The sequence below is a fragment of the Panthera uncia genome (genome assembly GCF_023721935.1).
Source record: "Panthera uncia isolate 11264 chromosome B3 unlocalized genomic scaffold, Puncia_PCG_1.0 HiC_scaffold_1, whole genome shotgun sequence".
Classification (NCBI taxonomy): Eukaryota; Metazoa; Chordata; class Mammalia; order Carnivora; family Felidae; genus Panthera; species Panthera uncia.
This window is the reverse complement of record NW_026057582.1, coordinates 87,968,631-88,040,719: the sequence shown is the minus strand read 5'-3', so window position 1 is coordinate 88,040,719 and position 72,089 is coordinate 87,968,631. Positions and strand designations below refer to the sequence as shown.

Sequence of the window (72,089 nt, the reverse complement as noted above, 5' to 3'; positions counted from 1 at the left end):
AAGTCACTTTAAGTCAGATATTCTGCTATTAGGTGACTGAATCTGTGTTTACTCTATCCATACCATTCTCTTGTTAATAGTTTTTATGCCTTTCCTCTTGGTCTCCATCTTTGCAAAATGAGAAAGATAATCTTCTGATCTAGCCTTTTGAGGATAGTTGATACTTCCTGATGATGATGGAAATGGCATTCCATGTGGGTTAGAAAATTGTAGTAGCTAACCCCCAAGTTTCTTTCCATCTCAGAATCTAGTTTTATTAGTATGACAACCTGTTTCTCTTACTTTTATTTAGTTACCCTCCCCTTTATCTACTCTTATGTCTTTCTTAAAGGGCAGCACCAAGACCTTTCTCTGATGGTATGAAGCAAGATTAAAATAATGTTTCCAGTCCACCTCTCTGATCCCATATCCCTTCCCCTACCCCACTATTCACATAAAACATACCAGACACCCCCCCAGCACACACACATTTTTGTTTTCATGCAACATTGTGCTGATATTTTAGACGTAACACTACATTGGAATTAGTTCACTGTGACTCCTTAAATTAAGTCCAGTGGGTCCAATTAGAATTTAGTAAAGCTATGATTAAAATTATTCTACTGATGAATGTCTCATACTTATCTCTTGGAGTACCTTCTACATGTAACTGGACCACTCATGAAATTTTGAGCAATTGTGAGATCCATGGGTCCCTGCTGGGAAAAGCTGCAGGTCCTTGGGCAAAAGTAGCTAAGCATTCTAAAATGTAACTTTGTATAACAATCTGATCACAATTGATGCATGAGGATTGTTAGTAAAAGGGATATATTTATAGACTTGCTACCAGGCTACAAAATGTCCAGTGGTTTTCTCTATATTTGCTAGTGAGTCGTAAGGTCCTCTGTCTAGTTAATGCAAGCTACACAGGGAGAAAGTATTAGATACAGATATTAGAGGAAAAGCAAAGAGAGCAACCAAAGTCACACAAATAACCTATATGTCACAATCACTTTGTATTGTTGTCATTATGGCAAGGTAGGAAATATTTAGGTTTGGGAATTAGATCCTGGATTGAAATCCTTCATATATTCTTTAAGCCTCAACTTCCTTATTTTAAGAATGGTCATAGTAATACCTGCCTCATAGGATCATTAAAAATATTAAATGATATGTTTTAAAAGATAAAGCAGTGTATGTCACCTAGGTAAATAACTGACAAATGCTAGCAAATAAGAGAATAGCTCATGAATTTCTTGAAAGGATTAAATGAGGTAACATATGCTGTGCTCCAGACACAGCATAGGCATCTATTTATAATAAATGTTCCCTCTGTCCCATATGATTCCAGGAAGCATAAATGCTTCCTTTAAATATCTAAGTAGATTTCAATTTGCTGGTCTTCATTTGTTCGTGTTCTCAAGAAATATTTCGTAAGCATCTGCTGTATGCCAGATAAGAATAGAAAGATAAATCAGAAAGTTCCTGATAACTGGGTGTGTGCAGTATGGGTTTCAGAGAGATAGGAAAGTAGAAAATGGCATTTTAGTGTGGTAAGTACTACTGTAGGGTATTATGGTAGCATGTATAATTATCCAAATCCTTGAAGATTTTACTGGCTCAAAAAGCATAATTTCCCCTCCCAGAAATCAATCAGAAGGGCACACAATGCCTAGAAATCCCAAACCAGCTACTACATCTAAGAGGTTCATGAATGAAGGCCACGGTGTTTGTGAATACAAGAGAAGAGAGGAAATGTGTCTCGCTAGCAAAATTCAAAGGAGATGCCCATCAAGAAGAAAACAAAAGCTTTCCTCTGACACCATCTGGCATAAGAAAGGTCTGAGTTAATAGTAAAATAGGATCTTGTGCATTTTAGCTTCCATTCTGATGTTTCATATGTTTCCCCTCTTTTTAGATGAGACTGAAATGAGAATATTAGTTGCATTCATCTATCCATTCATCCAAATTCTCACTCCCTGTAAAGCATGCCATATGTGAAAGAAAAGCTTTAAATATATATAATGCTTCTATTTTCATCTACTTCCATAAATAAGCACTATAAATTATTCCCAGCCACCAAGTAATATTATTGAGCATCTGTTCGTGGCATTTAAATGTCTAAAGGGGCTAAGGTTGTTTAGCCGAGAAAGGACAAAACCAGAAGTAGCATTTGTGACAGTCTATTATTCAAAGGGCGGTAAACAACTATTTATCATACCCTTTTAGGATTGAATAAGAGAAAAGCTTGCCAGTACAGGAAACTCTTGAATATGAAGTTTCCAATAAAACAGGGAAACAGCTATTTCTACATCTCTAGATTTATATCTGTGTGTCTGTATGTCTATAAAATTATAGAACCAGGATGCCCTAAATTTTATGACAAGGCAAAAATCTGGGGAGGACAATCAGAAAGTTGTCTGAGAACCATGTTATTTTATAAACATATATATTTAAAAGTTATCTGCAAACCCATTCTCCTCAATCAGAAAGTATTCATTGAATTAATAACATGTTATCAGGCCAGTGATTTGAAGAATTACGAAAAGTCTGAATAATAATTCCTGTACTGAAGTCTGTATTCTAGTTGGGAGGCAAAGTGAGCAGATAAAGCAGTGGCAACGTGGTGTTAGTCATAACGATATCCCATATTGCATGTCGTAATGCAGGTAGGGATATTGCAGGTGTTCTACAGATGACAGGCTTAGATTAGTTTGGAAGTCTTAAATTAGCCTGGAGGCAGAGAAACCTGAATTGATTCTTGAATGATCAGATTTTTTCGTAATAACGAAGGGGGAGAGAAAAGGAAAAAAAAAAAAAAAAAGAAACGTAGTGAGAAAAGGCAGTGAAGTAGACATGAATAAGGTTTTTCATGGAGTCAATAAAAATACAGACCTAACCAGAGGAGAAGGAATGTGTTAGAAGTCAGTGGGAAATAAGTTCCATCAGTTAAGACTGGGACAATCACCAAATTGCTTTCCATTCGTGGCCGGGGCAAATGCCTAGGTACACTGCTTGTCATATGCATTCTAGTCATTTGCAGTCCAACTGAACACCGTAGCCTAACCAGCCTTATTCCTTACTTTCATTTTTCCAGAACAGCAGACATTTCCAATCAGATGGTCCAGTAAGATGGCACTAGAACAAAATCAATGCAATTTTCTGATAAGATTATACTTTGTATTCTCAAAGGAAGTGAGATGAGCTGTTTCCAATAGTACATTCCTTCTCACCATTATTGTTTCCCTCTCCTTTCCATTCCTTTTCATTGTTGTTGTTGTTCATTCATTCATTTTAATTCAACAAACACATTATTGAGCGTCTACTCAGCCTTATGCCCTGGGCTAGACACTGGGAATACAGAAATATGTAAGATATTTGTTTTTACCTGCAAGAAGCTTTTAGTCTAGAGAGAGGTATAGACAAGTCAAATACACAAGCCCAATAGAGTTGAATGCATGTTATGTTTTGTCACACCTCACCCAGTTCCCTAAGGAAGGTCACCTAAACTGAACACTCAACAGGACATGTAGGTGAGGGTAGGTAGAGAGAGAGGTCTGCTGCAGCCAGAAGGAACAGTGAGCAAAATGTGAAGTAAGAAACCACAGCACACAGGGAGGACCACAAGTATGAGGAAATAGGTTCTACTTACATCAATGGGCTGGAAAAAAGCTTAGGGTGGAAAGCCGCCACCGTGGGGCAAAAGCACCTGAGATTAGCTGACTAGATGTTGTAATGGGATCACGAGAAACTTGTTACATCACCTGCAGGAAATCACTTTCTGTCTGGCGCCAATGTACCTTGATCACAACTTCCACTAGACCCCTCTCCCCCAGACCCTTTGCTTCTTACACATGTTAATGATTACTGTCTGATTGTTTACTCCACATCCATGTTTGTAAGATCTTGTTTTTTTTCACGTTCACCACGTGAGTAATATCTTGTGAGCTCAATAAATACGGAGACAAAACCCCTGTTCAGGGTTCTTGTCTCCTCCTGGACATTAGCCTCTCTCATATTCAATTCTGCATCCGCTCTCCTGCTGGACAAGAGAGAACTCCAGACTCAGGCTATGGCACACAGGAAATATAACATGGGCTACAGCTCCATAGAGGAGAGCAGATCAGTGATGACAAGACAACCCTGCAATCTGAGCCCCATTATCCTAAGTACTTGATAATTTCATTCAGCCACTGACTCATTGGGAACACACTTAATGAGGATTCACATGTCAGGAATTGTGCTGGAGACTAAACACAGAACATACGAGGCACAGAGCTTCCTCAAAGGAGCTTTCAGTCTAGCTAAGGTGTCATAGTGGTAAACTAACAGCTTATGAGGGTTGTGATAGATGTGGAGGGGCACGCGATTCATCCCAAATTCATTCTGTAACATTCTCTCTGCCTCTGATCTCCTTTACTTCCCTTCCAGACTAATTTATTTTTAAGTATGTGTGAGGTTTGTTCAGTTCTCCTGCTTTACTCTTTATTTCATTCTTATTCCTTTCATTGCTTAAACAATTGAAATGGACATCTTTCCACTAATATTCAAAAATATGTTCTTCCAAATTACAGGGACTTATGTGCTGAGATTCATTTTATTCTTAAATTTTCTGAGAAATCTATATTTTAGCCTAGTTTTTATTTAAATCTTTTACGGTTCTGAATAAAATAGAAAGCAAGAATTGGAAATAAATGTGAAATTAGTATAGCTATTGTTTCCCTTCCATCTATATCCCTTCATCTAGCCAATGTAAAATGTAGGAATACAAAAATAAATATGGAATTAAGAAAACAATAAAAAACAAAACAAGAACACCAATGAGCTTATCTCTATAATTTAAGTTAGCATTTCTTCAAGGAGGCAAGAATTTGTCAATAAGCAAAGTGTCGCTAACATTAAGTTCCTAGAGAAGGGTGAAGAGCTGACTGAAACAAAACAGTAATAACACGACTGAGAAGAGGTAAATAGGATGCTGGAACAAATAGTAAAAAGGAGTAAGATAGGGAAGGGTAAATAATAGAAATGCTGACAAAGCACTGTTTGGGGATTGAGTATAACAAGAAAATTAAACTCAGAGACAGATAGGACATAAGAAAGAGAATAAGTAAGCACAGTTCTCTATCTCTTGCTTTTCCATCCAAGAGCAATAACTGTCAGATACAGGTCATAAAGCTTTATAGACTAATGACCTCTGGCCTCTGACCCTGTGATTTATTTCTTCTGAGCAGATGTGCAATCCCTCCTCCTTCTGAGAAAAATTAGACAACATGGCTGGGTCACTTCTCCCATCCATCAAGCAATGAAATGTGTCTCTGAGTCTCAATTTTCCATCAGCACTCTTGCTCCATTCCATCTAACGATGGGTTTACAGGCCAATACAAGGAGTAAACAGACACATTTTATAAAAGGAGAAATACACACACACACACACACACACACACATGCACACACACACACACACACTCAACTTATAAATCCTTTCTACTGAACTACAGAAAGCAAGCAGTTCCCAATTTAATTAACAAATTACTGAGAGTCAGCAGAGCCAGTTCATTATTGGCCAGAGCAGATCTGCCCAATTAAAAAAAAAAAAAAAGTTTATTCAATGTAAAAGAAGAAGAATTCTATCATTTGCCCTGGCCTCTTCTACTTGGCAAGTAGACGTGCCCATTTGTAAATGAGCACATTTCCACACAAACAGCATCAACAAGGTATTTCCAGAAGGGCAGTGGTAATTAAACACAGTCCACACACCCTCTTTGATGCCATTTGAAGCAACAAGGAGACTGATTGGAGTCAGGGAGGGGACCTGGGGTAAGTTGTTCTTTTGTGAAGCCATGACTGCTGGTAGCCAGAGTTGGCTCTGGTTTTTGAGGGCAAAGGAGACTGAGTCATCTCCCTTCATAGAAGAGATTTACTGAAAGGGCACAAGAAGTTCCCAGGGATCTCATGCTGCTTTGAAGCAACCTGCATTTCAAGTGGATGTGAAAGGGGGTGGGGGAAGTGGTTTTTGTTGCTAGGTCTCCCAAAGCCTTGCCAAAATTTTGCCTCTTTCTTTGTGAGCCTGGTAACCACCCCAGCTGGGCTCCCCATCACTCTAAACAGGAAATAGATTAATATGCCCGTCCTTTTCAGCTTGCAAAAGTGCTCTAGTAAGGGCAAACATGGCCTTGTTTGTTCTCCCTGGGGAACAAGTCAGGCATGAAGTCCCTTTTGTTCAGGCTAAGAACAACCTCCCTTTCCCAAGTCCAGAGAGACATGCAAGTTAATCTGGAAATGTGAACATAAACTTTACCTGGAGAAGGTTGGGCTCTCTGAAGTTGCCCAGGAGTTGGGATCTGTCTGAAGCCCCACGAGACATAGAGAGACAGATGATTCCCGGGAAAGGCTCCCTTTAGTTGGTGTACAGTTCCATAAAGGGAGTCTGCCTCCACATACAGGAGAGCATGGAGCTGATCCCACAGCATCTCTAGTCTTAGTTTACAAAAGTGTTATGAGCTGAAGAGGTGAGATATGTCTTAGGTGCCATAGGAATATAAAACTGTAGCCATGATTAGTGCATTAGTGTATGTTTGCTGATAAATATATGCAAAGAAGAGAACAGAGGAATGGGCATTGCTCCATTCTTCGTTGAGTTAGGAAGTACAAAAGACCTTATGAACGATAGATAGATAGATAGATAGATAGATAGATAGATAGATATAGATAGTTCTATATAGATATAGATGTATAGATAGATATAGATAGATATTGCCATGTACAAAGGGAGCTATAGTTGGTGTTGAGATTGGTTGATAGCAAAAATAAGTAAGTGATCATCCTTATCTTTAATGACTTTATAGGAAGAGAAAAGAGTATCAGAGGCATGATTATATTAAAGGTCAAGTGCTGATATGGTACCAATGCATACCATATGAGAGAAACAAGTAATTCTGGGGATTTAAAAGCGGGGGAGATCATATTTCATCCAGTGAAATTAGGAAAAGCTTTATGGTGGAGGCAGCCTCTATGATAAATCCTGATGCATGAGAAGGCCTCCAATATATGAAGAAAAAGAATGGAAAGGAATCCATTCACTAATGGGGGAAATGGTGATTAAGAGCCTAGAAAGAAAAATATAGGACTTGCTGGTAGAATAGGGTGATTTGAATGAAGCATCACATTCTTATAGGAAAATTATAACAAATAAGGATGAACAGCCAGATTAGGGCCATAGTGATGGAAGGCCTTAAATGTTAGGCTATTTGGTTTTTAACTAAATAGAGAATAGGGACTCTTTGAAGATTTTGAACAAGGAAGTGATATAATTGGAACTATACTTTACAAAAATTAATCTAATAATGGGAGATGTTGGAAGGTGATTGGAGACAAACCCATGAGACTATCTATTTTAATCATCTAGTCAAAATGTAACAGATCTTTTATATTAGGATTGTGGAAGTGGGAATAGTAAAAGAGAGGGATTGGAGAAACTTTGCAAAAGTAGAATCTACAGGCTTGACAACTCACTGATGTGGCTGGCAAGGGAAAGAGAAGAGTCAGAGATGATGCCATGGTTTGGAGCCCAAGGGATTGGAATAATAGTGTTGCCACAGAAAGAAAAGAAAGTCCAGAGTTCTGAAGAAAGTGGAGTTCAGTTTGGGATATATTAAAGTGAAGATACTAGCTAGAAACTGAGTTAGAAATTCTCAGCAGGCAGCTAAATTATAAAAAATAGGCCAGGTCTAAGACAGAATTGGCAGTCATTGATTTAGCAAATTGTTATGGCGACAGTACTATATGCCAGGCATCAGGGTTATGGAGATAAACAAGGTCAATGGCTTCTGCTATAGCAGAGTCTATAGTCCAGTGAGGAATATAGACAGGCAAACACACAAGTCCCCTGCAAAATGAGAGGCTGCCATGGGGAAGAAAGGGAAGCAAAGGATGTTATGGCATTCAGAAAAGTTCCAAAACTTTAGGGGTCAGGGAAAGATCGTAGCAGAATGTGCCCTCAAAGTTGCAGGAGATCACGAGCAGGGAATCAGGATCACCATTTCCATGCAACAGGAATATCCATCTTAGAATGAGAACAAGGTACACTAGAGCAGAAAACACAAGATGGAGAACAGCAAGAGAGGAGGCTGGAAAAGTAAGGTTGAGTATTTTCAGTTTGAGGGTCACATTAAGGAGTTTGGACTATCCCTGGGGCTCCTGCATGGCTCAGTCGGTTAAGTGTCCGACTTCAGCTCAGGTCATGATCTCGCAGTTCGTGAGTTTGAGCCCCACATCGGGCTCTGTGCTGACAGCTTAGAGCCTGGAACCTGCTTCAAATTCTGTGTCCCCCTCTCTCTGCTCCTCCCCCACTCATGCTCTGTCTCTCTCTCTCTCCTTCAAAAATAAATAAAAACATTAAAAAAATTTTTTTTTAAAAAGGAGTTTGGACTATCCCGAGAGTCATAGGAAGTAGCTGATAGGTTTTAAGCTGAGGAAATATTAGATTTTAATCTTATAAAAATCACTCTGTTATTAGGAATAGAGAAGAAAGGGGAAAATAGGGCAATGAGATTCAGGAGACCTGTTCCTAAATAGTAGGCATGTGGATTGAGAAATGTAAATGGACTCCAAAGGCAGAGGTAGAAGGCTTGTTGAATGTTTTGATGAGAAGAGGAGTGGGAGAGAAGAGTCAAGAAAAATACCATTTTTTTTTCTTGGCCGTGAGGCAGTTGGTATTACCATTCACTAAGTGAAAAACACACAAGGGCCCAAAATAGGTCCCTGGATAATATCAATATTTAAGGGGTAGGTGGTAGAAGATGAGACAACAATGAATGCTGGGAAACATTTGCCAAAGAAGTAGGAAGAAAAACTAGAAAACATCTGTGTTTTAGAATATAAGAGGATAGGGTATCAACTACGAGAAGAAGTCTATTATACGGAAGACTAAACCAAACACTGCCAAGAGATCAACTAACAAAGCATTATTGGAGATCATAGAAAGGAATGATCGGTGTCTCAGGAAAGAGCAGTTTCAGCAGAAGGGGGAAGGCAGGTCAAAATGCAGTGGGTTGTACAGTCAAAATTCTGAAAGGAATGAGCTGACTAAACAAGTCAGTGCAACTGGTCTATTGGCCATCTCGGAGAGTTGAGTGGTTGGGGACAGAGGCCAGACAGCAAGGCTGAAGAATGAGCAAGAGGGTGGGGTGGACGAAGGAGTAAAGGCCACTCACCCTAGAAATTTGTTGAGGAATACGAGGACAAAACCAAAGCTAGAAGGTCAACTGGACGTGTTTGCAGGTGAAGAAGGAAGATTCAGTGAGACCTCTACTCCCTTCTCGTTTATCCTTACAAAACTACTGGGACAAAAGAGTAAGGACCAAAGTGTGGTGATGCCCTAGGAGATATGTCTTACTTTTCTCTTCTAGATTTTAAGAGAAAAACAAGCAGCAGTGTTCTGTGGAGTAGACAGGAAGTAGCAGAATGTTGAGCCTAAAATATGCTAGCATAATATACAAGCTGGAAAAGCATTAGCAAACACTTCTTTGAGAATGCAAATGTTTCTTTGAAGGGTTAAGATCTTTGGACTCTAAATAATTTTTCATGTAAATAACATCAGCTCTGTCGAAAGAAATTCTCTGGGTGTCTTAGTCTGTTGGAGCTACTATAACAAATACTATAGTTAGGTGGTTTATAAACACCAGAAGTATATTTCTCACAGTTCAGAAGACCAGAAATAGGAGATCAGCTTTGTAGCATAGTCAAGGTCAAGTTCTGTTGAAGACCCTTTTTCTGTTTGCCAACTGCCAACTTTTCCTTGTAACCTCACAACAGTGCGTGACTCATAAAAGCACTAGTCCCAATTGGGAAGGCTCCACCCTCGTGACTTCCTCTGATCCTGATCACTTCCCAAAGGCGCTACCTCCTGATACCATCACATTGTGGGACATGGTTTCAAGGTATGAATGTGGGGAGAGACCCAAACTTTCAGTTCCTAATACTGGGTCATGGTTGTAGGAATGAGGGTCATGGGAGACAGAAGAAGTTGGAGAAGGGTAAGAATGGAAGCAATAGATCGGTGCAATTCAGAACTGCCTTTCATCTGAGTAAGGCTCCTCTTCTCAAACTTCTCATGCCTTCTGATAATAGGCTTTCTCCTGATTTTCACTGTTGTCTGCTGATAAGCACTTAGGTCATTAGAGACAATAACTATTCACAACATGTTTTAAACTACTTAGTAGCAGAAGGCAGCTCAGCAGCCAGGACCATAAATAGGATCTGAGAATCAGAAAAGCTCCCTGCAAGCAGATAGAACAATAGACATACTATATGTAGATCATGGTAGAGCAACCAGAAAGAGGCATAGCTCCAAGCTAGGCTCACAGTTAGCAACTGCAAAAATTCCGTATGGAGATTATGGTGAATAAAGAGGTTAAATACCTGGATATATTTTTTTCTGGGGGAAACAAAAGGACACACAGTTGTCCTTCCTTTAAATACAAATAAATATCTAATTAGTTCTAATGGTTTCTTTTACTTCGTGATCAGTTCCAGGGACAAAAATAAAGTATCTTAGCTGTCAGAACCTTTCACAGTGTGAATACTCAGTAAATACTAAGAAAGCAATCCAATATGTGAAAATAAAAAGCCAGAATAAATCTGCCTCCTTTCTTGAATGCTGAACCTTTAAGCACTCAACAGGGAGGAAGCATTTTTCCTAATTCAGAGATAGAGAGTGGTTTGTTACAGAAAGGGGGAAAAATCCAATTAGAAAGTGGGATTTGTGAGGCTTCTGCTTTGGCATGAAGCACATAGCAGAGTCGATTCATCAGCTGTAATGCCAAAGGCGTAGATGCCTAATATTGGAGATCATAAGCCAATTTCCAGTCTGTTGGCTGTCTCATCCTAGGAGGTACTTTAATGTTCTGATTTTAGTAATAAATATTACTGAATAAGCATAAATAATAGGTATAAACTTCTTTTGCCTTAAATGCTTACACAAAAATGTCTGAAACTTCCCAAAGTGTTCAACCAAAGAGTGAAAAATGAAGTCATACTGGTTGTTTTACATTTTGCAGAACAAAAATGATCATTTGACTAAATGATCTACCATTTACGCCCAAAACCTAATTATTGGGTCTAGTAAGAACATTTCCAACGACATCCATGTTGTTCTGTAAGGAAAACGAAATACTGAAATGAATGCTTTGGGAGCAGTTGTCACCAGCGCTCTGCCCATATCCCCTCCGATCCCTTTGCTATTTATTCTCATGTATACCTACCCCTGCAGCTCTCAGGCTCCCAACAGCCAGCAACTGTCTCTCTTTGTTTGCGAGCTGCCCTGGAGCTACTGGATCTTGCTTTGCCTGAAGAAATGGAGACACCTAAGTGTCCTACTAATAGCATACGATGTTTATTGAGTACTTACTATATGCTGGTCCCTATATTAAGCAGTTTATCTGAATTGCCCCATTATATCTCACAGTAACTGTGAATAGTATAAACGAAGAAATTATTGACTCAATAATTTCCCTTCTATGAAGTTGTTACATTACTATTACTATACTTATATACTATGATGTATGTACAAAGATACTCACTATAGTCGTGTTTAAAAAAAACACTGTAAAATGGGGCACCTGGGTGACTCAGTCAGTTAAGCATCCGACTCTTGATCTCAGCTCAGGTCATGATCTCAGGGTTTGTGAGTTTGAGCCCTATGTTGTGGACTATGTGCTGACAATGAAGCCTACCTAGGATTCTGTCTTTCCCTCTCTCTCTGCCCCTCCCCTGCTTGCACACATGCTCGCGCTCTCTCTCTCTTTCTCTCTCAAAATAAATAAATAAACTTAAAAACACCATAAACCTAAATTGTCATCAACAAAGGATTGGTCAAATAAATGTTGGCACATCCCTGAAGTAGAGTCCTGTACAGCCACGCAAAACAGAGGCAGCTCTATGTGCACTTTAATGGGACAATTGCTAAGAGATATTGTTATGTAAAAAAACAAGATGTTCAATAGTCACATATACATAGTTGCATATGAGTGTGCATTGATTATTTCCATAAAGAGAACCGGAAATTGGAAGAATTTAGTAGAAAGAAGTACCTTTCGAGAGGAGGACTGGGGGTTTGGGAAAGGAGGTAGACTTATTTTTGTTTTATACTCTTGTTTAACCATGTGCTCATAATACCTCTTTCTCATTTTGAAAGTAAATAAATGCAAAATTCAGTGCAGAATTTCAGAGAGAGAGGGAAAGGCTGATAAGCTCTCTCTAGCATTTGTTCAGAGTTCACATGTTTCAAAGGCATATATATCAATCTTATCTACACAATCTCAAAGCAGGTGTTATTATTCTCATGTGAAGGAAAAGGAACTTAGAGAATGAACTACGTTGTTCAAGTGCACCCAGCTGGTGAATAGCAGATCTAGGATTTGAATCCAAGACAATTTGATTTCTAAGCCCTTATTTTTTGCTCTTTGTCATTTTTCCTTTCAAAATCCAAAATGGAATAATTAAGCCATTTAAGTAACTTTATAAAAATGAAGTAAATTTGACCAATGAAGGATCACAATTTTAATTTTTCTTTGTAATTATGATAAAATCTGCTTGCTTCAAGGAAAGATTTAATATGAATATAAATTCAGCGACAGGAAAAAATTTCTTTTTAAGTAGTAGTAAAATTATAATTAATTGATTTACTTTTTTTTAACGTTTATTTTTGAGAGAGAGAGAGACAGAACATGAGCAGGGGAGGGGCAGAGAGACAGGGAGACACAGAATCTGAAGCAGCTCCAGTCTCTGAGCTGTCAGCACAGAGCCCGACACGGGGCCCAAACCCACAGACTGTGAGATCAAGACCTGAACCGGGGGCGCCTGGGTGGCGCAGTCGGTTAAGCGTCCGACTTCAGCCAGGTCATGATCTCGCGGTCCGTGAGTTCGAGCCCCGCGTCAGGCTCTGGGCTGATGGCTCGGAGCCTGGAGCCTGTTTCCGATTCTGTGTCTCCCTCTCTCTCTGCCCCTCCCCCGTTCATGCTCTGTCTCTCTCTGTCCCAAAAATAAATAAAAAAAGTTGAAAAAAAAAAAAATTAAAAAAAAAAAAAAAAAAAAAAAAAAAAAAAAGACCTGAACCGAAGTTGGACACTCAACCGACTGAACCACCCAGGTGCCCCTATAATTAATTAATTTCTAATGAAAATATATCACAAGTTTACCAGAAAGTATGGAAAATTAATAGAATGAAAGCAAAAAAAAAAAAATACATCTATTTTCCCAAAAGAAATAGGAAACGTATTTACCAGGTAAAGAAATAATTCCCTGAAAACCCCAACTCTCATGTTTCAGTTAGAAACTGTTTATGAAGTCAGGTAATAAAACCAAAGAGATACAGAAATACCCAACTAGTGCTGCCCTGAAGACACTCATATTGGCTCATGAGAGCCAATCACTAAGTTGTCAGGAATTTTAAGAATTGATTGTTCAAGACAGCCATTAATTAACAAGTAGTTATATAAACCTACAAGTAACTAAATCATATTAAAAACAAAGGTAATATACACCTAAAACTCATCGCTTCCTAATCCATTTACTATTACCTATGTCCTTGAGGTTATTTACATCTAAGGAATCTGTATGGTAGAAATATATGTAATAGTGCACTGATGTGACTCTCTTCCCAACTCCTTCCTTAATGACATCACACTGGTGGTTTGAAATCAGCCTTGGAGGGAGTGCTTACACTTCAGAATCAGCAAGTGCTAAAAATGGGACTTTTTTTTCTTCCATAAAGCCAGTTTTTAAACAGTTATGAGCACAACACTGGACTCAATCTTCATTAATAGCATACATGTATAAAATTTGCAATTTATACCTTTTAGAGAAAAAAATCCTTATGACTTTTGCAGTAAAAGTTGACCATTAAACCATTCAGTGATGAAAATTGGCCAATTGTTCCCATGGTTGATCAAGAAGCCATATTTCCAACTATCATTTATGAAATGTACACATCTAGGTTCTTAAAAAAAAAGAAATGAAAGACAGTAAACAATGAAATATTTCCTTCTTTCAGTAGAGACTTTGGTTCTAGATTCATAATCCCTTCTTTAGAAATTATATATGGAGTCCACAGAATGGATGGATTTATTCTGTGTTATCCATGTTTGTAGATTTAAAACAAAGTAGTGGTTTTCTACTCATAATAGAGGCATTTTTTTCACATTTTCTGGTACACGATGACAGACAAAGATGCCAAAGATTAAAATGATTTGAAACCCATGAAACTGTCATAATGGAAACCAATCTAAATGGAATAACAAAATGAATAAACCTGCCAAGACTGTGCTCTATAAGATGTGTGGGGAAGATTTCTTATGGTCTCTTGGGTAAACGTTTGGGATCTTAAAATATCTTTTTTTAAATGAAGAATGCCATTTTGACCATTTTTTAATGTTTATTTTCAGAGTGAGAGAGAGAATGCACAGGGGAGCAGCAGCAGAGAGAGAGAGAGAGAGAGAGAGACTGAGAATCCCAAGCAAGCTCTACACTGTCAGCTCAAAGCCCAACACAGGTCTTGATCCCATGAACCATCTCATGAACCATGAGATCATGGCCTGAGCTGAAACCAAGAGTTAGATGCTTAACCAACTGAACCACCCAGGTGCCCCTTAAAATATTTTTAAAAGACAAAAACAAAATAAAACAATGCCTGAAACTTGCTAGGTAAGTCAGTACATTGTAAATACATAAGGTAAATGGTTTTATGGGTGCCCATCAGGTTTCAACATTATTTGTAGTTAGAATAAAAACTAAGCTTGGTCAGTGGAAGGGCCTGGTTTCTTCCCGTAGAACTAGCTTGCAACTCCCTGTCACTAAGTCATTTGTTTCAGGAGGGAAATGTTGCATGTCCATACTTCTATGTTTTAAACCATTCTGACCTTTCACACACACAAAAAGGAAGTTTCACAAAAAAGACAACCTAAAGGGAGTGGAACTGAAACTTCTTAATTGGAAAAAAGCACTTGTTCACTCTGACGGGGCATGCCAGCTTAAGCACAATTAACTTTATACTATGTATGCAAAACCTTCCTCCACCATCTCAGCAGCCTAGGTAGCCACCGATATTATATACCTGCAAAAACTCCTCCTGTTTCAATTGGCATTGTATGAATCATGGTCTCCAGGGGAGAGTTTTGAGGACCAACCGAAGCAAAGCCTTAAATGTATATTTAAAGAGGGGCTCCTGGGTGGCTCAGTCGGTGAGCGTCCAACTTCAGCTCAGGTCATGATCTCATGGTCTGTGAGTTTGAGCCCCGTGTCAGGCTCTGTGCTGTCAGTTCACAGCCTGGAGCCTGCTTCCGATTCTGTGTCTCCCTCTCTCTCTGCCCCTCCCCTGCTCATGCTCTACCTCTCTTTATCTCAAAAAAAAAAAATGTATATTTAAAAAAATTAAAAAGTAAAGGAAGACTGGGAAAAAAATGAGTTAAGAATCCACTGTAAGTAGCTGGAGAAAATGGACAAAAGGGTAAACACAAAACAGAAAGCCTAAGTTACAAATAGAACAGCAAAAATTACTGGGGGGAAAAAAACTGGAAAGACACCATCACCAAAGCATAAAAAGACAAATGATAAGCTGGAAAAATATTTGGAACTCATATCATAATGAGCTTACTGGCAATCAGCAAACTGCAAATTAAAACAAAAAATTGAGTTAGCATTTCACATCTCTCATATTGACAAAACTAGAAAGCCTGATAATAACAAGTTTTGCTGAGGATGTGGGATAATATAAAATTTCATATACTACAATTTAAGTTGTATGAACAGTGGAAAGCAATTTGGTGATCTCATAAAGTCAAAGATGCCCTTCCCAGAAGCTTAACACTCCTATCTCTAGTCAGGTTCCAGAGCATATTTCTTGCATGTGTACTGAAGGAACATGTACAAGAATAATTAATGTCATTGATTAAAAGAGGAACAGATTTGGAATTAACCGAAATGTCTATCAATTTTAAAATGGAAAAAATAATATTTTATACTTGTACAGTGAATCCTAATAGCTCATAGTTGTTAAAATGAATTAACCAGAGCTATCAATATAAATACGTATCAACATAAGTAAACCTCGAAAACATAATCTTAAGGGGCTCCTGGGTGGCTTAGGTAGTTAAGCTTCCAACTCTTGATTTCATCTCAGGTCATGATCTCACAGTTTATTGGATCCAGCCCTGCATCAAGGCTTAGCGCTGACAGCAAAGAGCCTACTTGGGATTCTCTCTCTCTCTCTCTCTCTCTCTCTCTCTCTCTCTCTTTCTCTCAATGCCTCTCCTCTTTGCATGCACACACACACTCTCTCTCTCTCTCTCAAAATAAATTTAAAAATTTTTTATTTATTTATTTATTTTTGTTAAATTCTTTTTTTATTTTTTTAATATGAAATTTATTGTCAAATTGGTCTCCATAAAACACCCAGTTCTCATCCCAACAGGTGCCCTCCGCAATACCCATCACCCACCCTCCCCCCCCACACACCCCATCAACCCTCAGTTTGTTATCAGTTTTTAAGAGTCTCTTATGTTTTGGCTCCCTCTTTCTCTACCTCTTTTTTTTTCCTTCCCCGCCTCCATGGTCTTCTGTTAAGTTTCTCAGGATCTATATGATAGTGAAAATATATGGCATCTGCCTTTCTCTGCCTGACTTATTTCACTTAGCATAACAGTGATATAACGTTCTATCCACGTTGCTACAAAAGGCCATATTTCATTCTTTCTCATTGCCACGTAGTACTCCATTGTGTATATAAACCACAATTTCTTTATCCATTCATCAGTTGATGGGCATTTAGGCTCTTTCCATAATTTGGCTATTGTTAAAAGTGCTGCTATAAACACTGGGGTACAAGTGCCCCTATGCATCAGTACTCCTGTATCCCTTGGGTAAATTCCTAGCAGTGCTATTGCTGGGTCATAGGGTAGGTCTATTTTTAATTTTTTGAGGAACCTCCACACTGTTCTCCAGAGCGGCTGCACCAGTTTGCATTCCCACCAACAGTGCAAGAGGGTTCCCGTTTCCCCACATCCTCGTCAGCATCTATAGTCTCCTGATTTGTTCATTTTGGCCACTCTGACTGGCGTGAGGTGGTATCTGAGTGTGGTTTTGATTTGTATTTCCCTGATGAGGAGTGACGTTGAGCATCTTTTCATGTGCCTGTTGGCCATCTGGATGTCTTCTTTAGAGAAGTGTCTATTCATGTTTTCTGCCCATTTCTTCACTGGATTATTTGTTTTTTGGGTGTGGAGTTTGGCAAGCTCTTTATAGATATTGGATGCTAGCCCTTTGTCTGATATGTCATTTGCAAATATCTTTTCCCATTCCGTTGGTTGCCTTTTAGATTTGTTGATTGTTTCCTTTTCTGTGCAGAAGCTTTTTATCTTCATGAGTTCCTAATAGTTCATTTTTGCTTTTAATTCCCTTGCCTTTGGGGATGTGTCAAGTAAGAAATTGCTGCGGCTGAGATCAGAGAGGTTTTTCCCTACTTTCTCCTCTAGGGTTTTGATGGTTTCCTGTCTCACATTCAGGTCCTTTATCCATTTTGAGTTTATTTTTGTGAATGGTGTGACAAAGTGGTCTAGTTTCATCCTTTTGAATGTTGCTGTCCAGTTCTCCCAACACCAATTGTTAAAGAGACTGTTTTTTTTTTTCATTAGATATTCTTTCCTGCTTTGTCAAAGATTAGTTGGCCATACTTTTGTGGGTCTAATTCTGGGGTTTCTATTCTATTCCATTGGTCTATGTGTCTGTTTTTGGGCCAATACCATGCTGTCTTGATGATGACAGCTTTGTAGTAGAGGCTAAAGTCTGGGATTGTCTTCTTCTTCAAAATTACTTTGGCTATTCGGGGCCTTTTGTGGTTCCATACAAATTTTAGGACTGCTTGTTCTAGCTTCTAGAAGAATGCTGGTGCAATTTTGATTGGGATTGCATTGAATGTGGAGATAGCTTTGGGTAGTATTGACATTTTAACAATATTTATTCTTTCAATCCATGAGCACGGAAGGTTTTTCCATTTCTTTATATCTTCTTCAAGTTCCTTCATAAGCTTTCTATAGTTTTCAGCATACAGATCTTTTACATCTTTGGTTAGATTTATTCCTAGGTATTTTATGCTTCTTGGTGCAATTGTGAATGGGATCAGTTTCTTTATTTGTCTTTCTGTTGCTTCATTGTTAGTGTATAAGAATGCAACTTATTTCTGTACATTGTTTTTGTATCCTGCGACTTTCCTGAATTCATGTATCAGTTCTAGCAGACTTTTGGTGGAGTCTATCTGGTTTTCCATATATAAAATCATGTCATCTGCAAAAAGTGAAAGCTTAACTTCATCTTTGCCAATTTTGATGCCTTTGATTTCCTTTTATTGTTTGATAGCTGATGCTAGCACTTCCAACACTATGTTAAACAACAGCGGTGAGAGTGGACATTCCTGTCGTGTTCCTGATCTCAGGGGGAAAGCTCTAGTTTTTCCCCATTGAAGATAATATTAGCTGTGGGCTTTTCATACATGGCTTTTATGATGTTTAAGTATGTTCCTTCTATCCCGACTTTCTCGAGGGTTTTTATTAAGAAAGGATACTGGATTTTGTCAAATGCTTTTTCTGCATTGATTGACAGGATCATATGGTTCTTATCTTTTCTTTTATTAATGTGATGTATCACATTGATTGATTTGCGAATGTTGAACCAGCCCTGCAGCCCAGGAATGAATCCCATTTGATCATGGTGTATAATTCTTTTTATGTGCTGTTGAATTCGATTTACTAGTATCTTGTTGAGAATTTTTGCATCCATATTCATCAGGGATATCGGCCTATAGTTCTCTTTTTTTGTTGGATCTCTGTCTGGTTTAGGAATCAAAGTAATGCTGGCTTCATAGAATGAGTCTGGAAGTTTTCCTTCCCTTTCTATTTTTTGTAACAGCTTGAGAAGGATAGGTATTATCTCTGCTTTAAATGTCTGGTAGAATTCCCCTGGGAAGCCATCTGGTCCTGGACTCTTATTTGCTGGGAGATTTTTGATAACTGATTCAATTTCTTTGCTGGTTATGGGTCTGTTCAAGTTTTCTATTTCTTCCTGTTTCAGTTTTGGAAGCGCGTGGGTGCTTAGGAATTTGTCCATTTCTTCCAGGTTGTCCAGTTTGTTGGCATATAATTTTTCATAGTATTCCCTGATAATTGCTTGTATTTCTGAGGGATTGGTTGCAATAAATCCATTTTCATTCATGATTTTATCTATTTGGGTCATCTTCATTTTCTTTTTGAGAAGCCTGGCTAGAGGTTTATCAATTTTGTTTATTTTTTCAAAAAACCAACTCTTGGTTTCATTGATCTGCTCTACAGTTATTTTTAGGTTCTATATGGTTTATTTCTGCTCTGATCTTTATTATTTCTCTTCTTCTGCTGGGTTTGGGATGTCTTTGCTGTTCTGCTTCTAGTTCTCTTAGGTGTTCTGTTAGGTTTTGTATTTGGGATTTTTCTTGTTTCTTGAGATAGGCCTGGATTGCAATGTATTTTCCTCTTAGGACTGCCTTTGCTGCATCCCAAAGCGTTTGGATTGTTGTATTTTCATTTTCATTTGTTTCCATATTTTTTAATTTCTTCTCTAATTGCCTGGTTGACCTATTCATTCTTTAGTAGGGTGTTCTTTAACCTCCATGCTTTTGGAGGTTTTCCAGACTTTTTCCTGTGGTTGATTTCAAGCTTCATAACATTGTGGTCTGAAAGTATGCATGGTATGATTTCAATTCTTGTATACTTATGAAGGGCTGTTTTGTGACCCAGTATGTGATCTATCTTGGAGAATGTTCCATGTGCACTCGAGAAGAAAGTATATTCTGTTTCTTTGGGATGCAGCGTTCTAAGTGTATCTGTCAAGTCCATCTGATCCAATGTATCATTCAGGGCCCTTGTTTCTTTATTGACCGTGTGTCTAGATGATCTATCCATTTCTGTAAGTGGAGTGTTAAAGTCCCCTGAAATTACCACATTCTTATCAATAAGGTTGCTTATGTTTGTGATTGTTTTATACATTTGTGGGCTCCCATATTAAGCGCATAGACATTTATAATTGTTAGCTCTTCCTGATGGATAGACCCTGTAATTATTATATAATGCCCTTCTTCATCTCTTGTTACAGCCTTTAATTTAAAGTCTAGTTTGTCTGAAATAAGTATGGCTACTCCAGCTTTCTTATGACTTCCAGTAGCATGATAGATAGTTCTCGATCCCCTCACTTTCAATCTGAAGGTGTCCTCAGGTCTAAAATGAGACTCTTGTAGACAGCAAATAGATGGATCTTTTTTTTTTATCCATCCTGATACCCTATGTCTTTTGGTTGGAGCATTTAGTCTATTTACATTCAGTGTTGTTATAGAAAGATATGGGTTTAGAGTCATTATGATGTCTGTAGGTTTCATGATTGTAGTGATGTCTCTGGTACTTTGTGGTCCTTGCAACATTTCACTCACGGAATCCCCCGTAGGGTCTCTTGTAGGGCTGGTTTAGTGGTGATGAATTCCTTCAGTTTTTGTTTGTTTGGGAAGACCTTTATCCCTCCTTATATTCTGAATGACAGACTTGCTGGATAAAGGAGTCTCGGCTGCATTTTTTTCTCTTCATCACATTGAAGATCTCCCGCCATTCCTTTCTGGCCTGCCAAGTTTCAGTAGATAGGTCTGCCACTAGTCTTATTGGTCTCCCTTTATATGTTACAGCATATTTACCCCTAGCTGCTTTCAGAATTTTCTCTTTATCCTTGTATTTTTCCAGTTTCACTATGATATGTTGTGCAGAAGATTGATTCAAGTTACGTCTGAAGGGAGTTCTCTGTGCCTCTTGGATTTCAATGCCTTTTTCCTTCCCCAGATCAGGGAAGTTCTCAGCTATGATTTCTTCAAGTACACCTTCAGTCCCTTTCTCTCTCTCTTCCTCTTCTGAAATTCCTATTATACGGATATTGTTCCGTTTCATTGCATCACTTACTTCTCTAATTCTCCCCTCATACTTCCAGATTTTTTTATCTCTCTTTTTCTCGCTTCCTCTTTTTCCATAATTTTACCTTCTAATTCACCTATTCTCTCCTCTGCCCCTTCAATCCGAGCTGTGGTCTCCTCCATTTTATTTTGCACCTCATTTATAGCATTTTTTAGTTCCTCATGACTGTTTCTTAGTCCCTTGATCTCTGTAGCAATAGATTCTCTGCTGTCCTCTATACTTTTTTCAAGCCCAGCAATTCATTTTATGACTATTATTTTAAATTCATTTTCTGTTATATTGTTTAAATCGTTTTTGATCAGTTTGTTAGCGCTTGCTACTTCCTGGAGTGTCTTTTGAGGAGAATTTTTCCGTTTCATCATTTTGGATAGTCCCTGGAGTGGCGCAGAGCTGCAGGGCTCTTCCTCTGTGCTGTCTGGAGTAACTTGCGTTGGTGGGCGGGGCCGCAGTCAGACCTGATGTCTGTCCCCAGCCCACCACTGGGGCCATAGTCAGACTGGTGTGTACCTTATCTTCCCCTCTCCCAGGGGCAGGACTCACTGTGGATTGGTGTGGCCCCTGTCTGGGCTACTTGCACCCTGCCAGTCCTGTGGTGCTGCTTCTATGGGATCTGGGGTATTAGGCCCAGTGGATCTGCAAAGTTCACAGAGGCGGGAGGGGCAGGCTTAGCTCGCTTTGCCATCCAAGGTCCCCTGTGGGAAGGGCCCTGCAGCACTGGGAGGAAAACAGGCAGACCCTTTGGAGGGATGGATCCACAGAAGTGCAGCCTTGGGTGTTTGTGCAGTGCAAGCAACTTCCGGGATGGAACTGGTTCCCTTTGGGATATTGGCTGGGGGATGGGCGAGGGAGATGGCGCTTCCCAGGGCCTTTGTTTCCCGCCAAGCTGAGCTCTGTCCTCTGGGGCTCAACAACTCTCCCTCCCATTGTCCTCTAGCCCTCCTGCTCTTGGAGCAGAGCTGTTGACTTATAACATTCAGATGTTAAGTCCCGCTGGCTGTCAGAACACACTCCAACTGGTCCTCGCTTTTACAAGCCAGACTCAGGGCTCTGTCTTGCTGGGTGGGCTGCCCCTCCACCCGCCCCGGCTCCCTCCTGCCAGCCAGTCCGTGTAGTGTGCACCGCCTCTCCTCCCTTCCTACCCTCTTCCGTGGGCCTCTTGTCTATGCTTGGCTCCGGAGAATCCATTCTGCTAGTCTTCTGGTGGTTTTCTGGGTGATTTAGGCAGATGTGGGTGGAATCTAAGTGATCAGCAGGACGTGGTGAGCCCAGTATCCTCCTACACCGCCATCTTCTCTCAAGGTCAAAAATCAAAAAAAAAAAAACTTTTTTAAAAAAACATAATCTTAAGCAAAAAAGGCCAAAATATGGAATGACATTTACAATAGCATGCTATCTCCATAAAGTATAAAGGCATACAGATAATGTGTTTCATGTTTAACATGATTAGAGTAGAAGTATAAAATAATGAATAGAAAGGATACAAGGCTTCAGAATAGTAATTATTTGTGGAAGGCAAGGTAGGAAATGAGTTTGTAAGAGTTCACAGGGCCTTATGCTCAAAAGATAACATTTTTAAAAAGTTTTTATAGCCAGGTAGATTTAACTAAATTTGGTGGTAGTGCACAACATTTGTTTTATTTTTCTGTAGACATTTTGTGAGCTTTAAATAGATCATAATAAAAAAATTAACAAAATAATAAAATGCATTCTGTAGAGCCTCTTCTAAAGTTATTCTAATTAGAAATCTCTTGCACTTTTTAAAAAAAGAGGAATTTTACCTGATTTGTCATGAGTTTCTACATATTGTTAAGTTCCTATTTTTAAAACAAAATATTTGATGTTATAACAGATCCTACTTTTGTCCTTAAAAAAGCTTTAAATAAGTTTCCTTTTTCCTCTGAGAAATATATTCATATATTTTATTTATAGAGAACAAGAGGACACTTGAAAACACACATACATACACATATAGCCTCACACATAGATAAACAAAACAGACACGCATACTCACATAGACACACACACATGCTCACATGTTCATTCACATACATGTACATACTTCTAATTTCCCATATTGATGTCTCGTTATTGTACAAGATTTTAATAAGATTTAATAACTATCATTCTTTTATTTTATACTTATCTGAGTTTGCTCATATTTATGCTGAAAATCACACTGTAAAGCAATGTACCATGACGTATATCTCTGGCATTGCTGGATTCCGTACTCAGGATTAAAACATTGGCTTCTTTCACAATTATCCATTTGTTTGTGTACTTCGTATTGAATCTAGAGTCTCTTGGATCTGAAAGTTTTGGAGGTCATCTGAGCTACCACTTTTTCTGATAAGTGTTCTCTCTTCTAATCAATTTATCTCCTTTTAGCCATCTGTACAATCTTCTATCACTCATTCATAGCACTGACATATAGTTCCTTTCTAGAGTAGAAGTAAATAAACTACCCCCAATGATTTATGACTTCAAAATTTGCATATGCTTCATTGGGAATCAGTTTTAATAACAATCTTCGTGACACTGTTCCATTTATGGTTTGTATAAAATATGGCAACAATTCAGTTCCTGTATGTAAACACAATTTGAAACTTAGCAGAAAATTAAAGTATTGGAAAATGAGCTTTACTCCTTTTTTAAAATGGCCATCTAATAAGATCCATTTGTTGAACTTATATTGTTTCTAGTGATTAAGTTAAGTTTTAGTGTTGCCTGAAGTGTTTCTCTTGTGGCAAATGATTGAGAAAATAATTATAATGGTCTATGTCTTTGACAGAGTCTATAAACACTGGGATGGCAGCACATGATTAAATTTATGTTTAGACTGTAGAAATCGTTGCTGCTTAAGAAGAGAACAAGCATATTGATCTTAAAGAGTGAAATAAGGCAAGATGAAAGGAATAATTAAATCTGGCAGTATTGGTGTTCCCATCCATAGCACTACAATTATACAAATTACATCTTTCCTCACCTTGCCCCTCCTTCCTGTCCTCTTTAGGTTTAAATTCAAGACCCCCTGAGCAGATGTCATGAAAAGGATTTTGTTTTCTTTTGCTTTGCTAAATAGCCTAGTTTCAATACAGAACGGCTCTGGGCTGGTTCTTGAATAAGGCTATCTTATATTCCCTGTTTAGGATGGAAATGTGCACAGTACTTAAACCTATTTTAGTCTTTGAGCATAGATCCTCTTTGGCCCCAGAACCCTATGAATAATGTAGGTGTTTGGGGAGGTAATGATGAACTCATTTGGGACAGAAGGGAGTAATTTTATGCCATGGCAGTCATTGGGCCACTGTGGGTCATGGGGAAACAACTGGGACTATGGTGCTTCAAGATGGAGAAACTAAATCCTTATGGGTTCAAGCCAAGCCTTATCTGAGATGAAAAACTCAGCATCTCTTTCCAGCAACCCCCATCTATTGGATTTCACCTAAATTGTCTAGGAGTGACTTACAATAAATATATAAGGAGTTCTGAGAGCTCAATACTTTTCTTTCACAGAATTCCTTTTAGTTGGAATGATAACTACATTTAGAGAGAATTCTTCCTAGAGCCTGTGTATTTGAGTCTTTTTGTTTGAATACCAGGATCTCCCCTGCAAGACTAATTGGTGTGCTCTTTCAGTCCCTTGCTCTGAGCACCACATCACTTACCCCCCTTATATTTGCTGATATGTTGCATTCGCATTTTCCTTCTGCCTCTTTGTCACGGTAATCCAGCTGAATGTCTGTCTACTCCTGCATGTAGCTCAATACACCAAGGTCTGATACCTGTGTTGTGCTAAATTAATATTAACAACAAGCCACACAGGCCTCATGTTTGCTCAGATGTCATAGCCTGATGACACTTTCCCTCTCCTCACTCTTCTCTTGCATCTGATGATGTCTCCATTAGCCTCCTTCATAAATGAGTGTTTCTCAAAATGCATTTCATAAACTATAATCCCTCAACATGTGCCATGAGCAGTAAGCCATAGAAGAACACGTTTGAGAAGTACTGCGTAGTCTAGCCCAGTATTGTCAATGTGATAGCCACTCACTATACATGTCTGTTGAGCTCCTGAAATGCAACAAGTCTAAATTGTGATGTGCTACAAGTTGAAAATACACACTGGATTTCAAACACATATTATAGGAAAAAGAATGTAAAAGGCTTTATCAATAATTTTGTGTTGGTTTTATGTTAAAATGATATCATTTTGGATATATTACTTAAGAAAATATGTGATTAAAATTAATTTTACCTCTTTCATTTTAATGTACCTTCTGGAAAATTAAAGAATATATATGTGGCTCATATTATATTTCTATTGGATTAGCACTATTTAACCCCTCTTAGAAATCTACAATTTGTAAGTACATAGTAAAATTTCTAAGAGGCCTTATAGTAGGAATCCTGTTTAACTTTGTTAAAACCAACCCAACAGGTACATGAAGAAATGCTCAACATCACTAATCATCAAAATCAAATCAAAACCACAATGAGGTAGCATCTCATACCTGTTAGAATGGCTATTATCAAAAATACAAGAGGTATATGTTGGCAAATTGGTGGAGAAAAGGAAGCCCTTGTACATGTTGGTGGGCATGTAAATTGTTACAGTCATTATGGACAATATTATGGAAGTTCCTCAAAAAATTAAAAAATAGAACTACCATTGGATCTAGCAGCCCTACTTCTGGGTATGTAGCTGAAAGAAATGAAATCACTATCTTAAAGAGAAATATGAAGGCTCCATATTCATTGCAGCATTATTCACAATAGCCAAAACATGGAAATATCCTAAGTGTTTGCTGACACATGAATGGATAAAAGAGTTTTATGTCTCTCTCTCTCTCTCTCTCTCTCTCACACACACACACACACACACAGAAGGAATTATGTGAGGTGCTGGATGTGTTAACTAATCTTATTGTGGTAATCATTTCACAATATATACACATATAAAAGTATCACATTATACACATTAAGTTTATACAATGTTATATGTCAATTATATCTCAACAAAGCAGAATAAAACCCTATATTTCTTGAACTTCTTTGCTTGTGGAACCCATTTTCACATAAGAACTATTTGTGGTCTCCAGCAACTAGTAGTTTTCAAAACCCACTTTGGAAAATATGGCATGAGGTACAAGGTCTGAGAAACTTTGATCCTTTTTTTATGCATAGCATCCTTCCTGATTCTTAGTAAGAAATAGAAGGGATAGATTAGATAGGACAAATGTCTATTTTGTCCAGATATCACAAATATCCCTTGTATCCCTGACATTAATATAAGTTAATTACTTGCATTTACAGTGATTATTTTTGTCAATAAAGCTAAGTGGAATTCAAATTCCTTATTTTCAAAGGTCTCTGAAATGAACATTAACCTTCATTCAGGATTTGGCAATGTTAAATATATACATTAATGTAATGGTATGATGGCATTAGAGAATATATTTCCTATTATCTCCATAATCATGAACATCTTGGATCATGGGATGATATCTCCAACACCCTGAATCATGAGCAAATAGTCAAAGAGTCAAGATCACAGTACAGAGGACTACAGAGAGAACCAAAATAAGCCCACCATCCTTTTATGCTCATCTAACATCTCTGATATTTGGAGGATATAATACAAATAGTTCAAGTAATAATAATAAAAACCGGCTACTTTTGGAACATTTTTCATACCCCAGCACTTCACTGAGCACTTTATTGCTCTCACTTCACTTAATCCTCCTCACAATAACTTCATTAGTTAGAGACACGTTCTCTCCATTTTATGCACAAGGAAATTGAGGTTCAGAAAGGTTAAGTAGCTAGCTCAAGGTTTCCTAGCCGATAACTTATGGAGCTCTGAACCCAGAGCCTACATTATTAGCCACTATGACATATTGTAAGGTGGTATGTACATGTATAATAAACCTCCTTCCAGGGCATATTCCCAAGAATTTAAAGAGGACAAGAAGGAAAGAGTCCTTCCAATTTATTTTTCTCCTTTGTGAAATTTGTGCAATATTTCTACAAACCTCTCCATGAAGTGAGTAGGAGAGGATAAAAATATTTATTTGTGGGGCACCTGGGTGGCTCAGTCAGTTGAGCAATCAACTCTTGATTTCAACTCAGGTCGTGATCTCGAGGTTTGTGGGATCAAGCCCGGTGTCCGGCTCCATGCTGACAGTGCATAGCCCACTTAGGACTCTCTATCTTCCTGTCTCTCTTTCTCCCCCCCACTTGCTCTCTCCCTCTCTCACAAAATAAATAAATAAACATTTAAAAAATATTTATTTGTAACCCTTGGACATTTTCCTGGAGTCTCTCCCACTAATGTTAAACCATACTGATCTTCACAGTTTGCATTTTCCCCAGATAGAGTTCCTGAAAATTAGATGAGATACCAGATTGATTTCAAAACTTGCAGTACTGCTAATATGCCTTGTACTCTTTCACCTTACTGCTTTGCTAAATTCTGATCCCTTGACTGGGATGCCCTTGCATTTTTTTTTTTTGTCCCTTTATTCAGGATCATTCCTTCCTCAAATCCCATTCAAGATGTCACTGCTTTCAGGCATCCTTACCTGAATCATCCTCTAACTCAAGATGGCTTAGATAAGGTACCATCACCACCATAGGCATCCTTAACCCAATATGTTTTGCTCTATTCCAAAGCCTATCATACAGTTCTGAAATGCAATAGTTAGAAGGTCTAGTAGTGGTCATTTGTCACCTGTATCTATGTTCTCTCCATATTTAGGAAATGTTTCACCTTATAAGACTTGGTGGAAATTAGAGCTGATTTCTTTCTTATATAGTAGATCAGCTGTGCTCGCACAGTCTTTGGAAGATTTGGATATGCCTGGAGCAAGTTTTCCTGAAAATAAAATTTCAGGGAAGTTCCTCAGGATTTGGGAACGAAGTCACACCTATTTGGGAAAGGTAGCAGACTCTTTTTTAGAGCTACCTATTACTCTTGTAACTAAATGCCTGATCATGGATTAATTGCTGACCATATGAGATGAACAGTTCATTGTTAACTGGGTTTTATCTAATACACTAGCCATAAAATCAGGCAGGCCTTTAATCACTCCATCATCAGGTGGAAGTGGTACGTAGAATATCTGGCTTAAGAAGTCCGAAAGCACAATTATTTTACATGGATATGAAGCTTTCGTTTCAGTGCAGCTAACCCTTGCCACATAGTCAAACTTCCTTTAACCACTACCTGTGGATCAGTTCCTAGACTAGTTGGCTGAGGAGGAAAACATCCCATCCTATTTTGTACATGGTGTCACAGGTTAGGTTCTCTGGAAATCGATACTGAGATGGAGTTTGAAATGGAGAATATTTATTAGGAATCAATACCTGGAAAAAGAAGGGGATAAAGGCATATTGAGCAGAAGAGGAAGCTGAATGGTGTTGGAGGACCAATAAAACTTGTTCAACCCCAGAGAGAACTCTAGAACATAGTCTTCAGCACTGTCCTGCTCTGAGCCCAAATGCCCAGGCCTTTATACTTTCACCTCAATCAGTCGTTTGGTATTTGCTGCCTTGGGAAAGTTTTGCCCTTTGGCAAGGTGGCTTTTGCAAAGGAAGCAAACCCTGTAGGAGCTCACAGATGGAGCCTGTCTGATGACAGATGAGACAACTAATCCTTCCTTAAAAGATTAAAAAATCCTCCTGGTGACGCAGAACTTTAAGCTGTGTATCTGACTGTTCGCTTTACCTTGAAGGAAATATGACCTGAGTTAAAGCTCTTTATTCTAAGATAACAAATTGGAATATTGGTGTAAAGGAGTTTCCGTGAAGCATCGATAGACCTCTTGGAACGGTCTCAAAATAGGAGCACCTTGTTTTTAGTGTCAACATTTATCAAAAGTCCTCCTTGGTAAGGAAGATTTTCAGCAATGAAGTGGACAAAGTGGATCTCTTTGTGAATGAATGTTGTTAAGCCTCATTCCATGGTCATTCCAACCTTTGTTCAATAGGCTCAAAAACAAAGTAACCTTGGTATCAAGGATGAAGTTTTGTAGGAACTCAACATTATGAAGCACACCTTTCCAAGGCTGACCTACTTACATCATTGGTGACTGATCAGTCGATAAGCAGCAGGAACCAACATTGAGTGACATTCTCTCCCAATATAGGATAATATCTCAGGGGAACCAGCCATCCAGTTGAACTTCAGTTACACTGGATCCTTATCATCAAGGAGTAAATGACAATTGGATATTTTTATCTGGCGATGGTTTTGCATTCTCTGCTTACCATGTTTATAGCAGCATCAGCAACTGAGGAATCACAGAATGCCTTATTAAACACTGCAGTGAGCTACAACATACTTCTAACTAAGGAATACTCACTTTAAAAAAAGAGGCAAAGACAATGGGCTTATAACCACATTCTTTAAAAGCATTTGGACATGTAAAATGATGGGATGGTCTATTAAAGACCCAGGCACTGTACCAGCAGCAAATTCTCTGAACTATATTCCAAACTATAATGCTATTTTTCCTATCACCAAAACAAACATATGGGTCTTGGAACCAAAGGTTGGAAGTGGGAGAATCTCCTGTTAGTATTAGACCTAGTGTTGAACGACCCACTTGAGAATGTTTGCTTCCTTTGCCCTGTAACATTGGTGTTTAGTTCTCAATCTCTAGTGATGGGATGTTTCTAGCAGCACATGGAGCTCTTACCTTGGTTTGCTGCTGCAAGGGAAGGAAAGGGAATGGATAGGGCCTGTAGATTGCCCCATAATTCTCTTTCCAAGTGGTAAAATTTAATGGAAGATAATAGCAAATCTGTACAGGAGTGCCATAAAGCACCCAGATCCTTCCATGATAAGAGCTTGGTCAGAGAACCCTAACCAAGAGATGTGATGGCTGAAAGCAAAGGGCACACAGAACTGTTCATAAAAGAAGGAAATCGTGACCAATTATTGCCTCTAAACCACCTTCAGAGATAAAAACCATGGCTCTTATCCATGCTTCTTTTTTTCTTCTACATTTTATGCAATTAAAAATGTTAACTTATTTTTGTCTTTTTTTAAATCTCCCTTCCCCCACTATCTTGTATAGCTATGGTAGGTGGTGGTGAAACTTCCAATCTAGTCCATACATTACAGCTGCACCTGTGACAGAACTAAAGGAACTTTTGGCAACACCAAAAATTGTGAGTTTTACTCCTCTTGGGAAGGAAGGAAGAGTGCTTGTGGTAGTATAAGAGATTTTTGTATCATGCTAATAAAACACCTTTTTTTTTTTTAAGTTTAAGTGTTTCTACTATAACTGGTCGACATGTTCCTAGAAACCCCACATCCTGGAAAATCGCTTATAAATGACTATAGAGCTTACCAGAAAAAGTAGATCAAGGCAAACATTTGAGGGTTGAGTTTGCTGATCTATGCAGACACAGGCAAACTATACAAAGAGGAGGCAGAATCACACAGTGAGCCCCTGTTGGGCAGAGCACATGCCCAGAATAAAACAGGAAGGAGAATGTGAATGGGCACCACGTATAATACTGTGCTCCTCCACAGCTTTCTGTGTTCACCTGTGTTCACTAGTTGTTACTTGAGGGCACAAAATATTTGTGTACTGAGAAAAATCATAAATGGACCAACACAACGTCAGTGTTATATTGACATCATTCCCTTGTCAACAAATCTTGTAAGACACACACATTATCAGAGTAGGCTGTATAAGTAAGGAAAGAAGAGTACACATTCATTTGAGGTAACCAAAAGGAGGGACTATAGTGAACATTTGTCACTGTGGTTGTCCTGTATACCAACGCCATTCTTAAATTTGGGGAATTCCATCATAGAAGCTGAAAATGTCAGAAATTCACTTCCTGGCTTCTCTTTTACCTCGACTTGGGCACCTAACCGAGGCTCACCAGTTTACAGACCCATAGGAGTTTTTAAACCAAAATGATTGATGCAAAGAAGCAGAGGCCAGGAGAAAGTCTTCCAGGTGATGATGACAGCAATTGCAATAAGATCAGGTCACCTGGAGTGGGCATCAGGGACAGAGGTGAAAGTGGCAGCTTCCAGTGCCTGTTCCCAGATGTGTTTCCAGGGCAAGCTGCAAACAGGGTCCAATGCTTGTGCCTGCAGCATAGACACCTTCACTGCTTCTATTATGGTGTCATTTTGGACCTTGTTTCTGACTGTCTAGACTTAACTCTGATTCTTTTGCTTTCTGGGTGATTTTTTTAGCTACTGCATGTCCTTTAATGAAATCCTTTACCTGCTTAACTCAGAGAGTGTAACTTCTGTAGCTTGTAACCAAGAGCCCTGACAGTCACAGTCAACTAGACTGTGAACAACTTAAGAAGAAGGACTCTGCCTCTTATCACAGAATCCAGAATGCATAACCCTGGACCTGGAAGGCAGGAAGTGCTCAATAAATGCTGCTTGTTGTGCGAATAAATGAAGAGATGTGGTTGTGAGAAATATATTTGCCTGAAAAATGAGATCCAAGTAATTAAAATAATAACAAATATATTAAAACTAGAACAGCATTAAGATGCTAATATGATCTTAATAGTAAATATTATAATTATTACAATGTAAAAATTATAAATGGGAGCAATAAATATTATAAATGGGACCACTGCCATTTTATTTTAGATAATCATTTCATGTTAGACTTGTATTAAGAAAAGAACACTTGATATCTATTCAGTTGTGTTTTTTTCCCCTTAGCCTGGTGCTAAGATAGTTGCCCTCATTATGCTCTCAGCTGCCTACTGTTTCCTGCTGCCAACATTGGAAATTTTTACTAATTATTCAGCCTATAACCTCCATCAACTGAAGAACAGTGACTCACTCCAAATTGTATAGCAGTTAGTGCAAAATATGGTTGGCATCGAAAGCCGTTAGTACTTCAACTCTGCCTCTGAGATTTCCAGAAAAGTAAAACAACTTTAAAAAAAAATACAGGAATTCATGATAGTAACAGAATGAAAAGAAAGTAAAGATATTATGTATAAATTATTGAGAGTTGATATTTACATGCAGGATATCCTTGTCTTTTAAGTGTAATGATTGATAATTAAGCAAATTTCATCCAATGTATCTAATGGCTCCAGCAGCCCTTCTCAGTATTCCAATCAGTAAAACTTGGATGCACGTTAAGAGGCCAGCTTCTCAGATATGTAGCCCAGAAGAGATCAAGGTAAAAAGACAAGGTTAATAGGGAATGTGAATGGAGTTGGGCTACAGGATATATGCTGACCTGCTCTTTTGCTCTGCAGTCAACAGCAGATGCCTAGATAGCCATTGATTAGCTTTTTGTTTCACAAAAAGGAAGTTGTTATTATTGTTCCTGCTTTAATCTTGACAGCAGACAAATGGGAAATTATACATATTAGCAACACACTTTTCTCTAAACCTATTTCTTTCCTTTCAAAAAAAAGGGGGTAAAAGTGATGTAAAGGAGGAAATACATATATAAATACAATATTCATTTTAGGTCTGGATTCAAAATTTGAGCATCATTTTGTTCCCAGCAGCCTAGGCTGAAAGGTGCTTTCATTAAGCAATTTCCCAGGCCTCGTTCCACATGTAAATGTCTTAGATTGCTATCTATCTATGAAAAATAAAGAAACAAATGCAGGAAAAGGCCTACTGTCTCTGCAAATGGCTGACGATTTTCTACTACTCTTTTCCTTTTAAAATGTTCTCATAGAGCCAATTTCCATGCATTAACCTGGGAGAGCTATTACATTTGAACAGGTTCCATGCTGGCAAACTGCATTTTGGAATCACCAAGGGTCTCCTGATGCTTTATTATCAGCTGACTAAATTAGTCTCCTTGCCTATGGTTTTACACTTGGAGGGGTAGATGCATTACCTCACACTCTTGAACTCTAGGAGTGTAATAGCCTCTGAGGAATAGCCCAGGGCTCCTACTAGCAGTGAAATAGGCCTCAGGGTCCACTTATGCAGATTCTTGTACTGTGAGGATCTTCCCTGGATTTTGCTTGGTTCTTCAGATATGAAGGAATCTCAAGGAGGTGAATTAGTTTGAAATTCTTACTAGAAACCCAAGATCCCAACTCTAGCCTCTCTGTGCTTTCCTTCTAATGGTTACCACCTGCAATTGTCTTCGGAGGAACAGCTTTGGGCTACTGGAGCAGATTTGCCTGCAGGTAGAGAATCAGAAGTCCCCAGTACTTTGTATGGCCAACACCTCCCTTCTAGAAGAAGCCAACAACCAATTATTGACTTATGTGAGAGTATGAAAGTCTAGCCTCCTGGAGACAGAACAAACCTGAGGTATAATTTGTACTTCAGAGCTCCCCATAGGATTGAGCCGAGGCTTGAACCCTTATTTGGCTTTTTCCTCTTCCTTGTCCTGCTTCCCCTACTCTCTACATTCTTTTCTAAGAACGCTTTTTAATACTTGTTCAGGAATCCTTGTCACAGGGCTTGCTTCTGAGGAATCTGACCCAATACACCGTATTGAGAAGTCAATACTTGCTTCTGCCTGAAGGAGAGATAGTATTGGATTTGGAAGTGAAGAGGGAGAAGTAACTCCATGTCAAGAGGGACTTGTTCTGTATCGGAATGAACAACATGAGGAAAGGACCAGGCTGGAGTCAGGGACTGGCATGATGATGTGTTGGAGTACAATGAAGGAGAATGTTATGGCTGGATTAAAATACTGTATAAGGAAAGGGAGGAGGCGTCCCTTCACTTCATCTTTACGCTCCCTGTAAGAGCGAGCTTCTTAAAAACAAAATTCCCCTACCCGGAAGTGATGATTTAATTTGTTTATTTTCCTCCCAGAAAACCTGAGAGATAAAATCATAAGTATGCATGTCAAGTTTAAAGATGTGCAGAATAAATCATTTTAGGAGATAGAGAGGAGAGAATTTCTTTCTGGCCCTTAATGCAATGTGGATTGCTCTCTACAGATGCACAGAGTGGACGGGTAAAAGGGATTCTAAAGGATCTGGGTGGAGTAAAGACTGGCTCTGGTACAGTAAGACATTCCTTCCCTGCTCCAGCCAGACCAGTTTGTTCTCTAAGATTCTTTGAGAGTTACTTTTTCTGCCTCTGAGACAGTGAATCTGTGCTTCTTTCTTTTGGATGTTCCTTGGTGCCTAGACTACTACTTTGCACATAGAATGAAAACATTTTTTCCCAAATGCTGTTGGACTTGGGCAAATTAAAACTCTTTATATTTTCATCGTGTACATACCTGAGAGTGAATGGTTAAGAAAAAAAGTGAATAAAATAACAAATAAACACAGTTATTGTTTAATCCTTAGCACGACATGCAAAGACCTTCATAATATGGCCCCAAGCTGCATTTCAAGCCTTCTGCTATTCTCCTCCACATACATAATTGGTTAATCCTTTTGCTGCTGTCTTTGCCACATTTCCAACACACTATACTATTTCACACTCTCATGCTTTGTTCTGCTGCTACTTGAAATGCCCTTGTACTTTTTCTCTGCTCGATAAACTTTGCTTATATTTCAACACCTAACTCAAATTTCACATTCTTTATAAACTTATCCTACATTTTCAGGAAGTTTATCATTTTTGCCTCTGTTTTGATCATATTTGGAATATACCTTTAATATAGTGTTTAGACTGTTACCTTTAAATGCAAACAACAAGACCATGGGATTGTGGAGAGATGTGTTTTTCATCTTTGTTTCTTCTCCCCACTGTAGTGCTTGGCATACTCCTAGCTCTCCATAAATAATCTATGGATTTTGAAATGAATTGAATAAATTTGGATTAATAAGGAAAAACCAAATTCCAAAAACTCTTGGATGATAAACCGACTTGAATTGTAGCTTAAATATAGGGTGGAACATTTTGAATTATTTGAGTAAGGGAATGAAAAACTGTTAAATGTCTGGTGAGATAATAAAACCATCACTATTTATTTGCTCTTGCCTCCAGCCTCTCCTAACACCCAACCAGACTGTGCATTGGTTTCCAGTAGCATGAGCCAAGTGAGAGAATGCACATACTGGTCACTATAATTGTGATTAGTTTAAACATTTCTTATTTTATATATTTACCAACATATTTGAGAAGAGAAGTGGTTTCCAAAGAGCCTAATGGTCAAGAACAAGGAACTTAAAACAGAGATATTTAGATTAAAATACTGACATTACCAATTACAGCCATATAACTTTGGCAAGTTATTTTTCATTAGTGAAATAACGCACTGTTTCATAAGCTGTTGTAAAGAATAGTGTTCTGACTCAAAAATTGGGTATTATAAATAATAAAATTATTGAGATTTTCTCTGACTCCCTTTCATTATGGAGTTTCTCCCAGGATGCCCCATTCAAAATGTGCCAGCATTAAGTTATTCCATAGGTGGTTAAGAGGAGAATGGAAATTCCAGATTGAGGGACCCACCATGTGGAGGCATAAGAGCATGTGACATGTTTAGGCAATGAGTATCATGGCTGCTCTCTGATCCCATCCTCACCCATCTTCTCACAGACTGAAGCACTGGCTGACCTAGGTTGGTACTCCTCAATCTCAATGTCTCTTTCAGATATTATGGGCTTTCTGGGCCTTGTTTAGCTATAAGGACAGTCTCAAGACACTGATTAGCTTTCAACTCCCCTTCTACTTTCTGCTGCATAGACCTGGCCATAGGTCCTCAGGCTCCCTGAGGCAGCAACATCCCTGCTGAATCTCTTTGTGACTTAGGTAATATCTAGGCACTTGTGACCACCATAGGATCATATGTATTTCTTTTAAAGACTATACTCTCAGTACAGAGTCTCATCTCTTCTATTTTGAATGTTGAGTATCTACAGAAATACTGCAATACATAGAATACTACAAAACATAGAATACATAATAGTACAAAACATAGCCAGGAATTTTCAAATGTGAGAGAATCTCTTGATTCAAACCACACTCTGGTAAAGTGAGTGATAGGGGCCCCAGATTTTCCCTGGAGGTTTATCTGTCTCTCAGACTCTTTTGCATTAGGAAAGAAGGTTTAGCATTTCTTAAACTTTTACGTTCCTCTCTCCTTTTCATATATTTTCCATTAATATAAGGCTAAGGCTCTTGGTTGATGAGAAAACAGTCTTTCTCTCATTCCCGAGGCTCTCCTTTGTTTTATGCAAAATTTGTTTTATAAAAGCACAGCAACATGGTAGGGTGGTTTCACCTACTTCTGATCATAGAATTCACTTGTGATCATGGAGGTCCATGTCATTAATTGTTTCGACTCTTCTTCAGCATGACCATCCTACACCACAGGGCTCGCACTTATCATTCCTAAAGAGGCCAACTTTACCTCCTACACTCCCCATCTTGGATCTCCAACTTCTCCTTGAGCAACATTGACAGTAACCCATCCTCCTCAGTTAATCACCCCTCTGGACACTCATTTCCTAATTTATCCTCCCTCTCTCTCTCTCTCTCTCCCTCTCTCTCTCTCTCTCACACACACACACACACACACACACACACACACACCTGCACCTTCATACAAACACAAATATCAACCACAAGAACTGCCCCCCTGTATAGAATATGTTTCCCATTCTATCATAAGCATAGAGCAAGACTCACAATACTTTTTTATATATACAAAAAAATCTCTATACCGCTTGAAGTAATAATAAATGCATATTCAAGATCCATAGGGGTTATGGGGGTACATATGGAATAGTTGTATTATAACACATATGCAGCATTTCACTAAAAATTTAATCATTAGATATTTCTTTTTTGTTTGTTTATTTTTGAGAGAGAGAAAGAGAGCATGAGTGGGGGAGGGGCAGAGAGACAGAGGGAGACACAGAATCCAAAGCAGGCTCCAGGCTCTGACCTGTCAGTGCAGAGCCCAATGTGGGTCTTGAACTCATGAACTGTGAGATTCAGGGAGTAACAAGAGATTCAGGGAGTTTATGTCAACAAATCCCTGAGGTGACTTTTTTTTGTTGTTGTTTTTGTTTTTGTTTTTTTCCTTTCCTCTCAAATTCTACAACTTCCTCCAAATTTCCCCAATTGATTTGGTTGTTTCCACCTAGAAGTACTTCATAACATTCAATGGAAATATTCCTAAAACTGAATTTACCTTCTTCACTCAGTCAGATCTATTTATAACACTTCCATTTTCCTCAGTCATTCAGGCTTGAAAGCTGACAATAACCTTTGGCTCACATCTATTCTTTATCATATCTGATCTATCACTGGTTAGTTATTCTTCCTAAATTTCTTTCAATATGAAATCCTTTCCATATTCCCAGTTCTGGGCTGTTCAAAATCCTCAACACCTTCTGCCTGAGAATTATAAACTCTATTAATGAGCCTACCATCCTCCATTGCTAATTCTTGCTACCCATCATTGACAAATAAAGCTTCCTGAAAGATCAGTTTCTTGGATGCCATTTCTCTGTTCAAAAATCTCCAGTGGTTCCCCAGTGCCTACTTGTTGAACAAGTAAGAATAACTAGTATCATTAAATTATTCTCCTATGACTCTGATTCAAACAAGCAAGAAATGGGAGTGCACATAGTTTGGGTTTATCACAGGCACCTTGAGGTATCGATATGTTGCTAACATATTTAACTGTCTTCTAGAAGTAATTGGCCAAACAAGAAGAAAAAGAAAAAAGAGTATGGGAGGGAGAGGAAAAGGCAGAGAAAATAGAAGAAAAGAAAGAGAAAGAAGGAAGGTGGGAGAAGAAAGAAGGGATAGAAACAGAATAGATGAAAAGAAACTCACCTAAGAATAATACATAATTGCTTCTTTCCAGATTGCTTCTTCCTTTCAACATCTGGATTTCTCTTTTCATGTAAGGCTATTTTCTAATTTAAAAAAAAAAAAAGTTTGTTCTAAGTCCAGAAAAAAAGTAAAACTCATGAAACTAAAAAAAAACAAAAAACAAAAAACAAAAAACAAACACATGATTTGCTTTGATTTTTATGCTTTCTTAGAAGATATTAAACCAAGATAGCTCTCTCTTCCACTTTTCCAATTTAGAAAAGGGAAACAGGAAAATATCTTTGTGACTTTCTCTCATAAAAGTCAGAACATCCTGTATATTTGAACCTTACATTGCTCAGATGTGGTACTTAAAATTTTTCTTCTTTTAAGATTTTTTTTCTGCCACCTTTGCTTATGTGTTGATCAGTATGCCAAAGAGAATATTGAGACTGAGAAACAGTAGTCTATGTTTAAGGTGCTTTACTGGCACAAGATATAGAAAATAAACATCTTTAAAACTGTCAAGCAAGTTTCTCAATTAATGTATGCTTTTAAGAGTGAATACTGAGACAAAACTGAGAAAATGAAATTAAGGATCAAAGTATCCTTCATCCAAAAATAATTCTGTTTTAAAGAGGAAGAAATAACAAGTAATAGCTGTTTCTAATTTTAATATTGTGCTTGGTTCTTTAAGTCACCCTGTAGAAAATCCATTGGGAAGTAGACCCTAATGTGAAGGAGTTGAGTTAAGGTCTTTTAATTAAATTTAAAGATTTTTCTACCCATGGGAAAGGGCATAATTAGCTGTTTTCTAATGCATTTGACCTGAAGATGCTTGAATCAGCAGATAATTGAATGTATTAAAAGAAGTCGCAAATTCTAATTATGAGACTTAGTTGTTGAAGTAGGAGGGAAAAAAAGTGATTCATTATTTATTCAATAGAGTTTATACAAATGTAGAAGGGGTAGAGAAACAAGCAATTACTAACTGTCTCAGGCCGAAGACTGTGTATCTTCACAGGGTGACTCTTAGGAGGAGAACTGAGAATCAGGCGTTCAGGACTTGAGTCTATTTTGTTATTTCCACACAAGATCTCAATCTGAATGCCAAATAAATCACCACTTATAGAGTGAAGTGCTCACAGTAGTAGAATGTACCAGCTGGACTGATGCCTGCATCACAGATTAACTCTGATATATTGGGCTTTGGTATGTTGCTGTAATGTTTCTGAGGGCACATGCATCCAAATCTATAGGCTAACAAGCTGTGCTCAGATGGAGTCCTACTGAATAAGTACTTGGGTCGTATGGTGCTTACAAAATTCGAGTAAGGCATGGTCTCCTTTTAAAGGAAAACAAGTTTTATAAACTCCAAGTGGGAAATTATTTAATTATTATATTACCTAAGTATTGATTCATGTTACAGCTATGAATTTAAATATATATTTTTACACTTACTAATTTGGGTACAATTTAAACAACAGTCTATAAAATAAATACAAGCAATGAACCAATAACAGTCAAATTAACAGAAATTAATGTGATGGATAATACTGTTTTGCTAAAAATGAATCTCCGCTCAAGACACAGGTATGGCATTGACTGCAAGGACACAGATCCTATTGAGTTTGTTATGCCTTAACTGTTGTGTGTCTTGTGGTGATTCAATTCTCCATCACTCTTCTTTATTTGAACTAATGCGAAACTGATCTTCTTCTTTCATGCCATGAAGGTATTTGGTTTTCATTGGCATCAATAAATCATTTAAGTCAACCATTTATCTCTCTTATTAGGTCATGTATAAATACTGGAGTAATACCAATCTGAATAAAACTAAAACAAACATAAATTCAGATGCTAAATATCCTGTGTAATATGTTGCATTATTTTACTCTCTTAGCAGATCGAGAAAGTATCATTTCATTCCTCATGCATTCATGCGTTCATTTATTCAACAAATAGTGCTTGCTATGTATTAGCTACTACAAATGGTGATGAGTCTGCTGCTGACAAGGATGGCAATGGTGATGATGTTGATTGGTATTGCACAATCCTTGATCAAGAAAATAAAAAACCTTAAAATTAGATGTTCAGCGATAAACCATGTATTCAAAGCCCTATAATTTCAGGCTAGGTTAAAGTCATTAGAGAAGTGCATGAATATGGTTAAGAAGTTTGAAAATAGCAAAACACATCTCACTGGAATGAGAAATATGGCTCAAAATTAAAAATAATTATAACAGCAATAACATTGATGATGATGATGCTTTACACATACTATTGTCTATCAGGTGCCAGTTACTGGTTCGTCTTTACCTTATTTAATCTTCACAGCAACCTAATGAGATAGTTATTATTTTCATCATTTTATAGATAGGGTAATTGACACCCAAAAGCACACAGTGAATAGTGATAAAAGTAGGATTTTAACACAGGCAAAATAATTCTAAAATGTGTTTATATTTCTGCATAAAACTGTATATGAATTGGACATTTTCCATTATTAACAAATATGAATTGAGCACATACAATATATTGGATAGCCTGGGATGCCAAGTTAAGTAGTTCACACAATAATGGTGTTTAATAAATTACACACACACACACACACACACACACCATAATAGTATGATGGTTAATTATATGTGTCATATTGACTAGGTCACAGGGTGCCCAGATATTTGGTCAAACTATATTCTGAATGTTTCTGTGAGTTGAAGAACAGACTAAAAACTTGAAAGGCTTCCAGTTTACCCATAAGAATATTTGCTGAGTTCGACTGCTGAGGGGGAGTCTGGTTAGCTGTGCCAAGTTTTCTAGAGGAGTGAGTGAAATATTCTGCTATTGCATGGTGCTTGGCTTTCTTGAGAAATCCCACTGGTCCATCCCTAAAGACTTTCACCATATTTGAAGGCTCATTATGCACAAAGCCAAAGAACTTGGATGAGAATCTCTGAAAGGCAGACCTACATTCCTGAAAGTCTTCAGGACTGACGGACATATTGGAAAGACTCCTAATACATATCCCATGAGGCACATGCCTAAAGAAGAAGATGAACAAGAATTAGACTGAGTCTTTCTAACCCTGCATCCAAGTTTTGACCCAGCTCAATTTCTTGTTGAGTTGAGATGATCTACCCTCATCCTACCTGTGGAACACAGGAAGGGAGAAACTATCACTGGTGCAATATTACATCCCCAGCTTCTCTAGGCTCTTTATAGTACATAATGTCCAGCACACAATTTTTTTAAATTACAAATGAGAAGACACTAGGAGATATCATAGAAACAGAAGAGAAATAACATCAAAACCATCATAAATAGACCCACATATGCTCTAGATATTGCAATTAACACAAAACAACTTGAAAATAGCTATGATTCATATGTTCAAAAAAATAGGACAAAGTGCACCTAATAAATGAAAGGGTCAAGAGTCTCAACAAAAATTGGCACCCATAAAACTAATTGAGAGGATATAATGGAACTTAAAAATTTTTAAATACATATACCTGAATATAACTATATTAGAGGAGTTTAACAGCAGACAGCAGCCAGCAGGATTAGTAAAATGGAAAACATTGGGCAAATAAAATAGACACATGGGAACATGGCAAAGGCACTTAAAGTTGGAATCCCAGAAGGAAAAAAAAAAGTGAAAGAATGAGGCAGAAACAATTTTTGAAGAGACAGTCAGTGGCTATTTTCTAAACCTGATAAAAGGGATCAACCCAAGGAATTCCGGTGAGGAAAGACACAATTCAAAGGAGGAAAAACACAAAGGAAATCTCATCGAGGCATATCATAGTAACAATGCAGAATATCAAGGACGAAAAGGAAGTCCTAAGAAGTGACAGGAATTAAAACAAAAATTACTTTAAAAGTAGTAACTATAAAAATGGCAACTAAATTCTCAACAGCACTGACGCACACCAGAAACAATAGAATAACATTTCTAAGTGCTAAAAAAAAAAAAAAATAGCTGCCAACTTAAAATTCTATATGCAATAAAAATTTGTTTCAAAAAATAAAGGTAAAAGAAAGGCATTTTCAGATGAAAATCCAAGATATGTGTATATATATGTATATATATATGTATATAAATATATATGTATATATTACATATATATGTATATACATATATATATACATATATATATATATATTTTTGCTAGTAGAAAGAAAAAAGAAACTAAAAGAAAATCTAAAGAGAGTTCTTCAAATAGAAAATCATCCCAGTTAAAATCTTGACAAGGTAAAAGCAAAGAAAAATATTATCAGGTCATTCTAAAGGAATGTTAACTATATAAAATTACAATGTCTTTTTCAGTTAAAACACAGGTAAAACTAAAATGCTAAATAAAAATTACTTAAAAGGCAAGAGGGAATAAATTGAGCTTAAAGGTCTTAAGGTTCAAGCAGTATCAGGATTGGGATAAAAGTAATAATTTGTTTTAGACTTTAACAAATCAAGAATGAATTATTATGTCTTGAATATGTACCAATATGATATAAAACTAGTTTGTGAATAGCAGTTAAAATGCTGATACCAACTATTTCATAATTTTAATATGACTGACAAAATACGAATGGTGATAGGTATAACAGGGCCCAGTCAGATGTCTGTTGGGCCTTAGATTATCAATTATATATTCAATTGTAGCTGAAAAGAATAAAATTTAAAGAGTTAAGGAAATTGCAATATATATCATTGGAAATTATCTCTAAACCATAAGTTGTAATGAGATATTATGATGTTTTTAGCAATCTGGGAACAAAAGCACATCTCCTTTCAACATAAAGTCAACTTTCAATACTCAACTTGCATATGCACATTGAAGGACTCATAAAGAAAGCAGAGTACTTCTGGTAGCCAGGATCCCAAATACATAATGAAAATAATAAGTATAAAATTTCATGAAAGGCAGTATGCCATGATACAATTATCAGGGAAATCTGCAAGAAACAGGTGGAATCTAAAGTAGGCCCTCGAATATGAAAAATACATTTCATTTCTTGACAAACATGTGCTATGGAGAAGAGAACAAATGCATCTCCTAAATCTTTGGCTAGAAATGGAAAATGACATCTAATACTAATAATAAAGATCTAAATTTGAATATTTAACTACCTTGCTCACAGCAATATTAGTTTTTGAGAATGGAGAACTGGAAAGGATGAATGACGTGACTGAAGCTAATCTTGTTTGAAAAAGACACCTTCGTAAAATTTCCTCTCACTTTATATTTTGCCACAAGTAGGGGATACAAGTTGGGCAATCTACATGGATCCTTTCTCCTGAGAAGCAAGAACATGAGAGAATTGAATACCAATTTGCCCAGTTAAATGATTAAAAGAGTGAAAAAAGAAACCATGAAGAAGTCCTCAGGTATCAGAGCTGTCTTCATAAAATGGCTTTTTATTCTAATAAAATTTTGAGGGTTAATTATTGTACCTGACCTCCAAGGTAAAACTAGAATTATTTTAAACAGTGATTATTAATGTTGATGATGAGTAAGAAGGCATACAATTGTACTTAGGTGTCTTTATTTCATCTAGTCTTGTCCTTAAAACACCATCGCTATTCATTATAGATTGGTTCATGGTTCTAATATGTTGCTTTAACATGCAATTTTTTGTTGTGCAGTATAACCTTGGATTGCGAGTAACTTGTTCTGCAAGTGTTCCACAAGGCGAACAAACATTTCTAATAAATTTTAACTTGATAAATGAGCAATGTCTTGCAATACAAGTAGTACATGACACTGAATGTCACATGATCACAACTGAGCCAATGGTTCTTGAAATTTGCTTTGGTATACAAGTGTTTTGGATTACAAGCATGTTTCCATAAGGAATTAGGCTCACAAACCATGGTTTTACTGTATTTATAAAAATGGTAAATTAGAGGAAGCACGTGTTCTTACACCAGTCTCAGTTAACCATGGCTGTAACCATAGTCATTCATTTGAACCATGAATTTATTGTAGAAGTATCACTGTGCAATTGTTGACGATTTATCTAGATTGCATAAATAGTTTGTGGAGAGAAAAATGATTATATCTGTTTGCTTGGAAAACCCCAAACTATGAGGAAATATCCATTGTCCTTAATAATACAATGCCAATGCTATGGCTGGATGTACAGCATGATAATATAAGTAATAGGTGACTATCCAAGGCTGCCGTGCCTTATAGGACCGGGGAAATAAATCTAGAGGTAAGATGTATGTTGCTCAGTCATATCCTCTAGGGAACATATAACAACTCCAGCATAATTATGCAGCGAGACTTGGAGTGGCAGCTATGGAATAACTAGCACTTCCATTTTCAACATTTGGCTATCTTTAAACTCAACTTTCTCTTGCACCAAATGTCTGAGAGTCTCTACAAAAAATGTTTAGCATATTTTCAACACAGTAACTTTACAAATACTTGATAAGTTTAACTAAATTATAAACTTCAGATATACTTTGTAATTCCATGAAAACAGTGTTGCTCCTGAAACAAATCCTCCGTGGCTCTGAATCCCTAATTATATCTGGTTTTGTTTTAGATCTCAACTACATTTTTAAAAAACACTTTCATCATGTTTGAAGTGAAATAATTAATGAAATTTACACAAACAGTATTCTCTGAGGCATTGGTAACCAATCACCAAGGACAGCATACGAAATGTTTCTTAGAAGTGGCATGACAGCACATCATTCTAAATTTGGTTACTCCCAGAGAGTCTAAAGGAACATTATCAAAAGATATGGCTCAATGATTATGTAGCCTCAAGTAACTGAATAATTAAGTTATGATTTAACCCAATAATATAATTGTCCTAATTTGCTATATATTGTGCAACTTTCCTTCCTCCATGGAAGATATAAGGTGCATGAAACAAATCTGAAACAGTCTTCTCTAGAGCATACCATCCCAGACCACACACCCGGAAGTCCAATTCCACCCAAATTCAGTACTTATTCTAATAAGGTGAATCCTATATGCTGACATCCCTCATTAAAAATAGTCCTATAACTAAAGATCAATAAGCACATATGACAAATTACAAGATAGCCATATAGTAATGCAGAGGTCAAATTATTAGAGTAAGTTATGGATATTTTAATATCAATACTCTTAGTTTTTTTGCTAGCCCTTGCACATTATTAAATGATCATTTTATGGCCACCATGCTAACCCTAAATGTCCTGAAAATTCTTTAAGAATTGGCCCTTAGAACTCAATCAGTGCTACCCGGAGTATCAGACAAACATAATGTTACCAGAGAAACGGGGTTCAAATATCAGGGGAAGCAACAGCAAAACTAAGTTTATATTGAACCAATGGGCAGCTTTAATAGGGCTTAGATGTTGCTCCTACCCAAGCCCAAGATTGTCCCTAAAGTCTACCTGGCAGAGAGTTAAGGAGACCCCATTGCCAAAGCTACAGAAATGCACCCGAGAAGAGTTAGGCAGTTGCAAGAACCAAGTCATTCAATTCTTCCCACTTCCAACTGATCCTATCCTCACCCCTTAGCCAGATGCCCTTCATAGTGCTCAATCTTTAGGTGAGGGTAGCAAGAAGTTATAACTGAAAGACAGAAATAAAATTATTAATTATGAATTAAAATTCACAGCCTCACCTTCCTTCTTTCCTCCAATTAGGAAAAATCCTGGCATTGCCTATTTGGCATCTCCTTCTTCTCTGATTTTAATCACAGAGGTGAAGAAATATATTAAGAAGAATGTTAAGAATGTGAGTAATGGAGGGGAGCCTGGGTGGCTCACTCAGTTAAGCACCTAACTTCAGCTCAGGTCATGATCTCACAGTTTGTGGGTTCGAGGCCCACACTGGGCTCTGTGCTGACACCTCATAGCCTAGAGCCTGCTTCAGATTCTGTGTCTCCCTCTCTCTCTGTCCCTCCCCCATTCACAGTCTAACTCTTTCTTTCTCAAAAATAAATAAACATTAAAAAAAATTTTTTTAAGAATATAAGTAATGGAAAAAGAGGTTTTGGAGAGGTTGGGCATGTTTGAGAGGTAGAGAAGAAAATAAGGAATAGGGTATGGAAACAAGCAGCACTAGGGGTAAAGGATTGGATGTTCTTTCAAGTTCTGCAAGAAAGGAAGCAAGAAGTGACCACTGGAACTGTATGAAATTACTTTTGGTCACTTGACTGTGCTTTCTTGATTGTGACACCTCACCAGGACTGGAATTTTCAGGCATAGCCCAAAGCATTAGTGAAACAATGGGTGAGAAAGATAGGAGCAGGGCCTGAATATACCCCTGATCAACAATCACAGGATTGGGTGGAGCCTATGAGAACTACTGAGGAGGAATAGATTAGCTGGGGAATAGAACAAATATAATCAAAGACAAATCCAAGATTATGACCAGTATTCAGAAATTGTTCAGTTTTACCTTTGGAGTGGGACAATAATTATACAAAAGTTTTCTACATTGTCCCCTTTTATACATCACTGAGATCATGGTATACCTTAAAATGAATACATAGCTTAATGTAGCTTTTTGTTTGTAAAGCTATTATTGAGCCAATGGTGAATCATAATCTACTGTCAGCTCCATGAATATAAGAGAACTGTCTATTTTTATCATTATCATTATATTATTATTAGCTATCCAGCACAAACTATTGTACACTATTGTGTACAAAGCTGTAACATAATAAGTGCTCAATAAGTATTTATTGACTAATCAGTAGTGTCTCAGAGTTGGAGAAAAAGATCAAATGGAAAAAACACAGCTTATTTTTCTCCTAGAAATTTTTACTTTTAATGTGTGCCACATGGGGTAAATCTGTTATAAAGGTTACTGCATTTAATTGTGCATTATAGATATTATTATGTTAATTTCACAGGTAAGGAGACGGAGTCTCAGAGAGGTTAAAAAATTTAGTGAAAGTTCCAAATTAGGAAAGAGATGGAGCTGCTTTCGAACCCAGGTCTAAGGACTCAAGAGCACAAAGTCTTAGCATTATACTATTTTGTTTCAAAACAAGAATTCAGTAGACCAAATTGAATGAAAATTTGAAGGAGGAAAGAAACAGAAGCAGAATCCAAGAACAGGGTCTGAGTGGAAGGGTTATAGATGGAATCCTAGAGCAATGAGAAAACATGAGATCATATCAGGGGCTGTCCCTGCCCTGAGTTAAAGACCAAATGAAATGGGCCTGTGACTACTAAGAAAATCTGCATTGTCATCACCATTCTTTTATCCATGTAATACTCGATTCTAGATTCCTCACGAACAATGCACAATACCCCTGCCCCAATTTTCATATCTGTGTAACCCAGCAACTTGATCATACCACATAGTATAATTTAAGGCATTAATTTTCCAAATAGTGCTTTATTGATTCAATGACCAAAATAAGTTTCCAAAAGTGCTTAACACACTCCATGGGAATAATTTGTTATACTGGAATAAAGTAGACCTTTCTAAATCAGCGTGACTTACAGACATACATACTTTGCATTTTTATTACATGAGCCAAAAATGTCACATTACAGTTCACCGATGCTATTTACATAAACAAAGGGAATTGATGTCAATCAACTCCTGCTAATGTACAATAAGCACAGAATAGCAAGAGGACAATGGCCTATATTCAGTAGCCCCCAAGCCAGTTGTAAAGAGGCACCAACTAAAGTGATAGGAAGTGATATCACTTCCTGTCTGCACACTGTTCTGTTGTGCAGTTTCATCCATTTCCTGGGACCTCTCCTTGTAAGCTATGAGCCTTCTTTCTCCTGGCTACAATGCATCCTACACTTGATAACAAATTGCAGCTGTCCACTAGTTTATTACATCTTCTCAAAGACCAAAGCAAATCCATACTTGTGTAAATGTGCCTTTTTCTTGGTAGAAGTTGAAATTGGTTACACATAGTTAATCATAACATAGTGTCACCTCTACAGTCAGAAACTGTCATTAAGTATCTCCTTAGTCTGCTCCAAACTCAATAATCCCAATGAGTTCAGTGTTTCTCAATCAACCATCTAATCATTTTCATTTTTATTCTCATTTCCTCTGGACCCTATCCAAATTCTCTGTATCTCAAATAAATAATAGGAGTGAAATTAATCTCACCACAATAGCAGTTAAGACTAAAACCACATGAACTATATTGGGAGAACCACTTCATATTTTCAATGCTTGCTTTTTAGAGCTTGATTTGAAATAGTGAGCACATGTTATTAACTTCGTCACCTCATAATCTAAGGCCTTATCAAACTATGTTTATAGAATCTGACTTAATAACACCAGCTCATATTCAAGTTCTACTAACTGCCCCAAAACAGTGTTCCGGATTTTTTTTCCTGAGTGAATTATACTGAACATTATCAATTAAAATATTAGGCTTAATCATCTATCCAATTGCTAATGAAATTTTAATTTTAATTACTATCTATAGGATCCTAGTCTAAGTTGTACTGTCCACATTGAAGTATGTGTGTGTGTATAAGAAAAAATTTCTAAGACTAGCTAATCATAGAGTCATGAAATCTTAGAGGCAGAAGAACATTATGTTAGATTCTGTTCCTCCAGAGGCACCAGACTAGTTAAACCTTGATTTCCAGAAAAGGACAAGCAGATTCTGTGGTCTTATAGTATACATTCCATCTCATCTTCAAGAATGTGCATTCTAATGAGCTTGACATCGATACTATAATAAGGAAATAATAAAAAATACAGTCAAAGATTATTCCAAAGATGCATCAAAGATATTCATCATGGAATTGAAGACAGAGGAAATAATTATGAATTATAAATTATAATTATGTAATTATAAATTATAAATTCCCTAAATAAAATTGCCAAAACTAAGTGTATGATTAAATGCTTCTACTGGAGTCAGCCATTTTTAACTTAATTAACAAAAGGAAATAAATCCTCCATATATAATTTTAGTGTATTTTTTTCTGCCATGAGTTTGCTGCTAGAACACAGGTGCCATGAAAACTACTGCTAAATCTAAGCCAAATAGGGAAAGAAAAAACTCATATTAACATCAGCATCATTAGACATGTGATCCAGGCAAGTCCATGACTACTGGCCATCTGATCTACAAATGTGGGGAGACTGACAAAAAGAACATTGAAGAATTTGAGAAGGAGGCTGCTGACATGGGAGAGGGCTCCTTCAAGCATGCCTGGGTCTTGGATAAACTGAAAGCTGAATGTGAGCAAGGGATCACCATTGATATCTCCATGTGGAAATTTGAGACAGTATTATGTTTCTATCATTGATGCCTCAGGATATAGGGACTTTATCAAAAACATGATTAGAGGCACATCTCAGGCTGTGCCTAAAATTTTCAGGCTCGATTGCTGCGGCTGGTATTGGTGAACTTGAAGCAAGTATATCCAAAAATGGGCAGGCCCGTAAGCATGCCCTTCTGGCTTACACACTAGCTATGAAACAACTAATTGTTGGTGTTAACAAAATGGATTCCACTGAACCACCCTTCAGCCAGAGAGGTATGGAGGAAATCATTAAGGAAGTCAGTATGTACATTAAGAAAGCTGGTTGCAACCCGGACCCGGCAGTATTTATGTCAATTTCTGGTTGGTATGGTGACAACATGCTGAAACCAAGTACAAACATGCCTTGGTTCAAGGGATGAAAAGTCATCAGTAAGATGGCATTGCCTGTGGGACAATAGTGCTTGAAGCTCTGGATTGCATTCTGTCACCAAGTCATCCAGCTGACAAGCCTTGGGTTTGTTCTAGGATGTCCACCAAATTGGTGGTGTTGATACTATCCCTGTGAGACTGTGTTTTCAAACATGGCATTGAGGTCATTTTTGTTACCATCAGTGTTACAACTGAAGAAAAGTCCATTGAAATGTTCCATGAAGGTGGAGTGAAGCTCTTCTTCAGGACGGTGTGGACTTCGATGTCAAGAATGTGTCTGTCAAAGATGCTCATCATTGCAATTTGGATGGTGATAGCAAAAATGACCCACCAATGAACTAGCCGGTTTCACTGCTCAGGTGATTACCTTGAACCACCCACACCAAATCAGTGCTAGCAATGAACCTGTGCTGGAGTGTTGGTCACGCACCTCACATTGCTTGCAAAGTTTACTGAGCTGAAGAAGATTGATCACCATTCTGGTAAGAAGCTGGAAGATGGCCTCAGATTTTTGAAATCTGGTGATGCTGTCATGATTGATACACTTCTTAGAAAGCTTGTATGTTGAGAGCTTCTCTATCTCCTCTGGGTCATTTGGCTGATTTTTCTAAGTGTTTATGTAATTTTGAGAGACAGAGAGAGACAGAGCACAAGCCAGGGAGGGGGAGAGAGAGAGAAGGATATGTAGAATCCAAAGCAGGCTCCAGGCTTTGAGCTGTCAGCACAGAGCCTGACACGGGGCTCAAACCCATGAACCACGAGATCATAACCCAAGCCGAAGTCAGACACTTGACCAACTGAGCTACCCAGGTGCTCCTAGCTAATTGTTATTTCCAACAGACTGTTGCTGTGGGTGTGTCATCAAATCAGTGGGCAAGAAGGTTGTTGGGACAGGTAAGATACCCAAGTCTTCTGATAAAAAACTCAGTAGGCTAAATGAATATTATCCCCAATACTTGCCACCCAGTCTTAATCAGTGGTGGAAGGTCTAGAACTGCTTATCTCCATTGGCCAATTAAGTTTAATGGTAAAGTCTGGTTAATGATAATAATGCAATGTAAAACTTTCAGGGAGAAAAGAGGATGTTTTGTGGATCATTTGTTGTTGTTGTTGTTGTTGTTTTCCTGTGGCAAATTTACATTACTAGTTTTTAAAATCAGCACTTTTTTTTAACCTTTTTTTTAATTTTTTTTTTTATTTTTGAGACAAAGAGAGACAGAGCATGAACGGGGGAGGGTCAGAGAGAGGGAGACACAGAATCTGAAACAGGCTCCAGGCTCTGAGCTGCCAGCACAGAGCCCGACGCGGGGCTCGAACTCATGGACCGCGAGATCATGACCTGAGCCGAAGTCGGCCGCCTAACCGACTGAGCCACCCAGGCGCCCCTAAAATCAGTACTTTTTAATGGAAACAATTTGACCAAAAAATCTGTCACAGAATTTTAAGACCTATTAAAATAAAGCTGAATGAGAAAAAATTCTGGGTAAAAAGTAAAATACAAACTATAGATATAAGATCAGTCCCCCAAATCAAAAGAAAATGAAGATAAGTAGAGACTGTATAAATATATACACATATAGAAATGTAGAAAAATGATTGAAGGTAATTGATAGCAGTAATTATCTCTTGATAGTTAAAGATGATTTTTGTTTCTTCTTTTTCCTAAATTTCCCTGTTTTCATGTGTGTGTGTGTGTGTGTGTGTGTGTGGTCTTTTTACTTTTTATTTTATTTGTTTGTTTTTTAATTTATTTTTTATTTGAGTATAGTTGACACACAGTGTTACATAAATTTCAGGTGTATAATTTAGTGATTTGACAAGTTTATGTATTATGCTATGTTCAGCACAAGTGTGGCTACTGGCTGTCCTGTTACATCACTATTACAAAATTACTGACTTTATTATTTATGCTGTGCCTTTTATTCCCATGACATTCATTCCATAACTGGAAGCCTGTATCTTCCATGCCCCTTCACCCGTTCGGCCCAACCCTAACCCTTTCCCTTCTGGCAATCATCGGTTTGTTCTCTGTGTTTATAGGTCTGATTCTGCTTTTTGTTTTTTTATTCATTTGTTGTTGTTTTTTAAATTCCACTGCCTCTGAATTACTTCTCTAATTTGAAATTAAACTACTTTTATTCTAAAATTTTGTAAATACACAAAATTAATCATTAGTCTTCTTTTTGCATTCCTTAGCCTGATTGCTCAAAAATCAAGGCATTTAATTTCATAGCTAATCTGAATCACTAACTAAAAAAACATAAACAAAAGCACCCTCCACTCCCACAATTGTTATTTCTCCATGGATGACATCAAGCTAATATCTGAACCACAAAAAGATCTATAGAAATCTTGGAAATATGAGGAAGGTGAGTTGGTTCAGGGATGGAAGAGTCTAGACCTAAGACAGAAAGTCCAAGGAAACTTCTGCACAATTCTAATTTGGTTAAAATAAAGGGTACATAAAAATCACAGGGATTACAGTGGAGAAACCTTAAAAACACTATCCAAGCCAGTTGATAAAGATTAACATAATAGTAATAAGTCAAGTTGAGGGGTGCCTGGGTGGCTCAGTCAGTTAAGTATCTGGACTCTTAGTTTCAGCTCAGGTCATGATCTCATGGTTCGTGAGTTCGAGCCCCACATCAGACTCTGCTGACAGCACGGAGTCTGCTTGGGATTCTCTCTCTTTTTTTCTGCCCCTTCCCCACTCACTCTCAATCTCTCTCAAAATAAATAAATAAATAACTTTTTAAAATAGTAATAAGTGATGTTGATAGAACATAATCTTGATATAATGTGATGAAAGTGGTACCATATGTCTTGGTCTTCTTCCCCCAAACCCATAACCTCAGTCTAATTATGAGGAAAACATACAAATCCCAGCTGAGGGACATTCTTCAAAATACCTGACTAGTACTCCTCAAAACCTTCAAACCCATCAAAAACAAGACAAGGCAACATGATAGCTAAATGTAATGTTGTATTCTGTATGGGATCCTAGAACACTAAAAAAGGATAGTAAGTAAGTAAATAAGTAAATAAAAATAAATGAATAAGAAATTTGAATATACATGGAATTTAGTGAATAATGTATCGATGTTGGTTCATTAGCTATTTCATAGGTACCATAATGTAAGATGTTTATAGTAGAGAAAACTGGGAGTGGGATATATCTGAAATCTCTATACTATATTTATGACTTTTATGTAAATCTAAATCTATTCTAAAATGGGAAGTTGATTTAAAAACTATACACACACACAAAGGAACCTTGTATGCACGATGTATCCCCACAGTGCCGACACCACTGACACCCTTTCCCAAATACGAGCTCTTGAAACAAGGATATTGGTTACAACTACTTAAACCATGTTTTTTATCCAATGTCCATGAAATTGAAAGAGAAGGAGACCCAAGGTGTGGGGCCCAGCTGACTGAACAGTAAGAAAACAAAAGTTTATGTTAAGATGCTCTTTCCCACTCCCAGCAATCATTGAAGAATTTAATCTTATTTTGAGAGAAAGACTCATGGTAGTGGGATGAAACTGAAAAAGAGAAAGAAAAATGAACACAGGATAGCAGCCAAAGCACTAACGACAGCATACAGAAATCTCATAGAACCTATAGGCATCTTCAATTACGAAATTACCTAAAAACATCTTTGCTTGAAGCTTGAAAGTCAAAACTGGGAGGACTTATCAAAGAAGATGATACAGAAGACCGATATTTTGAAGGTTGTTCCGAGAATTAGATGAGAAAAATACATGTGAACACCCTTTGAAAATCACCACACAAATAGCAGTTCTTAAATTTCCTCAGGTGTGGAGCACCTGAAAGTCATAGTGCTCCTTGGAGACCACGATGAATACTAATGTGTTGAATTGCATTAAAGGAACCATTTTAATGGCATAAACTATAACAATGTAATGCAGAATGAGGTCACAGCTATAAGTACATGCAACACACGCAAACACACACACACACAAACTGTTAGACTCAGCTTCATTGTTGCTTAACGATTTCTTGCACTAATATTCATTTGGTATGTTGTTCTTTCTTTTTCCTCCATCTACCGGTTAATTGTATGTCTTCCATACTGAACTATAAGCCAGCACATATGTCTTGTGAATTATTATATATCATAGAGTTTGGCACATAATAGACACTCATTTATTCAAATATTTCTGGAGCACTTGCAAGAAGTTGTGAAATACAGTTAAAGACCAAGATTGCTGTTCTTGTGGTACTGACATGCTAATGCTAACAGGTTAAATGCTAGGAGGTGAGAAATGTGATGGGGAAAAGTAGAGCAGGGCAAGAGGGGATGGGAGTTGGAAAGGGAAACAGCAGTATTAAGCAGGTTGGTTGCACTGAGAAGATGAGCTGTGAGCAAAAACTTGAATGAAGTAATGGTTGCAGCCAAGCAGATAGTTGGTGGCAAAGCATCCAAGGCAGAAAAACGGGCATGGCTTCCAGGCCCCTCTACCTGGCATATTCAAAAAGCAGCCAGAAGGCCAGAGGGCGTGGAGCAGCGTGAATTAGAGGAAGAGGGGTAGGCAAAGTCAGGAGGGGCCCAGCCACGTGGGGCCTCATAGGACATTATAGAGACTTGGGCTTTACCCTGCAGTGAAATGGGGAACCACTGCGAGTTTTTAACAAGAGCCACATCATCTGACCTACATTTTCAAAGGCTCACTCTGGCTGCTGTGTGGTGAATAGACTACATAGCAGCAAAGACAGAAGCAAACAGACCTATTAGGAGGTGATTACCATGATCTTTGGTGGCTCAGACCACAGTAGTAGGTGTGGCCATGAGGAAAATCAGTTGAATGCTGGATATATCAAAGTAGAATCAGTAGGATTTCATAATGGAGTCAACAAATAATTTAAATAGAAAAATACTGCCCGATATTCATTAAGGCAAATATCATCAAGTGCCAAAGTCTTAATGAACATTTATGGACAAAAAAGCTTAAAATAAAATAAAACCATATCTGCTATATTAACGTTATGAGCATTACATTTCTATTATTTTGACAATGACTAATTATTATAAGTCTTTAGCCTTAGAATATTAGCACCCAGCTTGCAGACTCCAAGAGCTTTTTAGGCACAGAGTTAGAGAGCCACTAACCTGCACACAAGTGAGGACTAGTGATGTTGATAGTGAACTTCCTTTTCCCGGGTGCCCTGAGAGGTATCTGATCTGTTAAAAAGAATGTCGTCATCTGATTTCAACCTGATGTTGGGGAGTCCATCTGGAGCCAGGCAGGTGGAAAAGCTCAGTGCTGAATCCTGGATCTGGCTCTCCTTACCAATCGATACCACTTTCTGGTGCTCATTATTTTCATAAAGATATTAGCAAAGCAACAGTAAAAATTAAAGTGCTCCATAATCCTCAGCACCCACCATTAATTTCTGAAATATTATCGCACGTTAGCTTTTACTGTTACTTTACAAAAGCACTTACTGAAAGGCAGGGGAAGCCAAAAAAAAAAAAAAAAATCTGCTGCTGGTAGTAAAGGGGCAGGTGATTGCCTCTTTGCAGATTGTGGCAATCCCTTTCCCAAAGCAATAGGGGGCACAGAGATCTTTCGTGTCTCCCTTTTTCTGAACGTGGCAAAAAAACTGGTAGATATCTTCTAGAGTATGCGAGGGACAGAAGGACAGAACATGTCCCTCCAAGATCAAGAAATGGGTAAGATGTGCCTCTTGTGATGTCTTTCTTCTCTCTGCTTTCACTGGCCTCCCAGGGATCCAAGCCTACCCGCAGAAAATTAACTGAGATTCGCTGTACACATTTCTTGTGCCCTCTGTTGAGGGAGTGCTCATTATAGGCTTCTGTTGTAGAATGGTACTTTGCCCACCTCTCAGCTATCAGGTGGGGGGCATTATTTTACTTATTATTCAGGAGATATAGGAAGATACAGGAGATACAGGAAGCGTACTTCCTCAGGAGAGAGGGGGAGCCTTTTGGCATCTGGGGGTCTGTCCGTTTTCCCCCCAAGTCACCTACCTAACGGCAGCAGCCGCCTCCTCTAATTCCGTGCCTGATTCCAGGTCATGCTGAGAATGTAAGGCCCCGATTTTTCTCCTCACAAAATTGTATCGCTCTATGTAAACTCTTCCTCACAGCGCCTTTCTGGAGACAAACGAAATAATGTCATCTGTTCAATACAAGCCTGTCCCCCCCCCCCCACAACTCAATGAAAGATGCTGTGTGTTATGGACCAAGCCTTCTCTTCAGCTGAATTCGGAAACCGCAGCTCACAGCGCTTCCTATGTTTATTCACGGTGCTATCACATGGGAAAGTAGAGGCCTGGGCATTTGCATTTCTCCTGTGGCTCCCCTCTCCTGGCCAAGAAATGCATGAAGAAGGGTCTTCACTGGCCCAGAGCCCCTGATAGGATTCCATTCATGCCCACCCCTCACTGACAGAGAAAGCCCCGCGCAAGAAGGCTCGGCTCTCATAAAGAGTTCTGCCAGATTCAGGAAGACGCGGCTTTTTGTTCGGCACCATAGGACCCTGTGTGACACTCCACGGCCTGGGCTAGGGACTGTCACAGCAGCCTTTCACAATTCAAAGAGGAAAGGAAAATAGCCTGCCTTTGAGCGTCAGAGATGTGGGAGAGGCAGGAATCAAATCATGAATAAATAAATAAAAACACCAACAGCTGTGATATTTAAAACAGACAATCACTGTAACAGCAAATGACAGCCCTGCAGCCTGCAGAATCTGCTAATAAACTGCTGCGACTGTTATTAAAGATAAACTTATGAGCCATGATTATTCAACCATTAAACCTAAGTGGAAATCAAAGAAAGAACTGTGTCAGATGATATATTTGGTGCTGCGTGGCCCAGGAAAATTACTCATCAAATTTGAAGCCTGACGTCTCTGTCCTCTAAGGATTGGTCCCTTGAAATTTTGGCATGATTTATGCAGAAGCTTCCCCCCCCCCCTTTTTCCTTTAATTATAATTTTAGCTTGCTAATGTGTGACTTTTTTGTTTTCAATAAATTGCTGTGATAAACACATCTCATCTCATTATCCGTAAAATAATGGGAATGCCGTTCGATTCAGCAGGGGCACAGCTACTAGAAGGCAAGAATAGAAGACCTTTCTCAGAGCCACCTGCCGACCTGAGCACCTTCAGTGCTCGCCGAGATGTTGAAAAAGCTACCAAGAAGTCTGGATGGTGGGTAGCTTTGTCGATGTATTAGCTAATTTAACCTAACAAGAATCCAGCAGAAGTCAGCCAATTCCCATTTCATTTGGATCTCAATCACTGCTAGGGCTATTACAGTCCATGACACGGTTAATAGGAAGAGTGGCTTATTATGGCAGAAACAACATTACAGAATAAGATTATTATATGAGTGTGCCATTTTGAAGACATAAAAGGATGGCCCAGATTGAAAATAATCTTCGGTTAATGTCCTATATTATTATTATATACAGGATGCAGCAGAGCATAACAGTAGAATCAGAGCTATTCAATCTGGTAGGATTTTCAAGGGTTGCCTTTCAAATCTCTGTTTGATATTAATATTTCCAAAGAGCTTTGAAGGAGGAATTTGAAATAATCTTCAATAATCAGAGTAATAGTAATTTTTCTTTTTAAATGAGAAACACAACACTAGCTGCTAAATTTGTACAACCTAGAGAGGAACAAAATTTTGTGACGGGTTAAGGGGATAAAAAGACAAAAAAAGTTTCACCTTTTTTATATCCTGCAGTTTTTGTTTTGTTCTGCTTTTGACCTTTCCACCTCAACCACCTGAGTGTCTCCATTTGATGCCCCCCTTCCTCAGAGAGACTTGCTGTGCCTGGGGGTCCCCCTCCTTTGTGCTCTTACATCTGAAATAAATGTGTCTGCTGGGCACATATTACATACCCAACAGATGTTGAAAAATAAATGAATAAATGCCCTAACCACTTAGATACAGTCCTTATTCTCAAACTATTCCAGATTAAGGCATCAACTGGGAAAATAAATAAACATGGTGTTTAGAGCACAAGTGAAATAGAAGTCAGGGGCCAAATACCAGCTGCATCCAAGGACCATGAGGATGAAACAAGCCCACATAAAGCATGGACTGGGGATTCAACATGGTGGTGATGGAACTACAGGGTGACAATCACATGAGTGACATTTACCCTGAATTCCCAGACGCCTTCAGGAAACTGTAAGACAGTGATTCTCATACATGGCTGGACTTTAGAATCACCTGGAAGGTTTTTTTTTCTCCCTTTCAATTCATATTCCCAGATCATCTCCCCAACCAGATCAATAAAAATATCCAAGAGATGGCACCCATGAATCTTTTTTTGATAATGACCAAACAGGCGACTGAACCTCCACCTGAACTTCACCTACTCTGTGAGCCACCTCGTGATAGCAGTGAGGTCCCTTGAAGTAACTTTGCCGGCATGATTTCAGCAAAACCACACTTAATCTAAACATCTACCCAGTAACATAGCTGAAATAATATGCAGAACTATAGAACTCCATCATATGCTCAGTCCCTGAATATCTCAAAATAAAAGTGAGGCTGAAATAAACCTCTTTAGATTCAATAGGTAAATGCTACATTATAATCTAGGAAATAACTAAAAGTTTGTCTTTTATATACTAGCCATCTTTATAATGAAACTTTGCTTAGGATAAGTAGAGCCACATGCAGCATCTAAAGAGCCCCTCCTGGGGCACCCGGGTTGCTCAGCTGGTTAAGCTCCCGACTTCAGCTCAGGTCATAATCTCACAGTTTGAGTTCGAACCTCGCATCAGGCTCTGTGCTGACAGCTCAGGGCCTGGAGCCTGCTTCGAATTCTGTGTCTTCCTTTCTCTCTCCTCCACTCATGCTGACTCTCTCTTTCTCAAAAATAAATCAACATTAAAAAAAATCTTTTAAATAAATAAAGAGCCCCCTCCTGCTCCCGAGGACCCGGCAGCAATCTGAAATGCTGTTTTCATTTTGTGATGTGAGAGCAGAATGTGCCCGGTTCTCATGACAGATGGGTTTTTCTTAAAAGTTGTGTAAAAAAAGTTGGAATTTTTTAAGTAGTTGAACTGATGAGCTCACTATTTAAAGAAAACATGAATTTTGTTTGCATTGAAAAATTTACTTTTTAAAGTTTTTTTATTTAAATTCCAGTTAGTTAACATACAATGTACATTAAAAAATATTTAGAGTTTCTAAAACTACCTCTGAATGTGTCTGTTTTATAGGGTTTTTAATACTGTAGAGCTGTGTAATAACTAACTTGTTAATATGCAGGCTTGGGCATCATACTGTCCTCTGAGACACAAAACTACATGTCACAAAACTCTGCTGTAACCTAGAAATTATTAGAAAACTAGTGGTACTGAAATTTTGGAGAAAAGGACACATCTGTTTTATGAGAAAACTATGTTTCTGAAAACATAATTTAATGGTTGTTATTACATGCTAAAGTCAACAGTTTTTAATATGGCTACATCATTATTTTAAAAATGGGAAAGAATACTATGTGTTATATTTTATACCAAATTTTCAGAAATGTCTTAAGTTCCTTAACATGAGTCATGCCGTTGACTTGCATTTATAACGAAATTTTTGTTTTCCAGCTTTTATTCACATGAGCTATTTAATTATGTGAAAAAATTATGTGTGGGAAATTAAGCAATGAAGCGTATATCCTCTATTATTGTTATCCCCATTTTGTAGATGGAGAAAATAGGTTCAAGGAAATGAAGAGTCCTGTCCAAGGTCACACATGGAGTCAATGACAGAAATGGAAATTTGGTTCACATTTTCTGGCTCCCAAGTCATTTTCATCAGACCATGAATACAAAGAAACAGCTTGCAAATGTTAATGAACCTTTGGCTCCATATAAAGTAGAGCCAAAAATGTCATTTTATAGGGACCAGAAATGAATTCTTGGCCCAAAGTAGAATTGCCATAAATTTCTATCCAAAATTTAGAGTATATTTAGACCAAAGCTAGCAACAATGGCCTTTTTGCCTATAGTGGTTATGAATGAATAAATAAATAAATAAATAGGAAGGAAGGAAGGAAGGAAGGAAGGAAGGAAGGAAGGAAGGAAGAAAAATGTTGCCAACAAATTTATCCTTTGCTTTGAGCAGAGTTTTTGAGTCAATTGGCCTTTTTGTGAAAGGAAATGAAAAATTCATCACCTGTGATGACTCACTGTTCATATGAAAGGCCTTACAACCAAGAAACAATTATAGTCTGTATGTGGTAAACCCTCATCATAAAGCTATAAGTAAGCAAAATGAATATCAGATTCTTCCCACTGAATAACTTGGGAAAGAGGAATGGGGAGGCAGGCAGGAAAAAATTAAGACCTCTCTATTGGAGCAGGGCACTTTGCCCAGGGGTATTTGGTACATGGTTTTGAGGGGGGGGGGGGGAATTCTTATTCTCCACCTCTTTATGTCTCTTTTCATATACATCATTATGGGTTAGCATTATAATCTTGGTCACCCTCTGTCCCCTCATTCACTCCACTCTCATTTAGTGAGTTTGGAAGGAGAAACTGGGCACGTATAGCTAGTCTTCCTCTTCTCTTTGTCTTTTAACAAAACATCTGTCCACAAAGATCATGGGCTCCAAACTGCAATCTACCATGGGTAAACCTCTCTACTGAGAGGCCCTGTCCCCTTGTTAGAGATGTCTCAGGCAAATTCTGTGAGAAGCAGACTCTGAAACAAAGATTAGCCTCAGCATTTGAATAAGGATCCCTTACATAATTTGGAGACAAAACCAAATTTTTATGTCTACTTCAAAGGCTACCAAATTTATATACAAGAAATTAATCCATCTATATTCCCCATAATAATTCACCTGAGAAAATAGTATATCTAATCTAATACTAAAGAATTTAGTAAAAGGTAAGTATGTGTTCAAACTTGTATGGTAACCATTAAAACATATTTGTGTCTGTGGTGCCAGGACAATTCAATGGAAAAAGAGTAATCTATTCAAAAAATGGTACTGGGCAAACTAGGTATCAACATGCAAAAGAATGAAGTTGGATCCCAACCTTATACCGTATAAAAACTTACATGAAAATGGGTCATAGATCTAAATATAAAAGTTAAAACTGCACAAACTCTCAGAAGAAAATGTGCGGATAAATCTTTTTTAACCTCAGGCTAGGCAATGGTTTCTTAAATATGACACCAAAACACAAGTGACAAGAAAAAAAAAAAATAGAAACATTGGACATCATCAAAATGTAAAACTTTTGTGCTTCAAAGGACCTCATAGAGAAAGTGAGAACATAACCCACAGAACTGGGACACCTATCTGCAAATCATGTATCTGATAAGGGACTTATATCCAGAATGTATAAAGTCATACAAAAATAAGGAGACAACTCAATCTTAAAAATGAACAAATGATTTGGAAAGATTTATTGAAAGAATATACAAATGGCAAAAACAAATGAAAAGATACTCAATATCATTAGTCATTAAAGAGATACCAATAAAAACTATGACAAGGTAGCACTTTGCATATCATAGGCTGACTAAAATAAAAACCACCAGCAATAGCAAGTGTTGGTAAAGAAATGAAGAAAATCAAACGCTCACTTACCATACACTGTTGGCGGCATTACATAATAGTGCAGCCACTTTGGCAAATAGTGGAGAGTTCCTCAAAATGTTAAGGACGGAGCTACCATGACACAACACTTCCACTCCTAGATATATACCCAAAAGAAATGAAACATACATCCAAAGAAAAAAAGCTGTCCATGAATCTTTTGAACAGCATCATGCATAATAGGAAAAAAGTGAAAATAACCCAAATACCCATTAACTGATGAATAGATAAGCAAATTGTGGTCAATAAAATATTATTCAAACATAAAAAAGAATGAAGTGCTGATACTTCTACAACATGGATGAACATTGAAAACATTATGTTAAGTGGAAGAAAACAGACACAAAAGGCCACTGTGATGGCTCATTTTATACATCAACTTGACTGGCCTAAAGGATGCCCAGATAGCTGGTAAAACATTATTTCTGGGTGTGGCTTAAAGGGTGTTCTGAAAGAGATTAGCATTTGATTCAGTAGACTGAGTGAAGACATCCACCCTCACCAATGTGGATAGGCATCACTTTATCCACTGGGAACTCAGATGAAACAAAAACATGGAGAAAGAGCAATTCTCTCTTCTTGAGAGGGGACATCCATCTTCTTCTGCCCTTGGACATCAGTGCTCCTGGTTCTTGGGCCTTTGGATTTGGAAGTAACCTTATTGGCTCCCCTGGTTCTCAGGCCTTCAGACTTGGACTGAATTTTACCACTGACTTTCCTCATTCTCCAGCTTGTAGCTAGCAGATTCTGTGACATCTCAGCCTCCAAAATCACATGAGTCAATTCATATAATACTTCATCATATCTCAACAGGAAAGTTGGTTCTGTTTCTCTGGAGAACCCAGAGAACCCATACAAAATGACCAATACAGCCACATACTGTATAATTCTGTTTATGTGAAATGTCCAGATTAGGCAAAGCTATATAGACAGAATGTAGATTAGCAGTTTCCTGGGAGTGAGGGCAAGAAGAATGGGGAAATGATAGCTCCTAGGTATGGGGCTTCTTTTTAGGGTGATAGAAATATTTTAAAATGAGATAGTGGTAATGTGTCGTAGACTCTGGGTCTGAAGTTCTTTCTTGTCCAGCAAGAGAGCAGAACGCAGGATTGAAAGTGCAAGAGAGCTAATGTCTGGGAGGAAAGGCCCCAAGTAAGGGTGCTTGCTCTGTTTGCATTAGGATCAGAAGGCTTACAAGTGTGATAGGCATGCACAGAGGGACAATAAAACCATGAACATTAACTCATGGGTGTGGGGGAAAAGGGGGTTTTGGAGGCACCTTTCTTTTGCTAATTAGCTCTGCTCTGGGTAACTTCACCTTGCTGCAGTCTAAAGTCCTGTTTTCCTGTTTACCTGTTTTAGCCCTTCCTTCTTGTGAAAGCGGTTTTCTGCTATTATACTAAATTGGGGAGCATTTCCACCCTGAATACCTAATCTTGTTTACCTCATCTTGGATGTTTTCATCCCTAGATTCCCTCTTCCTATACCTTTGTCCTATACTGGGGGTCTTTACCCCATCTACCTAACCTAATCTTGTTTACCCAAACTGGGATATATGCATTCTCTGGATTTCTAATTCTTTATGCCTTGTAAACCCATCATTGCAAGCTCAGAGAATTCCTAAGCTTATTCCCCACAGTAATGGTAGCACATCTCTGTAAATGAGCTAAGACCCACTGAATTGTATAGGGTAAATTTTATGGTATGTGAATTATATTTCAATAAACTTATAAAAATGTTTGCATTCATAGAGTAGTTATAAAGAGCTATAAAGAGTAGTTTGCAGTTATAAAGAGTGTTGCTGGAGCATCTGTTGAATAGGACATAAATCATCAAGGAAACAAAACAATTTACCACATGCATTTAAGAAGACTAAGAATTCAAGAAAACCTAGTCAGACAGATCTCCATGCATTTTGCTGAAGACTCTGAGATCAAGGTCATCGGCACTCAAAAGTGACTTTGAGATAGCCTCTTGTTTAGGGCAGATTGCATGGCAAAACAAGCATGTTATACATGACAGGTATACAAAAACCTAGGTCTGGCATTCAGAGCCTTCCAATGACACATCCGTCTAACTGAAGCTTATCTACCAGTTTCCTTCCAATGACACATCAGTCTAACTGAAGCTTATCTACCAGTCCCTATCTAGTTTGGACTACTCAGCACTTCCCCCAAATCCATCTCATTCTTTCCCACCTGCTTGTACTCTTACAATCTCTAAAATGCCCTACCTTATCTCCTTACAGGTTCGTTCTAGCTTTCAAAATCCTGCTTAAATACCATCTTCTCTATGGAGCCATTGCAAGTTTTCTCCAGTTAATAGTGCTTCCATGTTGCTTTGTTTCCCAGTTTCCTCTGCTTTGTATTTGTTCTCTATAAATGTATGTTATTTTATCTCCTACAAGGGCCCTTGCACTGGTGGTCCACAGAGCGCGTCTATGAGAGCAGGGACTATACATCACTCAGCTCCATAGCATCTGCAGCACTCAACACTAGTGGCAGAGAAACAAATATTTGTTGACTGAATTAGGCTTTCTGCCTATTTTACAGTTTGTCAACTTCGTTTGTGTGTGTAGAGATAAAACATTACATTTGATTATTTAACATTTAAACAATCAGACCTTTAACCTATTAAAAGTATCCTTTTATATTGAATATTCCAACACAGAAACATCACATACCTTGGTATTTATATATTTATATTGTGATTTTATCTAAAAATTTAAAAGGAAGATGAAAGATGAAATGCGTTTCCTAGTATAATAACTTCTAATTTATTCAGCATCGTAATGAAAGAGAATTTGCCAGGTGATAAAAGCTTACCTCTTCAAGTTCCATAATTGTAAAAAATTTTTATGTATTTAGGAAGGAAAATTTTAATAAATTATACTGCATATATTAGTATAGAGCAAGAGAAGTACTTAAGTGGAATACTTTGGCCTTAAACTGCACTTTAATTGAAGAGTCATCTTAAAAATCATGAGGTTATATTAAGCATAGAACCTCTGTTATCACTTACCACCTAAGTTGATTAACAAATAATAAAGTATTTTTGAAGTGGAAACTGAGGCAGGTCCAGTGAGCCGCATGCCCATGACCTATATGTCCTTATATCCCAAATGCCATATATTTCTTCTTCATAGAACGTCAGGTCTCTAAGAACACGGCCTGTGCCTTCCATTTCTCTGTGTCAATTTTATTGTGTTTCCATATGTGCAGAACACGAGTTATTGCTGACTTTCATTTTATAAAAAGAAATAGATTACCCATTAAAAGGAAAATCCTGCTTTTCAAAAGGTTGAACAAGAGAGTAGTTTTTTAAAACCTTAAATAAAATTCCAGCTAGTTAAACTAAAGTCATTGAAAAGAAGCTTAATTGAGGAATATTTTTTGGCTCTAAGCCACTATCTTTTCATTTGATTGTAAATTGGATACAATTTTATTCACTTCAGTCTCCTGTCTTTCAGTATTTTATTCCACTGGGATGAGTAAATAAGTGTTAATAGCCACGTTGAGCTCAGTTAGACTACTTTCTCTACTTAAATTACCCATTTTGGTTGTATTATTGCCAACCAGCCTTTTGCTTGTTGACGTTTTTATTGAATGATTGGGCAAGAAATGTTGATATCTTCATACATTGTTTTGACCCTTCACTAATCCTCTTTATCTGTCATTTGTTTCATCTGAAATACCTTCTTCTTCCCTCACACTTTTATTATCCATCCGTCAAAGCATGTCTTTTTTTTCCCCCTGTAAAATGATTTAGACTTGTGTCCTTCAGGAATCTTTCCAGAGAAGAATGTGTCTTCTTATATTTTAAGAGTCACATAAGCCAAGAGGACACTGAGTTTCCATCATGGCAGAGTTTTATTTTTTCTTTCTTTGCCACAATGTTGTGGGGTTTTTTTGTTTGTTTTTTTGTGTTGTTTTTTTTTTTGGAGGTAGAGGACAAAATTGGTGAGGGGCGAAAACATTTCAAAGCAACAAAGGATGGCTTGTTGAAAAAACTGCCTTTGTGCTTTGTTAATACAAAGCATTTGCTAAGTAAAGCAACTGTCAAGTAATGCCAACAATTGGGACCCAATTCTCATGCCCACCTTCTTTTCTCTAAAATTCCAATAGCATTTCTACCTAAGTTTATGACCATGGAGTCATACTCAAAATACAGCAGCTTCATTGCTCTTATCTAGTCTTTATTCATATGAAATATTCACATGCTAATATATTTGAGTATGTGCTATGTGGCAAACAACATGGAGATACAGTGATGAACATGTTGAAGCATATTCAATAGACTGAATAAAAAGAAAACACAACACAAAAGTGGGTTAGAGTAAACAGAGGAAAATTCTAGACCTGTTGTTGAGTTTGAGGTTTCTTTTGGGTATTCAGATGGAAATAGCCAAAATGCAGATGGATATACAAACTTCGGTTGAAAATAAATAGATCTTAGTAGACATATAATAGCTAACATTTACTGAGACGCACTTTGCCACTATATGATATTTTTTCTACTTCTAGATAAGAATTATAAGCATATAGATGATAATTGGCATCATTGCAGTGGATATGATCACTGAAATAGTTAAAGAAAAGTACCTCGGATAGAAATCTTAGGAATCTCCAATCTGTCGATTCTTCCCTATAGTTTTTAGTATTTCAACTTCTATTATGGCAATTCCAAGGTATCCATGTCTGTACCAACCACTTTAATAGCTTCTCCTTATCCAACCTACCTTACAAACAAATCCAGGAACTGAATCTCCAAGCCTGCCTTTTGAGAACCCGAATGGATTTAAAGTTGCATTTTAACCATACAAAAATTCCTGGTCATAGGCTTTAAGACTCTACTGATTACTAGAACATTCTTCTCCCTGCTACTTTGCATTATATACTCCACTCTAGCCACAGAACACAATTAATATGACCTAGCTCACACATCTGTTTCTAAATTACCTCATTTCTTTCTCCGAGAGGCTTCCCCACCTTTATCTCCCTATGCATCAAACTACCTCTCACCTCTGCTGCAAAACATACTCATCTTCTTCAGATAGCTTTTTTATATAGATTCCTACTTAACCCACTTACATCTCATTCCCATTATAAATCACCATGATTGCTCGACATGCATAAGTAATTCTGTGCAGATGTTGCTAGAAACAAATGTTTATCTGTTTCTCTAATTTTGCTTATAAAAGATCAGAGAATGGGATACTCTAGTTCATCACAGCTTCAAGTTACCAGAGCTATGTAATATATATGGTGCCTGAATGGCCAATTGTCTAGTAGTAAAATTCACTAATAGCCTCAAACCTAAACTATTCTGCAAATACTTTAATCTTCCTTTAATGATTCTGAAAGCACTTTAGGGTTTTGCGGAGTCTCAAGGTTATCATTATCATTGTCCTATATATGTAGGGGAGTAATAAAGAGTTCCAGTTCAGAGGTTATCAGATTGATCAGTTTTTACTGCCTTTCTTTGGCTTTGCCTCACCTTCCTATTGCATCGTATGATCTTTAAGAGCCAGAATCATGTCTTCTATTTATTTTGCATTTCTCATAGGACTTTCTAAAAGTGGGTGCAAAATTCATTTTTTTATTATCTGTGTTAGAAATTGGAGTGTACAGGAAGACTCTTATTTTAATGATTTTCTCTCTTTTACTTTTACTTTGTCTCTCAGGACTTAACTTATTTTTCCATGCCAAAACTAGAAGAAAGTAGGAGCAGTGGCCACTCTCCCCTCTGCTACCGATCAGTGACCCGTGGTCTTTTGACTCTACCTCTACATAGCATACTGTATGAGTCAGCACTTTTCACCAATGGTTGAAAATAAATAGATCTTAGTAGACATATAATAGCTAACATTTACCTGCCACAAAATTAAGCCATACACCTTACTTGCGCAGTGAAATATGAGAAGCTATTAAAGTGGTTGGTACAGACATGGATACCTTGGAATTGCCATAATAGAAGTTGAAATGCTAATACTGGTAGGATATTTAATTCTGTTGCTCCACTCTCTAGCTCTCTCTTCCTCTGTCATGATGATCCTCAAATCACCTGTTAATGTGAGATTGTCAGAAGATTGAAGTAGCTAGAACAATAAACCAACATATGGAGGCACTCAGACCCACAGCAGGCAACGCATGAAAAAGAAATAACATTGTGTTTTGCAAAGCCACTTAGGTTTGGGAGTTGTGGTTAAACCACTGCATAACCTGATACAGTTCTTACTTTATAAATGTTTATTCACTTTTTTCCATAAACAGTACATTCCTTGAGGGTAGGAACCATGTCTGAATCATTTGTTTACCCTCAGTATTCTGCCAAGATAGTTTTTAGTAGGTTGTCAAATAGTATTTGTAGAATGAATAAATGAAAAGTAAATAATCTTTATTTTCATAAGAAACATGATAATATCCTCCACTTGACTACTTTTTTTAAGTTTGTTAATTTTGAGGGAGAGAAAGAGAGAGTGCAAGCAGAGGAGGGGCAGAGAGTAATGAGGAGAGAGGATCCCAAGTAGGCTCTGCGCTGTTAGAGTAGAGCCTGACACGGGCCTCAAAATCACAAACGCTAAGATCATGACCTGAGCTGAAACCAACTGAGCCACCCAGGGGCCCCTCCACTTGACTACTTTTTTACTCCTGTCTTTTAGAATTAGAGTTTAGTCTGAGGAACATGAATTTCTATTGTTCGTCAATCTGAAGTTTCTTCAAGCCTTCTAGTGTTCATAAATTGCCTCTGGATAAGAGTCTCCCCCAAACCTAAAATATCTCCTCAGTCCCATCTCGGATCTCTTTCTTCTTTTTTCTGAAGCTAATTTTCTCCTTTTTAAAGATGTCGTTTGCACTATTGTTTAGGTTATTTCCCTCCAAGGCTAGCTTCACAGTAGGAGATCATTTTCTCATCCCTTCTTCCATCTTCACCCATTCAACAAGCCTGGTAGGATACCTCTATGTTCTACTTTACACTAACTCTATGCAGAAATAGACTGGGAGTGCCACATGTAACTAATGTGGTAAAGTTACATATATCCCTGACGTTTTCAAAGCTCTCATGCCTCCTATTTTATAATTATTAATTTTCTTATTAAGTGATTCAGGGAAGACTTCCCGGGACTCTTCTAAAATCTGATATAAGCAATGTGAAGTGTAATCCAAGGTAGATTTGTGATGATCCTTACCCATCCGCCATCTAGCTAACATAGTATTAGGAAGGAACCAGGCAAAGGTCAATGCATGGGGCCAACATCAAGTGATCCAGGTTATAAGATCAATGCATCATTCTCTTTCTGCTCAACAAGCAAGAAGTTTTTGAAAATTAGGATATTTAAGCATGCTAATTAGACACAGACAGGTAGTATCACGTATTGGAAATAATATGGGCTTGGAAGCCTGACAAAACTGGATTCAAATTTCAAATCTAACATTTCATTGCTGTGTGACACAGTGGAAAAACTTCTTATGTGAAACAAGGAGAATTGTTCTTTTTGAAATTGTTTGCTTTACACACATAAGCACATACATGCACAGGCAACATGTGCACAAAACACATGATTTCAGTTGAACATGTATATGCACATGATACATCTTTTAACTTATTTCAGTATTTCCATTTTTCTCAGCATGGTTTTATAGTTCATACTGAACAAATTTTATACATATTTTGTTAAATTTATTCCCAGGTATTTTGTATGCTTATGCTATTACAAATGTTTGTTTAAAATTTCAATTGTTAGACTAAATATTCCAACCAAAAGACAGATATTGTCAGAGTAGCTCAAAGAGCAAAACCAATTATAGTCTGTGTATAAAAAATGCGCTTTAAATACAAAGACACAACAGGTTGAAAATTAAGGAAGAAAACAAGTGTGTACAGTCAAGATAAGAATGTTGAGGTGGATACATTAATATTAGACAAAATAAGGAAAGGAGAACCTTTTTAATAGCTGATGTTGTAACAAAAGAACATCAACCCTTACCTCACAACATAAACAAAAAGTATCTAAAAATAGAAGTATATGTGAAACTAAAACTCTCTCATAGAAAAAATTATAGGGGAAAATCTGTATCAAAATAGGCAGAGTATTTAGGTAACACTCAAAAATCATGAACCATAAATCTGATAAAATCAATGTCACCAAAATTAAAACTTCTGTTCTTTGAATATGATGGCTAAGTAACAGAAAACAAGCCAAAGAATGGAGATTATGAAATCTTACCTGTAACATAAAACTGCATATATATGAAATACATATATACTTATTTATAAAATATATTTATTTATGAATATATACATTTATATATAAAATAATGAGTGAACTGATATCCAGAATATGTAAAGAATTCTTTCAACTTAAGAAAACAAAAAATTAAAAATGGATAAAAATATTTGAACAGAACAGACCCTTCATGAAAGAAGATATTCAGATGGCCAATAAGCACAGGAAAATGCTTATTATCATTGGTGATAATGGAAATGCAAACTGAAACCACAATGAAACACCAATGTCAACCTATGAAAATGAATAATACTAAAAAGACTGACAATACTAAGCGTTGATAAAGATATGGAACAACTAGAATACTCATGTCATTTTGAAAGGAATGTAAAATAATAAACCACTTCTTGGGGCTTCTGGGTGGCTCAGTCCGTTAAGCATCAAACTTTTGATTTCAGCTCAGGTCATGATCTCATGGTTTGTGAGATCGAGCCCTGAGTGAGGCTCTGTGCTGACAGCATGGAGTCTGCTTGAGATTCTCTCTCTCCTTCTCTCTCTGCCAGCCCCCTTCTGTCTCTGTCTCTTGGAATAAATAAATGAGCTTGAAACAAAAAAGAAAAATAGGGAAAAAAGAGAAAATAAATAAACCAATTCTTAAAAAGCTTGGTAATTCTTATAAAATAAAATGTACACTTACAATATGATCCAGAAAGTCTCTTCCTATGTATTTACTGAAGAAAAATACAAACATGTCCACACAAAGACACATACAAGAATATTCACAGCAACTTTTTTTATAATAGCCAAAACTTGGAAACTACATAAATGTCAATAAAACAAGGGATAGATAAACAAGTTGTGATATATTTACACAACAGAATAATACTCAAAAGAAGAATTCATTTCTGATATGTAAAAAACAAATAAACAAACAAAAAAACCAGATGAATCTTAAACTGAAAAAAAAAATCCTGAGTGAAAAAGTACAGATGCCAAAAAGTAAATACTCTATGATCCATGTTTATAAAATTGTGGAAAACATAAAAATAATCTGTATTGACATTAAATAGATCAGTGGTTGGCTGGGGCCAGGGAGTGGGGGAATTGCCAGCAATAGACATAGAGAACTCTTCAGGAAATGAAAAATGATGGAAAATGTTCTGTATCTTGATTGTAGGAGTGATACACAGTACGTAAATTTGTGAAAACTCATCAAAAGATACTGTTAATGTATGCATTTTATTATATACAAACTGTACCTCTATCAAGTTAAATAAACAAAAATAAATACTTATATCTTAGATATAAACATGCAGAATTATATCTTATTATATCTCTGTGATTTGAAGATGGAGATGAAGTAGCCTTTCATTACCCCCATTGATGAGCTAACAAAATGTTTTCAGCCCAAACCCACAACTTTGGGTCTGCTAGTCCAGAGGGCTTAGTTTCAAATGGAAGAATGCTCCTGCCAGAGAATGCAGCCATAGTTCCTTTAAACCTTGGAAGTTGATACTGTCACCAGGCCACTTTCAAATTACGTTGTTGGTGGAATGATTGATCTTGACTTTCAAGGGGCAAATTGAGCTGCTATTCCACCATGAGAATATGAGTGCTTATGCTTGGAATACACATGATACCCTGAGGAGTGTATTAATAATTCCATGTCTTGTGATAAAGGTTAATGTAAAACCACAAACCAATAAAAGTTGGACTACTACTGGCTCATACCATTCTGGAATTAAGTCTTGGGTCATCCCACCAAGAAAGGAATCACTATCAGCTGCAAACAAAAGGAATACTGAATAGATAGTGGAAGAAGCCAGTGTAAATACCAGCTATGACCATGTGACCAGTGACAGAAATAAGAACTGTAATAATTATTAAGATCTTCTTTATTTTAATATGAAGAAAGAGAAAGGTGTGGATATAGTCACCGTTTTTCTTACCTTTTTCCATTTTCCTTAAAATAAGTTAGAGGTAGTTACGCTTGTTTCTCAGTAATTAAATGTAAGTATGCTCAGCTATAAGAGGAATGAACATTCCCTTAGCATAGATAGAGGGACTTGTATCTTATTTTGGAAGACGGCTACTAAGGAAGTTAAATATGAATAAAAGGTGTATATGGATGCCAATTTGACAAACAGTAGACTGTGGTGGCTTTGGGCTGTATCAGTGTGCCTTAACTGGAACTAGGTGTCCCAGATTTTTCTTCCTTGTATAATTCTGGGTTAGTTTTGGCTACTTACCTCATGTAAAAATCTATATGGGATTTGGCAAGAAGTGAAGAAGTAGTAATTTCTGTGTTCTGAAGGCTAGTGCAGAAGTCTAAGCGCTATCCCTTGTATACTTTCAGTGACCTACTGGCTCATTTTGTTGACCTGGGCAGCACATAACACAACTCCTCAATCTCCTCCCAGATCTCTGTCCTCAGTTTCTCCAAGTCCTGGTCTAGACACATGTCTAACACTGTGTCAAGATATACTAGCTTCTCCCATCGGTCACCAACATGACTGAGGCTGGAAGTGAAGAAAAACATGGGTTACAGTTTGTCCTCATGGGTTCCTGCATCTCCTTGTCCCTCCAACTCACGTCCAGCTTTCCTTCCTAACTACCCTGCAGCTGACCTAAAGCTACTCTCTACCATCAGCATACTTCTTTTCCTCTAGGAACCTATTGATAATGTAAAATTGTGTTTAGTTTAATTATATAGTAAAGGCACCTTTTTAAAATTTTTAATGTTTATTTATTTTTGAGAGAGAGAGAAAGAGAGAGCAGGGAAGGGGCAGAGAGAGAGGGAGAGACACAGAATCTGAAGCAGGCTCCAGGCTCTGAACTGTCAGCACAGAGCCCGATGAGGAACTTGAACTCA

At 37.6% G+C, this 72,089-nt stretch overlaps 1 pseudogene; it reads left to right on the top strand.

Annotated features, from left to right (window-relative positions):
- The first annotated feature begins 30,939 nt into the window (after positions 1–30,939).
- LOC125910380 (elongation factor 1-alpha 1-like) lies at positions 30,940–50,452 on the top strand (annotated as a pseudogene).
- The last annotated feature ends 21,637 nt before the right edge of the window (positions 50,453–72,089 follow it).